At 34.0% G+C, this 72089-nt stretch overlaps 4 protein-coding genes and 1 pseudogene across 5 annotated transcripts; all 5 read left to right on the top strand.

Moving 5' to 3' along the window:
* The first annotated feature begins 2312 nt into the window (after positions 1–2312).
* On the top strand, positions 2313–3290 carry LOC102020216 (olfactory receptor 6C76). Its single transcript, XM_013520799.1, has one exon. It carries the CDS (start codon positions 2313–2315, stop codon positions 3288–3290), a length of 978 nt encoding a protein of 325 aa, XP_013376253.1.
* A 16745-nt stretch (positions 3291–20035) lies between these two features.
* LOC102019891 (olfactory receptor 6C2-like) lies at positions 20036–20980 on the top strand. The gene is given in 1 exon segment (XM_013520844.1): positions 20036–20980. A coding segment is annotated over 1 exon segment (945 nt).
* A 15137-nt stretch (positions 20981–36117) lies between these two features.
* LOC102019573 (olfactory receptor 6C6-like) lies at positions 36118–37077 on the top strand. The gene has a single exon (XM_005397499.1). It carries the CDS (start codon positions 36118–36120, stop codon positions 37075–37077), a length of 960 nt encoding a protein of 319 aa, XP_005397556.1.
* Positions 37078–48800: 11723 nt separating this feature from the next.
* On the top strand, positions 48801–49736 carry LOC102014983 (annotated as a pseudogene).
* An 11395-nt stretch (positions 49737–61131) lies between these two features.
* On the top strand, positions 61132–71760 carry LOC102019249 (olfactory receptor 6C6-like). 2 transcript variants are annotated; one of them, XM_013520811.1, is made up of 2 exons: positions 61132–62045; positions 71736–71760. In XM_013520811.1, the coding sequence occupies exons 1-2, from the start codon at positions 61132–61134 to the stop codon at positions 71758–71760; spliced, it is 939 nt and encodes a 312-aa protein (XP_013376265.1). The 2 variants fall into 2 exon arrangements, with proteins under 2 accessions (XP_013376265.1, XP_005397555.1); XM_005397498.1 differs by lacking the exon at positions 71736–71760 and having other exon boundaries at positions 61132–62091.
* The last annotated feature ends 329 nt before the right edge of the window (positions 71761–72089 follow it).

Here is a 72089-nt window from a genome sequence, read left to right as displayed (position 1 = left end):
TCATTTGCAAGTCAATACTTAAGGATTTTTTTTCATTGTGCTAATCCTCATCACTCCCCAAACACTGAGCTAACATCTTGCTGGAAAATTTCCAGCTCTTCTCCAGGGACATAAGTTCCATAATCAACAAATTAAAATGTTATTGCTAAAATTGATCTTGTACATAGATCCATTAGTGTCCTGTTATTACTTATCCCAAAAGTCATTACGAATTTATTTGCCTTGAAGAATATCTTTGAAATCAAGAGCAGCAAAACACATTAAAGACTCTATTTTTGGTTGCTTACTAGGGGAGAGTAATGTAAATGGCCCTCTGAGAAATATCAGAAGAGTCTACCAAAAATAATTTTGGAGAAATTGTATTTTATAATTGCAAAAAGAGCTTTCATCTAAAGATGTGATGTAAGGCGGTGGGTGGAATATGTCAGCACTATAGATGTTGGACGGTGTTAGAGATAATCATGAAGAAATTACTTTCCTGGATGTTTGGAGATGAAACATCAAGGAATTTGCAAATATGTTGGGAGAGGGAGAAAAGCTTTGCCTTCTCCATGTAGTATTGCCCCACTGCATACTTTTCATGTAATTAAATTGAGCATATTGCTTTGTGTTTATCATTTAACTTTTACAATCAATATTTTGAAAAGAGGTAAGTATTGTCAAGTCATTTTCATGTCATGTTTAACCTGTTATTCATTTTGTTCTATTTGTTATACAGCATTGTTTATTTCTCTTCTGGTACTTCTTATATCTCTCTCTCTTTCATGTATAGACAATATAAAAATTTATACTTAATAGTTTACTTGATAAGTGAAATGTGAAAGTGCATTAAATGATCATTTAACAATTAATGGAAATATGTGGAACTCAGGATGCATTCCTTAATATCTCTACATCTATAGTTTAGAAGGACATGATGTGTGCTACTGGTGTGGAGGGCCAAGGCAGTAATAAATGACATAGTTAAATTATCTGTGGATTTCGGATTGCCATATATAAGTATTTAAGTACAACATTAAAATAATAAATTAGACACACATGTCCAAATATCCCATGGTTTCTTTGGTGTGAGAAACCGAAAGTGTAAATAAGGACCAAAATGCAAAACAGATATTGTGAGATAGGAAGAAAATGTTCAAATGGAAGGGATAACTAGGAACTGGGAGGGAGGAAGGAAGGAAGGGAAAAGGAAAAAGGAAAAAAAGTGGAAACAAAGTGTTTGTAAAGAAGGAGGGAGAGAGGTGTTGAAAGGAAGGGAGGGGACTAGGAATAAAAGAATCAAGATAGTTCATGTACAGGTACAAATTCCCTAGGCATGAATGTGATCATTATGTATATCTAAAATGTACCAATGCAATTAATTAATTAAAAAAGGAAGAAAAATTCAAGCTGTCTCTGCCTGACAGTTTGAGTTGAGTTATTAGTCTTTATTTCCTCAGACTATACTTACACCTTGGATCTCCTTGTTCTCAGGTTTTTAGGTTCAGAGTGAAAGTAGACCACCAGCTCTGCAGAATGACTGTAGATGGTGTGACTTCTCAGAGTCCATAATTCCAAGAACCAACTTTTACAATAAGTTGCCTATTTATATTTTTAAAGAACCATACCCTCTGACCAGGCTTTTGGATGCCTAACTAGATTTTAAAAACCAATTTTAATAATTTTGAAACAATCAACTCGAAAAACTTATGTTATTTGAATTTTAATGGAAAAACACTAATTTTAAAGTCAAGAATGATGGCAGGGTTTTCAAAGTCTCCAGCAATATAAATAGAATGCATAGTGAATTCCAAAAAAGGGTAGTACTTATATAAACCATTTTTTAAATGTTTAAAACACAAGGTGTGAATGACTTATTTGCTGATTGCTTTTGGAAAGAAAAGGGCAAGAAAAAACTAATGGAAATATTGGTGATAACTTCTCAGAAAGGGCACTTAGAATTTTTCCTACAAAATTGAGTGTATCATTGATTTCAACAATCAATAAAAATTTTTATTCCTAGAAAAGATAATAAAGGAGAGGAAAAATGTCCTTCATTTGTATTAAGTTACATAATAAGGCATCAGAAGAATTTAGATTAAATTATTATATTTCCAATAGTAAATGTAATGGCTGAAGACAGTGAAAATATGTAGAGATTGATATTAAACATAGAAGTTTTACCTTAAATATGGTAGAACTGTACAAAATGGGAAATATACACATACAAATCTGAAAATAGACTTTAAGGCTTTATGTCAAGATACCATTGTACTTGAGAAATGTATGCAGATGTTTATGTTTCTCTTTTGATTTGTGTTTCATTCTTTCCCATGTTGATTTTATCTGTCATAAACCAACCAGCAGAAATGAGAAATAGAACATCTGTGACAGACTTCATCCTCCTGGGTCTGACAGATAATCCAGAACTCCAGGTTGTGATTTTCTTTTTTTTATTTGTCACATATGTACTGAGTGTTACTGGAAATCTAATGATCATAACTCTTACCCTGCTGGATTCCCACCTGAAGACACCCATGTATTTCTTCCTCAGGAATTTTTCCTTCTTAGAAATTTCATTCACTTCTGTCTGTAACCCTAGGTTTTTGACCAGCATTATAACAGGGGACAGATCTATTTCCTATAATGCTTGTATAGCTCAGCTATTTTTCTTCATTTTTCTTGGCTCAACAGAATTTTTTCTCCTGGCTTCTATGTCCTTTGATCGCTATGTGGCCATCTGCAAGCCCCTGCATTATACAACCATCATGAGTAACAAGATCTGTTACCAGCTCACCGTAAGTTCTTGGTTGGCTGGTTTTTTGGTAATTTTTCCACCACTGGCGATGGGCCTGCAGCTAGATTTCTGTGACTCCAACATCGTTGACCACTTTACCTGTGACTCTGCTCCTTTGCTGAAAATCTCTTGTACAGATACGAGCACTCTAGAGCTCATGAGCTTTGTTTTAGCTTTGTTCACTCTGATGACCACATTGGCCCTAGTACTTCTGTCCTACACTTACATCCTCAGAACAATTCTGCGAATCCCTTCAACTCAACAAAGAAAAAAGGCCTTCTCTACCTGTTCCTCACATATGATTGTTGTCTCTATCTCCTACGGAAGCTGCATCTTCATGTATGTGAAAATATCAGCAACAGAAGGAGTTGCCTTGACAAAAGTGGTAGCCGTGCTCAATACCTCTGTGGCTCCTATGCTGAATCCATTTATTTACACACTAAGGAACCAGCAGGTAAAACAAGCACTGAAAGATGTTGTGAAAAAGATATTTACCTCAAAAACATTGATGTGAATGCAATGTATAACTGAAACACACAGACCGTGCTATCCAGAAAACCAATAAACATATTTCGGGTCAGCTCCTCTCTGTTTTATTTAGTCTCTTTTCAGAAACACAACTCTTTGTGTTATTTGATATTTATTTAATGAACTTAAAAATCCTTTCCTAAATTCATTACAGAATGGTTTGATTCACTTGCACATGATATAATGAAAGAAGGACTAAAGTAATTTTTATTTATGTATATTTAAAGTAATGCGCATGTAAATATTAATCACTGTAATACTTGAGCAGAATAAGAAATTGCATTTCTTTATTAATTTATATATGTTTATACATATATATATTCTCACATATATATGTGTCACATGAGTAATTAACTCTGTGTTTGTTTTTGAGTGCTGCTTTATATGTAGTTTATCCTGCTTTTAATGCTGGTTGTTGTCCTTTTTTAAAACATAGTGGAAAAAGACATATGGTGCACAGAGATAATAAAGGTATAAACAAATAGCAAATAGAAAGTATAACAAGATAGAAAGGAAGGATGTTAATTTTTCCCTGGGTATGAAACCTCACATATTCAAAGTTTAAGATTTGATATTTATGGAAATAGGTATACATCAATGAAACTCACTAAAATACAGATAACAAGTATATTTATCATCTCCAGAGACTTTTCCTGCCCGTCTTTTTTAATTTTGCAAGAATACAACAGTTAATACATGCTCTTCACAAAATTTTTAGTGGAAAGTATCATATTGTTAACCTTAACAGTAATTTATAGTTGATCTGTAGAACTGACTCATTAGGCGTCACTGAGATTTTGCACTCGTTAAACAGCAACTCCTTATTTCCTCCATTCCTCATATCTGACAGCCACCATTCTACTCTATTTCTATGAATTTGACTATTTTTATGACCTTACTTATGTGGAACATGCACTATTTGTTATTCTATGACTAGCTAACTTAGTACAATGTCTTCCAGGCTCTGCTATGTTGCTGCATATGGCAAGATTTCCTTATCATGTAAGGATGAATGTCCTATTGTATGTGTATCACACATTGCTGATTTGTAGATGGACATTTAAATTGTTTCCATATCCTGGTTATTGCAAGTAATGATGCAATGTAAATTCATAAATAGATATCTCTTGATGGTCTTGGTTTCTATTCTTTTGTATATAGATACAAATTGAGGTTATCTGGGTCTTATGATATTGAGATATATACTTTTTGAGGAACATACATAATATTCCTATAACTGCTGGATTTTACATTCCTGTCAACCATATACATAACTGGTATGATATCTCATTGAGATTTTCATTTACATCTCCCTCATAATTAAAGATGTTGAGAACCTCTCTCAATCAGTGTTGGATGTTTATATATATTTTATCTGGGAAAATGCCTACTTAGGTCCTTTGTACATTTAAAACTTTTTTTCTATTGAGTTGTTGGATTTTCTTATAGATTTTGGATATTAACCTCTGACCTACTATATGACTTAATAAGTGCTTTATTTACTGCATACACTGCCAGATTAAAATGAAAATATATTCAGAATATTAAAAATAGCAAAATATAGAATTAAGTAAAAAAGCTGGTTCTTTGAAAACAAATACAATTCTTAGAGTAAGTTAAAGACTGAGAATATTCAAACAAATAAAATAAAAGGTGCAAAGGGAGATATTAAACCAGATACGCAAGGTTGGGGATATACCTCAGTTGCACAAGTGCCTGCCTGGCAATGCAAGGTCTTGAGTTTGATTCTTGGCACAAAAAAAAAAAAGAAAAAAAAATAAAACAGATACACAGACATGCAAAGAATTGTTAGAAATTATTATGAACAAGTACATGCCAAACATTTCCTAAGTTTGAAAAAAGGGAAAAAACCTGAATATATACATCTTATGAAATTTAAATGCTGAAGAAATAGAAAACTTGAATGGATCAATAATGAATAATGTGATTGAATCAGTAAAGTCTCTTATTAAAGAAAGGCCCAGAAAAAGATGGAAAAGATTCTCTGCACAGTTCTGTCAAACATTTATGAAGCAGTAATTAAACAGGCATGGTGGTACAAGCCTGTAATCTCAGAATTCTAAGCACTAAGACAGAAGGATCACAAATTTGAGCCCAGACTGGGCAATTTAGCAAGATTCTGTCCTAGAAACAAAAATTAAAAATAGAACTGGGGATAGAGGTCAGTGTGTTCAGTTCTCAGAACCATAAAAAAATACAAGGAGCAATACTTTACTAATTCTTCTTAAATAATTCCAAAAGGAAATGAAGAGAAAAATTTCCAAAATCATTCTGTGAGGCCAACATTACCTTCATACCCAAACCAGACAAACACATGCATAAAAGAACAATGCAAGCCAACCTCCTTAAACCTCCTCCTTGATGAACATAAACACAAAAGTCTCAACAAAATACAAGCATATTTAGTCCAATAGGACATTAGGAATATTACTCATCATGACCAAGTGGGAATCATCTCAGACATGCAAGAATGATTCAACATGCATAAATCAATAAACATAATATACTATATCAACAGAATGAAAGACAAAAACCACTGATCATATGAAAATATGCAGATAAACTCAACATTATTTCATGATATAAATTATGCATAAAATGAATGTACCTCAAAAAAGTCATAAATATATAATAAAACAACAGCTAATATCATACTGAATGTGAAAAAAACTAAAAGCCTCTTTTTAAGACCCAGAACACACAAAATGCCTATTATCACTTTTTTTTTTCAACAGAGTATTGAAAATATGAGCCAGAGCAATTAGGCAAGAGAGAAATCAAAGTTATCCAATTTGTAAAGGAGAGGTCATATTTTCATTTTGTGCATATGGCATGATCTTATATAGATAAAACCCCCAAAATCAACCAAAAAGCTATTGGAACCAATAAATAAATCCAATAAAAACACAAAATCAACATAGAAAAGTCAGTAGTATTGCTATATGATGATAGTCAATTAATATAAATAGTAATTTTCTAACAAAATGAAACAAAAAATAAAATACTAAAGTTAACCAAAGTGTGAAATATTTCTGTAAGTAAAATTTAAAAATCATTAATGAGAAAATTGAAGTGGATTCAAACAATGGGAATACATATAATCTCCAAGGAAGGAATCAAAATTATTAAAATGTTCATATTCCCTGAAGTGTTCAATAGATTCAATAAAATGTATACTAAAGTATTAGTGACATTCTTCATAGGGCTAGGAAAAACAATTCTAAATTTATGGGGCTGGGGACTTAGCTCAGCAGCAAAGCGCCTGCCTGGCAAGCACAAAGTCATGAGTTCAATTCCTGGTACCAGAAGAAAAACAAACAAACAAAACTAAATTTATGTAGAACCACTAAAAAAGTCATGACCAAATTAATCTTTAGGAAACAGAATAGTACTTGAGACATTATACACTACATGACTTCAAAATATGTTATAGAGTTACAGCAAACAAAACAGCCTGGTATTGGTATTAAAAGAAACACACATACAACAAAGAAACTTAATAGAGTGTCCAGAATTAACTCCACAATTCATAACCAACTGGTACTTAAAGAGTACCAAAAGTATGAAGAAAGGACAGCTTCTTTACTAAGTGGTATTTATATTTATATAAATATTTATATTCAGAAGTATTTCTATTTCTATTTTATATTTATATTTATAATTATATTCAGAAGACTGGGTATTTATATTCAAAAGACTGAAACACCTTGTACAAAAATAAAATCAAATTGTGCCAAAGACTTGAATGAAAGACTGACACTACTAAAATAAAACAGGGCAAACACCCTGAGATATGAGAATAGGCAGCAATGTTTTAGATAAGTGTAAAAACATAGGAAAGAAAATCAAAAGAGACAAGCTAAAGACTTCTGCAGAGCAAAGGGAATAATCAAGAGCACACAGACAATATACAAAATGGGAAAAATTTACAATTAATTTGCCTGAAAAAGTACTAATATTTGATACATATAAAATTGTTTCTAATTTGAAAAGAAAATAAAATCCATTTGAAAAATGGGCAAAGAATATTAATACATTTTCCTGAAGGTTAAAGACAAATGAACAACAAATGTTTGGAAAACTGTTCTACTTCATCAGCCATCAAGAATGGCACTTTTGAACTGGCCTGGCAGGAGAAATACATGTGATTGGATCCACCCCCTTACATCAGTGGGATCAGGCAACCGGAGAAACTCCAGCCACACAGTGGGACTCTGATGAGGGCACACATGATGAAGAGGAAAAACAAGTGGAATGGAAAAGTCAGAAACAACTTTAACAATATGAGCCTACAGGTGGTAATTTAGGTGGACCAGTGTTGCGCTTGGAGATAAAGACATGCAGAATAGAAGCAAGTGGGTGGGCCCTGCTTTTTTTTTTTTTTCTTTCCTTCAGTATTTCTGTTTATCTTTTTTTTTTTTTTGTACTGGGAATCGAACTCATGACCTCAGGCTTGTCAGGCAAATGCTTATGCTGCTGAGCTATATCACCAGCCCTGTTTATCTTTCTTTGTTTTCCTTTTCCGTCTTTCTTTTCGTATTTCTTATAATTTTCTTTCTCTTTTTAAAATGGCTGGGGAGAACTCCAGTCACAGAAAACTAATCCCATTCCCCAAACCTAGAGACCAAGTTCAGATAATCCCTTACTTACTCCTTCATTCTTTCTTCTCTGCCTTCTTCTCTAGCTTCCCATAGCTTGTGTGATCATTCTTTGTCCTTCAGCTTTGCTTATATTTTCTTTTCTTTTTCTTTTTCTTTTTTTTTTTTTGGTTTTTCTCCGGTACCAGGAACCAAACTCACGACCTTGCACTTGCCAGGCAGGCGCTTTTGCCGCTGAGCTAAATCCCCAGCCCCGGCTTATATTTTCTTTTCAGTTATATTTGTTTCATACATGGTCCTTCTAAAATGTCCCCTGTGACAGGGTAAAGCCACTCTACCAAAGGGAAACACTTTGCCTAATTTATGATCGGTTCTGCCATATAACTGTAGGTTTTGCTTATATGATTCAAGGTACAAAATTAGTAGTTACCACAGCTTGTCAATTTCTAAATTGTGTTTGATGCTATTTTTACTGTTAATTATTCTACTTTACTAGGATATCATATCAGTCATAATCAGTAGTTCTCTCTTCTTTAACAATATTGGAAAGCTCTGGGGTAATAACCTCCTCACAGGCCAATGCCAAAGTACTGGAGACTGAGCCAAACAGATACCAACATCCCATTCTTAATTAATTGGGAAGATAGAATCTTGGCACATACACAAAACCAGAATATCCCACACACAGAAGACATTGCTGAAGAGCAGACTTTTTATAGATAAGACTTGATACTAGTGATAATGCTACCTACTACAAAAACTTACAATGATCAACACAGAAAATATAATACATAGAAATATAATAAAAAATTTTTGAAATAAAACATGACAAGACAGAAGCAAAATGAAATGTCAGACCTCTAGACCGACCATAACAAGTTCAAGAGACAAGATAGAGAAAAATGGAAGAAACACACCTGAAATTTCAGAAATTACAGCAATTAAAGTAAAGAAACAAATGTGTGAGACTATATTTTTCTTTTTCTTTTCTTTTTTTTTTGTTTTTTTCGGATACCAGGAATGGAACTCATGACCTCACACTTGCCAGACAGGCACGGTGCTGCTGAGCTAAATCCCCAGCCCCTGTATGAGACTATAGTGGCAATCATATCAGAAATAATCTCTCAGATAAAAAAGAAATGTCAACATTCATAAATGAATTGCACAGCAAATCTAGAATAGAGATAGATGAAAAATAGAAAATGATAGGAAAATGAAGGAAACTGTGAATTATCAGTATAGGAAATAAATGCATGAAACAGATTCAAAAAGATATCCAGGAAACTAAAAATTCCATTGAAAGCTGGTAAAATCACCTGAATGAAACTGAAGATAGACTTTCAGACCTTAAAGACAAGATTACAGCTAGTGATAATGAAAGGAAAGATCTCTTAAAAATAACAAAGAATTAGGAAATAAAAGTTCAACATCTGCAAGACAATAAAAAGAAAAATAAATAAGACTGTTGTCAGTGAAAAATGAGGAGTCAACACAAATGAGATAACAAGATTATTTGCAGGAGTAAGAGCAGAAAATTTCCCAAGCATGGGGAAAGAATCTAGCATACAGAGAAATGAGGCATATAGAATGCCAATGAGCCATAATCAAAATAAATCTATACCCAGACATATAATAATCAAGGTCCCAGAAATTCAGCACAAGAACAGAATAATAAAAACTGTTAGAGAAAAGAAACACATCACCTGTGTAGGAAAGCCCATCAGAAACATGGCAGACTTCTCAACACAAACCCTCAAGTAAAGAAGTACTTGGAGGGCAATATTTCAAGTCCTGAAAGAAAATATCTTCAATCCCAGATTGATGGACCCTGCAAAACTAACTTTCAAAATTAATGGAGAAATAAGATACTTCCATGACAAAGAACAGTTAAAGAAATTCATGACCATCACATGAACCCTACAAAGTGTACTGAAACATTCTAGATAGAGACAAAATGACAACAATTCCAAGACCAATAATAGAGAAAAACAACCAGTCAAGGTAAGCAATTAAAAAGAGGGGAAAAGCAGGGAAGCAGCAGCAGGAAAATAACATGACAAAGATAAGCCAATACATGTCAGTTATAAATCAATGTAAATGGTCTCAACTTACTAATCAAGAGAGCCAGACTGGCAAAATAGATCAAGAAATCAAATCCAACAATATACTGTATAGAAGAAACACATTTCACTCAAAAAGAAATTAATAATGAAAGCCAAAGGATGAAAAAGAATACTTTATGCTACAGGAACCCAGACAAAAGCAGGGGTAGCTATTCTGTTTGTGATAATGTGATCATCAAATAAAGAATGATCAAAAAATAGATAAAGAAGGTCACTACATACTTATTAGAGGAAAACTTCAAGAGAAAGATATAACAATTAAAAACATATACATCAAATATAGGAGCATATGACTATATGATATTAATAGATATGAAAAATCAAATTAGCAATAACACAATTGTAACAGGGGACCATAATAACCCATTTTCTCAAACGGATGGATCAACTACAAAAAAAAAAAGCAAAGAAATATTAGAAGTAAATAAAACTTGTGAAAAAAATGGGCTTAGATGTTTACAGAATATTCCAACCAACATCAGAATATGCATTGTTCTCAGCTGCACATGGGATACTTTGTAAAACAGATGATATACTAGCCCATAGAATATGCTTAAGTAAATGCAAAGTGATTGAAATTATCCCACGCATATTATCTCACCATAGTGCAACAAAATTGGAAATTAATGATGAGAAACCTCAAAAATTCCATGAAACATGGAAATTAAATAACACCCTCCTACAGAACCAATGAGTCACAGATAAAATTAAGGAAGAAATTGAAAAATATCATCAATTAAGTGAAAATGCAGATACAACCTCAAAGTACCTGTAGGTTTCTTCAACTGAGAAGTGTGTACTTTTTTCAGATGCTCATTTTTGGGTTGGGTCTTTGAATTTGAAGGAGAATTGTTTGTTTTTCAATTCATTATATGTTCTAGATCGTAGTCCTTTGTCTGAGAGAGAATTAGCTAAAATTTTTCCCACTCTGTGGGCTGTCCTTTCACTTCAAGTCTAAAGTTCATAGAAGAGAGGAAATTATAAGGATCAGAACAGAAATTAATACAATTGAGAATAAGAAAACAATGCAAAGAATTAATGAATCAAAGAGTTGGTTCTTTGAAAGTATAAATGCAATTTATTAACCCTTAGACAACCTTATCAAAAAAAAAGAAAGAAAAAACTCAAATTCATGCAATGAGGAATGAACAGGGTGAAGTCACTACAGATCACATGGAAATTCAGAAGATCATCAATACCTACTTTGAAAATCTTTACTCTCATAGGATGGAAAATAGAAAAAATGGATAGATTCCTAGTTATGCGTGAATTACCAAACCTGAGTCAAGAAGATCTAAAAATTCATAATAACCCAATATCAGTTAATGAAATTGAAAATATAATTAAAATTCATGAACAAAGAAAAGCCCAGGTCCTGATGAATTAACAATTGAATTCGACAAGAAATTTAGAGAGGATTTGATACCAATACTCCCCAAACTTTTTAATGAAGTTGAAAGGGAATAATACCTAACTCATTCCTGGAGGCAAGCATTACCCTGATACAAAAAAACAGAGAAAGACCAATCCAAAAAAGAGAACCACAGGCCAATCTCCCTAATAAACATAGATGCAAATATCCTCAATACAATACTAGCAAACAGAATGCAGTGAATCATCAAGATTATACACCATGTCCCAGTGAGATTTATCCCAGGGATACAGGGATAGTTCAGTATACACAAATCAATGAATGTAAAACACAATATCAACAGAGCTAAAGACAAGAATCACATGAACATCTCAATTGATGCAGAAAAACCTTTTGATAAAGTCCAACACTCATTCATGTTTAAAAAAAAACCCTACCGAAAATCAGAAGAGATGGTCTTTACCTCAACTTGATAAAAGCCATCATTGACAAACCCACAGCCAACATCATGCTAAATGGACAAAAGCTGAAAGCTTTCTCTCTAAAATCAGGAACCAGACAAGGTTGTCCACTGTTACCATTTCTATTCAATACAGTTCTGAGGGGCTGGGGATTTAGCTCAGGGATACAGTGCCTGCCTGGCAAGCACAAGGTTGTGAGTTCCTTCCTGGTACCAAAAGAAAAACAAAAACAACAACAAAAAAACATTTAGAATCAACACAGTTCTGGAAACATTAACCAGAGCAATTAGACAAGAGAGAGATATAAGGATAGGAAAGGAAGAAGTGAAATTATTATTTGCAGATGACAAGATACTCTACATGGAAGACCCAAAAGATCCATCAAAAGACTTCTAGGTTTAATAAGCAAATTCATTTGCATAGCTGCATATAAAATCAATGCTAAAAAATCAATAACATTCCTGTACACAACCAACAAATTCACTCAGAAGGAAATTCGGGAAACCACATCCTTCACAATAGCAACCAAAAAAAAAAAAAAAACAAAAACTTAGGAATCAGCCTAACAAAGGCAATAAAAGATTCGTACACTGAAAAGTATAGTACTGTGAAAAAAACATCAAAGAGGATATCAGAAAAAGGAAGATACCTATTGCTGATGGATAGGAAGAACCAAGAAGAAAATGGTAATATTCCCAAAGCTATTATACAGATTGAATACAATCCCAATCAAAATACCATTAGCATACCTCATAGAACTAGAGAAAATACTCCTAAAGTTCATCTGGATCCAGAAGAGAGCTCTAATAGCAGTAACAATCCTGAGCAACAAAGACAAGTCAGGTGCATCACAATCCATGACTTGAAATTATACTACAAAGCTACTGTGATAAAATCAGCATGGTACAAAAAAATATACCAGAGGACCAATGGTACAGATTAGAAGATGCAGACATAACTATAAACACACTCAGCCACCTTATCTTTGATAAAGGGGCCAAACAGGTTCACCGGAAGAAAGATAGCCTCTTAAGTTACATGATGCTGGAAAAACTGACTCTCTACATGCTAAAGACTAAAACTAGACACATGTCCATCACCATGCACTAAACTAAAGTCAAAATGCATCAAAGATCTAAATATTAAAACAGAAACACTAAATCTACTCGAAGCCAAAGTAGGTCAAAAATCTTGAAGACATAGGGGTAGGCACAGTCTTCATGAACAAAACCCAACTGCATGGGAAACAATTCAAAGAATCAACAACTGGGATATCATCCAATTAGCAAGCTTTTGTACTTCAAAAGAAATCACCAATAGAGTGGAAAGACAACCCACAGAATGGGAAAACATTTCAGCCACCTGCCCCTCAGACAAAGGACTTATATCTAGAACATATAAAGAAATGAAAAAACTCAGAACCCTCACATTCAAAGAAACAATCAAAAATGGGAATATGAGATAAATATATACTTCTCAGATGAAGAAACACAAATAGTAAATAAATATGTTAAAAAATGTTCAACATCATTGGTCATTCCAGAGATGCAAATTAAAAAAAAAATCACTAAGATTACGTTTTGCCCAAGAAAGAATGGCCATCATCAAAAGGTCAACCAATTACAAAACTGTGGAGAAAAGGAACCTTTCTCCACTACTTGTGGGATTGCAAACTGTTGTAACCGCTGTGGAAATCAGTATGGATATTCCTCAAAAAGCTAAGCTTAGAAGTCCCATTTGACCCAGCTATTCCCTCTTTGGTAGCTTCTAAGAAGAATTGAAAACATCATACCACAGGGATATATGTGCACCCATGTTTACAGAAGCATAATTTGACAGCTAAATCTTGGGAGTAACCCAAATGCCCATCAACTGAGGAATGGATAAAAAGATGTGGTATTTTTATACAATAGAGTACTACTCAGCAATAAAGAAGGATAAGCTAGAGACTTTTACAGGTAAATGGATGCAAGTAGAGACTATACTCATAAGTTAAGTAAGTCAGACACACATGGGTAAACATTGTATTGTTTCCTGGAGGTCTAGAATATGCAATTGATTTTCTGAAATGGGAAGTAATTGCTTAAAAGGGCAAAGGAACTAGGAGAGGGGAAAGTGGAAAGAAAGGAAGGTAAAAGGGAGAAAAGTGCAAGGTAAATATACTAGTCGTGTTTCTTAGTTCATTGAAAAGGAAGGCTCATGCTAATATGGATTGGAGAATTTTTATGCCTATATCTTGTACCCGGAGTAACTACTTTGCAGAGGACAATATGCAATGTATTAACTGTTATTTTCCTATTATTTTGTTATGAAATTGTTTTATATTTTTTAATTAAAAAAAGATGGTACTTTTTTTGAGACAGATTCTTGCTGTGTAGTTCAGGCTGGCCTTGAGTTCACTATGTAGCCCAGGCTAGCCTCCAACTCACTGTGATCCTCCTATCTCAGCCTCTTTAGTGCTGGGATTACAGGCATGCACCACCACACCCAGGAGCAGCCATCAAAGAAATACAAATCGAAACTACATTGAGCTATGATCTCATTCTAGTCAGAAGGACTATTATCAAAAGGACAAAAAGCAAGTGGTGATGGTGTGGAGAAAGGAGAAAAAATATTATTGATAAAGTTTATGTGAAACCTGTAATTTACATTTCACTTTGTTATTGTCGGTGTATTAGTTATTGCCTACTAGAGTTAGATATAGAAGAATCAGAGGTCCGTTTGTGCCCTGGAGACCCAAAGGATCCACTCCAGTGCTGGAGCCCAAGGAAATGTCCCATGCAAGTATGTATCAGGATCCATGATGGGAGACCAAAGGAGCTGCACCAGAAAGGCCCAAAGACAGTGCTGGAAGCTGAAGTGTCTGTGACAAAAGGCTGAAGAATGTAAGCCGGAAAGCTGAGGCTTCTGCACTGGAAGCCAGGAGATGATGTGCAAAATGAAGAGGATTGAAGCTCCGCAGCAGAAAGAAGCCAAAGGTCCTTCAAAGAAAAACCACAGAAATTCTCCTGAAGAAAAGTGGCCACAAGGAAGCCCTTCCAAGGAAGATCAGCTGAAATCCTTCCCTCCTGTTCTTTTGTGCTCTTCCAACAAACATGCTGACTCAAACCAGCTGGGCGTTCCCACTCAAGTTAACAACTTTTTCTAACCAAACTTCCTTTCCCTAACTTCATATATTTTGAAAACTTTCACCATCTGTTTGATATGATTATTTCATATATACTTTAAATCTTAGGGGCAGGCATTTCAAAGAAAAACTCCAATAAAATAGTGAATCTTAATTATATGAATTTTCCCAAAGTCATTCATGTGTAATGATATCATAAGGCATTTTCTGTACACAGAATAAATGATGTCTGACTTTTATATTTTCTCCTGTTCTTCAAATGCAGATAACTTCTGCAGTGATTAACAAAATATGAATTATTTGGTAATAAACCAGCATACATAGTAATATTGATTAATATGAATTTTCTTATGTAACAGCTACTTTACTAAATATTCCATTATAGGAAATCAGGTTAAATCAAATATTCTATCAAAAACTTATTATATCCTTAGAAAATACACCAGGGAATTGATTCAGATTTTTGCTAATTTTTCTCATTTGGAGGAGTACTTGCCTCTATGTGATGCTAACTTTCTGTTGCACTGTCTCAAAGGATAACATTTCTCCTGATGCCTATTCTGATTTTATTTCTAAAGTTAATTATCCTTTCTAAAGGTTCATTAGTGTGATATTTGAATCTGGTCACTAAGAATACTTTACTTATTTAGGTAACCTTAGATATCCAAAACAGAAAACATAAATGTCATGAATTTTTGAGTAGAAACATTAACTCTCGGCTCAGAAATAACAGCGCATCTTAACTTCAGAACCTAAAGAAAATTCTTTTGCTTTCCTCCCTCACAGGGGATTTTTTTACTCTCATGATAGAAATGCTGCAAATGTTTTTGCAAGGTCTAGATTAAGACTCTTTAAAGACACAAAAATATAGTAGGAAACTAGAAGAACTCAAGGAATGTCAGCCGATGAAATTTAGACAATGATAGTTCAGTACAAGACACATTGCTCATAACACAATTCAGTCAGCTAAGGAGTTGCCAACCAAAATCATGAAAAATACCAAAAAAGTAAGTACTCTAAAGAAGATATAAGACTTATTGTTTATTTTTAGAGGAAAGGGGAAAAGGTATTTATTTGTGTATTTCCCTGTACTTTTCTTAAGTTTCATTCAACTTATTATTGCTGAAAATTATAGTGAGCATATGTTTAAACTTCTCACCAGTGTTTTGGAAAGACTGACCTCGTGTGCAGGGTATGCATCTATATATAGCCACACACAAGCAGATACTTGCAGTTAAACATATCATGTATAGAAGTCATGCAGAAATACACCTTCCAAATCCATGGAATATATACAATATTACATTGCATAAAATGTCAATGTTTTCTAAATTGTAAATAATATTTATGATGAAAATTTAGGCGGAGATAATTCTTTCTCCTATTTGTTCAACAAAATTGTCTCTTTGATATCTAAGTGAGACAAATTACTCTCTGTGAAAAGGTTCCTTGGTCATGTTCACAGCGTATGTGATTGTCAGGGCTGAGGGGACTTTCACCAAGACAAGTTTTGCTTAGAGTACATTGAAAGGAGGAAAGTAAGAAAAATGAGATGATAGAAAGCATCTCAATTTTTAGCTACTTCAGAACTTGTTCTACTCCTTGGACTTTGGTCCCTGAAATATTTGAGAGGGAATTAGTTTTTAGTAAACAAAGATCAGAGAAGTTATATTAAATTGTTAGCACATTATTTTACTTGTGTCGAAGAGAACCATTAAGTCAGTGATTTCACCTCACAAAGTGAAAGATAGGATAGCAAAGAGGAGACGATATGAAAATCTGATAACTTGAAAATGAATTTGCTGTTTTTTTCCTTGGATAAGCTGTTGATTAGGCTAACAGTCTTGCAGAGGGAGACAGGGAAAGGAGATCTCTTTTTTGAGAATGTAGGGTACTAGTCAACATTAATAGTTTCAGTTTTAATGTTTTCAGTTAAAACCTTGAGAGTCTCACAGGCTGTCATTGTGAAACATTAGCCATTATGCTTTGTGCTCACCTTCATCTTATTTATGCAAGGTATCCACCATTCACCTTGGATTTTACACACAGAATGGTCCCTTGAGAGCAAGCTAGGGCTTCCATATCTGTCTCATGGGATTTTATAAGGCATGCATCAATGGGAAGGAAAAATCCACTTTTCTAAATGCGGAGGACTCGTGTTATTTACATGAATTTGTAAACAATAAAGTGGGTAATAGACCATCATTCCTATGACAAACTAATTTTTATCACATGGGGAAACACAATTCCAATCGATGGTGAAGAAACAACAAAAATCCTAGAGACTGTTTCTAGATAGCTCATATGTTCATTAGCACAATTACAAATAATGCTGGTTGGGGACTAGGAGTACTTACTGCTCCATGAAAGGAAACAGTCCTTTCCTTTTGCTGAAAAATACATATAATTCTCATAGATAAACTCTGCAAAATAATACCAGAAATACTAGTAAGAGAAGCTAATAAATATTTTAGTCAACCTAAAATGTAATACAAATATAGAAATAAGTTCATGTCTTTTGGCATACGGAACAGCACTGGTGTGCTATGTAGATAGCGATGTCAGTGTTAAGCAACAAAATTTTTTATTGGCCTCAGTGATTTCTCACGCATTAATATGCATATGAAACTACTGATGACCATATTACAATCATTTTTAGATTCTAACCTCTCCAGTAGCATGTGCCCTTATTCCACCATGTCCAGGTGAAAATGCATCAGCTCTATCTGATTCCCAGAAATATTTGTGACAAATATCCTTGCTAATTCTAACTCAGAAATTTACATACATTTAATTGCCTCATTAAAAGAGAGTGTTGACTGGGATGAGGGAAAGAAGAAAAAAGAAAGAAGGCAAAACATCAAGATATATATGAATAGCTGTGATGACTGTATTGCTGTTGTCTGATGGTGTATTGAAATGAACAGTTGATACTCACAAGTTTTTATGTTCTGATCGACTTTGCATGCTTGTGTCTGATGGTCTGAGCAACTGATTTGAAGGTAACAATATGCAATGGAATTACAAAGGTGAACTCCTAACATCTTGTCTAGGGAAACTCTGTATTATCTCTAAGGTTTCACTGAACAATTATTTTCTTATTCTCTTTAATGGTTTGAGCAATCTTTCATTTTTACATCGGATAATCTGAGCAATGTAGTTGAGGATAGCGATATGCAGTGTAATAACCACTGTTGATTTGTATTAATTTGTCTTGAGACCCTATATCACTTTGAATGTTTTTGCTTTGATTTGTTTGTGTTTGTGATACTGATATGCTGCTACTGTTCTGTTTTTTTGCTTGTGTGTTTCTCATGTACCACTATCTTTAAAATAAAATAAAATAAAATAAAATAAAAAAATCAGACTTTCACAAATGCAACAATGAGATTAAAAGAGATTTATACATATTTACATTTTTTAAGTTTTCAGTTCAGTGGTAAGCAGTAAAAAATAATCACCATTTGCCTTCATCACTAGGATGGCTAAGCAAATTGGAAATTATACAGGTGCATATGTAAAGTGGAACCTATTTCATTATTCCCACATTAAGTATATGCATCTGCTTTGCTTTCAGATTGGAATCAGATTAAGTTGGAAGCTGTAGATATTCAGAACATATAAACTAAGTAGATTAACTCATAAACACTATTTTTATTGCTTGTAGTTTTCCTGTGCACTTTGTACGTGTATAACCATAAGAGTATTAATGTAAATGTTTACTCTACAGTATTGCATTTTGTGCTTGTCTGATTTGATTATATTTTCATCTACCATAAGTTTGTTAGCATTGGAGTTATACTGTGTATCTCTCATGTAACCATCATGAATTTTTAATAAAGATTCCTTACGCAAAAAAATAAAGTGTTTCTGAAGATGATTAAAAAAGAACTTTGAGGATTATATAAAATTATAGTGAGAATGTTAGTATAAATTAAATGATTTTTATGGGATAGAGGCTACCCTGGGGCCAAGGTGAAAAGTTGACAGTAAATAAAATAGCTCCATTTAAAATAGCTTGTTTCTTATTTTCCAAGAATCAGGTGGAGACAAGATCTGACATGCAATTAATTAGGTGTTCCTCTCTGCACTCAGGAAGCTGAGGCAGGAGGATTGGTGAGAGTTGGAGGGAATATGATAACAACTGCAGAGATAGGAGTTGTGGAAGTTATAATATGCTAGATAATAAAAACTGAATAAAGAAAAAGGGGGAATAAAACAGAAGGGGGTAATGAATTGGTAAAAATGATCAAAGTACGTTACATGCATGTGCAAATATGCTAAAACAAAACCTACAATGATTGAAAAAACTCATGAAAATAGAAAAATTTTAGAATACTCTATTTAATATCTTTAAATGCCAATTAGGTTCTGGAGCTTAAAAAGGCTCCCATCAAATAACTGAATATAAAATAAAACTGTATGAAACTACTCCTACAGTATCTTCAGCATTAACTTTTATCACACTGTAGATAGTACAGTTGTACATCAACCCATCTCATAGTACTATCCTCTTCAGGACTAGGACACAGTATTTGTCATTGTTCTATGATTGCTTTCCAGGAGAAATGCATCATACTCTAAGATGAATCCTCAAATACAAGTAATGGAGACAATTTGTGTTTTTAAATCTCTGCATATATCCTACATGCAGAGTTGATTTTGAGCAAAGAACTTTCAACAGTTCAGGTAATGACAACACCCTTCTGTAACTCATTATAAGTCCAAATCTGTACAATGAATTATAATCAAATGCATTTGTAAATTTTGAGGTGCAATAAACGATTAAAGAATAAGTTGGATTTTTAGAAAATAACGTGATGGTCTAAGGAACTCTGCACTGCTCATGCATGTAAAATTCAGTAAGGCTATTGGAATAGTGGCAATATCAGTTCTGATGTACAGGGGGAAAGTAAATGTAGGCTGGTTTGCATGACTTCTACTTGCACAGGTGTTTGCTATGAAATTTTAATATGTATCATTTTAAAAAAAATCTTGATTTTTATATGCAGTTAAATATCAAGACTGAATGATGAGAAATCACACAGAAATAACAACTTTCATCTTGCTGGGGCTGACAGATGACCCACAACTACAAGTTCTGGTTTTTATCTTTCTATTTCTCACCTACATTTTGAGTGTAACTGGGAATCTCACTATAATTACTCTCGCACTGGTGGATGTCCACCTTAAAACACCTATGTATTTTTTCCTGGGAAATTTTTCCTTCTTGGAAACTTCATTTACCTCTGTCTGTATTCCTCGATTCCTATATAGTTTATCAGCTGGGGACAATACCATCACCTACAATGCTTGCATATGTCAAATGTTCTTTTTTATTCTCTTTGGAGCAGTAGAATTTTTTCTCCTGGCAGCCATGTCCTACGATCGCTATGTGGCCATCTGTAAACCGCTTCACTATATGAACATCATGAATAACAGAGTGTGTACCTTATTAATCTTCTCTTGTTGGGGAAGTGTCTTGGTGATAATGGTCCCACCCTTTAGCTTGATCCTCAGGCTTGAATGCTGTGATTCCAATGCCATTGATCATTTTAGCTGTGATGCAAGTCCCTTCCTGAAAACCTCATACTCAGACACATGGGTAATTGAACAAATGATTATACTTGGAGCAGTATTTGTTCTGCTTATGACCCTAGTGTGTGTGATTCTGTCCTACACACACATCATCAGGACAGTTCTGAGACTATAGTCTGCACAGCAAAGGAAAAAGGCCTTTTCTACCTGCTCCTCACACATGGTAGTGGCTTCCATCGCCTATGGCAGCTGCATCTTCATCTACCTCAAGCCGTCAGCAAAAGAAGAGGTGGCCATCAACAAAGGAGTTTCACTTCTGGACACTTCCATTGCACCCTTGTTAAATCCCTTCATTTACACTTTGCGGAACAAGCAAGTGAAACGAGCTTTCAATGACATTATGAAAAGGATTGCATTTCTCTCAAAGAAATCTTGATGAATCTTCCAAATCAAATGGAAAGGAAAGACAAATGACAGAGATATTTTTACCAGTTTCTAACTCATTTCATTTTTTCCTCTCTATAATACTGTCAGATTAAACTTCCCATGGGCATGTCGTATTTCATCTTATTCTCACTTTCATCAAACTCTTTAATCTTTCGAGCCAAACACATATGTAGTTCAAACCAAGAACGATATATGATAGATTTTAATAGATTACTCTGTTTTCTGTATGATTATCTGTTTATTCCACATGTGTCCAGTTGAAGTCCCTTTATGCTGATATCATTCTTTTTGATAAGCTTTCATTTTTATTTTTTGATTCTTCAATATACTCAAGAAGTTTAATCACCTCTGTCCTATCGCAACACCCCACAAGCTCCCTTTTATTGTTCTACCATGTTTCCCTGACAACAGCTTTCTCCTCTAAAAGGCAATTGAGTTCCATCGGTCATAACATCTTTTTACTCTTTTCTCTGTTGGTCAATAATGGATATAATATTAAACATCAGGCAATGTAAAATTAAATGGCATGAATTTTTTCTCTTTTCTCATCCAGTGAAGATAAAAATAAGATAATATAAATATGGAATGAAATTGAGATGGGAAAAAGTTATGTTCTATCCTGCTTCTAAGAATATGATTCCCTTCTTTCTGCCTTTTAAGACTGAATATGGCTCCCCTTTTTCCTTCCCAAATGACAAATTCTAAAACTATATTCAAATATGAAGCAAAAGCATAAAATTATATTTGTTTATTTACTGACATCCTCATAATTTATGCCAAATCATAATTCATACAGAGTACAAATGTAAATGTAAAAAAGTAAGCAATATAATTATTGGGAGAAAAATATGAGCAAGCACATATAAAATTCAGTTCAGTAGAAATGTTCTAATAGTGCTAATAAATTAAAGTGTAATGGAAGAATATATTTATGACTTATTAACCAATTTTTCTCTATATTGATACTATCATAACTAATGCTAAATATTAAATTGTGGTATAGAATTTCTAACTGAGAAAACTATTAAGTAGAGATACTACAAACATACAAATATCTTAGAAAAGAGAAAAATTCTACAATATTTTTACCCCAAAACAGCCGAATTACAATTTTTATTCAATAAGAATTAATTACCAGCAAACACATAAGATTTTTTCTGTTGCTAATTTTCATTAAAAATAAAAACTTTTCAATACAATGAATAAAATATAAATGTTATTTGGATCATTATTTGGGGGAATGATTTATTATTTTGGTAATGCTTCTTGACCCTGGTGCTATTAATGAATCTGCCATTGTTCAAAAGAGCTATCCTAACTGCCAGGTACTTTAGTTAGTTCTTATTTTGGTGTCTTCGATATATAAATTTTTATTTTACTTCCATTAGTGAGTTTGAAGAAAGAAAGAAGGAAAGAAAGAAAGAAAGGAAGGAAGAAAGAAAGAGAAAGAAAAAGAATTTATTTCACAACCTCACTAGTATTTTTTTAAATAACACTCATTCTAACTGGGTGAGATATCTTACTGGAGTTTTGTTTTACAGTTTCCTAATGAGAGGTCTCTGGGACTTTTCTGTGTTTAATCCTTTTTCTTGCTAATATGTGTACTTTCTTTCTTTTTGTGGTTTGCTTTGTCAACCTGATACCAGTGTTGCTGATCTTTTAAAAACTATGCTTTAATTTAATTTTCCTCTTGTCTAATGTGTTTTCAACTTTTTTTTGTTCTGGTCTTTATCTCTTGTTCCTTTGGCATCCTTAAGGTTTATTTCATTCTTTTCTTAACAGAATTAAAATTAATTTTTAAATAAATCAGTTATTTAAAATTAATTTTTATTAATATATCTTTGTTGCCATAATGTTTTCATTCCTCATCATGAGTTGGTACCTGTACATAGTTCATCTTTTTTTTTTAATTCTTTGTTTTCTTTCCATTCTTCTCCACTCCCTTTCCACTCCATCTCAGCTTTTCCTCTTTTAAGTATCTTCTCAACAGAGGTAAAGACTTTTATTACAGTGATACACACATACCCATGTTTATAGCAGCACGATACATAATGGTTAAATCTTGGAAGCAGCTTATATGCCTATGAACAGATGAATGAGTAAAGAAAATGTGGCATTTCTACCCAGTGTTTTACTACTCTGCCATAAAAAGACACAATAGAGTTATTTGTAGGAAAATGGATGCATTTTGAGACCATAATGTTAAGTGAAAGAAGCCAGACTCACAAGCTTAAATATCACATGGTTTCTGTTATATGAAAAAACCCCAACATATAATAATGAGCAAAATAAAAGATTGATCATAGGAAGTAGAGAGGTAAATCTTCATCAGATAGATTCTTACTATTAAAGCTTATATGTCTCACTTTTTTATTTCTTACTTCCTTACTTCTCTTTTGATGTCTTGACCTTTTATATGCAGGTGGACTAAAACATCAAAAAAAGTTATGGGAAATCACACGGCAATAATAGCATTCATCTGGTTGGGATGTATAGATGATCCACAACTATAAGTTTTGGCTTTTGTCTCTTTATTTCTGACATATGCTTTGGGAGTAACTTTTAACCTGACTATTATCATTCTGATGGATTCTCATTTTAAAACATCAATGTACTTTTTCTTCAAAAATCTCACAACAGACTGTATTTTCAGATTGCTGTCCAGTACATCAGCTAGGGAAAATACCATAATTTATAATGCTTGTTCTAGGCAGATATTTTTTATTGGGCTCTTTGCAGCTACAGATTCTTTTTTCCTGGCAGGCACGTCCTATGACCATTATGTGGTCATGTGCAAACCTCTTCAACCTCTGGTTGGAATTCTGCGACTCCAATGAGATTGATCATTTTCGCTGAGATGCATGTCCCTGTTTAAAGATCTATTGGCCAGACTTATGGTTTCTAGAGCAGGTTGTTATCATCTGGGCAGTGTTGAATTTCATCATCACGTAATAGTGTGATTCTTACATATATATCATCAGCACAATTCTCAATATCCCTTCTGTTCAGCAAAGAAAAAAATCTATAGTTTCTTATGTGATTCTTGTTTCCACCACCCGTAGCAACCATGCTTTTATGTACATAACGCCTTCGGACAAAGACCAGGTGGGAAGCTAAGAAGAGATGCATGTGCTCACTAAAACTGTTTCCTTTTTGTTAATGCATTCATTTATACCATCACAAGCAAATAAGCAAAATAATGTTTCAATGACAATAAAAAAATGGCCAGAAGTGTAGTGGAGACCCTAGGAAATTAGAGAAGTTAGGAATGTGGCATGTCTGAGGAAGGTCACAGGAATCAAGCAGAAGCAAGCCAAGAGACAGGCCATGGGGGCTGCTACCAGCAGCGCAGTAGTGTGGGCCTACCAAGCCATTTGGAGCTCACACCTTACCACAACACTCCCCAGGTGCTGGAAATGGAATTATAGGACTTAATGTTTGCCCTGCTGGATTTCAGTTTGCTTTGGTCCCATTGGTGCCTATCTCTCTATTGCTCTCTCTTGAAAAGGGAATACTTATTGTGTGTCATTTTATGTCAGCATTGTGTAATATTCTTTTATACTTTTGCAGGTGTTCACAGGTAAGTGTTTTCCTTGAGTCTTAGAAGACACTTTGGAGGTGGAATTTTCAATAATGCTGGCTTTGCAATAATGCTGATTGGACTCCTCTTAGAGATGGACTAGATGTATTTTGCATACAGAGAGGCAAATGACTCTTTTGGGGGTCAGGGTCAGAATGCCAAGGTTTAGATCTAGAATGACTCTCATGTATTGAGGCAAAGGACTTTTGGAAGGAGATCGGATCATGGGTTTAGAGATGAATGTGCTGTTGGGAGGTGAGGCCTGGGGGGAAGGAACAGATCGATGGGGGTGACCTTCAAGAATGTGTCTCCTTCCTTGGCTCCTCCTTTCCTCTTTTCTGCTTCGGGGCCACAGTACGGTGAGCACCTGTCTCTACCAGGCTCTCCCATCATGCCGTTTTCTTTTTTTTTTTTTTTTGGTACCAGGAATCGAACTCACGACCTCGCGCTTGCCAGGCAGGCGCTTTGCCACTGAGCTAAATCCCCAGCCCCCATGCCGTTTTCTACCATGAAATGAAAATCTGAGCCAAAATAAATTTGTCCTTCTTTAAGATTGGCATATTATGTATTTTACCCCATCCACAGAAAAGTGACTAAGATATATCTATTGTTCATATATGTGGCTTCTTTGAAGAAATTTCTGTTCAATTCCTTGGACCATTTAAAAATAGAATTATTTAGGATTTTTCTGTTGCAATGCACTAGTTTCTCACATATATTTTCAAATTTATTTCTTTTGCTCTAAAGCCTACCTTTGAAATCTAGTAATTGTTTTATTGCTTGTAAAATATATTTTATTTTCTATAGTCCCATTTAATTACTTTTGTTGTTTGTGCTTTTGGTGTCATAACCAAGATACTTCCAGTATCAGTGTCATAAAACTTTTCTTCTATGTTTTTCTCCAGGTGTTTTACAGTTTAAGGTCTTATGTTTAAGTCTTTATCCATTTTTAATTGATTTTCATTTGTGGCATATTTTAAGAGTATAATTTCATTCACTTGGGTGTGAATATACAGTTTTCCCAATTTCTTTTTTGGAAAGAACTATCCGCTATTGTTCCTGCTTAGCAATTTTTTCAATTATCAGCCCTCTTTTCATATGCCTATTTATTTATGAATTTGCCTATTTATTTATGAATTTCTATTCTGATTCATAAGTGTATAAGAGCATTTTCGTGCAAGTACTACATGTTTTCATTTCTTGTATCCTTGTAAAATGTTTTGAAATCCGGAAATGTAGTGCCTCCAACTTTATTAATCTATTTCCAGTCTGTTTTGACTTTCTACAGTCATTGTGATTTCATAAGAACTTGAAGTTTCCTATTTGATTCCATCAAAAATACTATTGGGACATACAAAAGAGATTACATTGGATTTGTAGATCCCTTAGGAGGATACAGATATTTTGAAAGTAGTGTTTTCTTAGAGTCTTCTGCTGAAATCACAGCCTGTTCAAGCAAATGCATATATTGTTGATCTTGTTTTCCTAAATTCTTTGTAGACAACTAAATACAATTCAGCAGATTCAAATATGCCAGTGGGTCAGCACAGCAGCAAAAAAAAAAAAAAAATCACTCTCTTCATTAGAACGTTGTTTTTGTGTTGTTTTGTTTATGTCTTTATTTTTGTTTATTTTTGATTTTTGTTTTGATACCGGGAATCAAGCTCAGGACTTTGTGCTGGTCAGGCAGATGCTTATACTGCTGAGCTATCTCCCTGGGCTCCATTTCTCTTTATTTTTGTTCTTTCCTCTTTAAAATTAAAAAAAAATATTATGAAAGTCTCAAGTTTATCCTTCTTCTTAGCTGAGTAGTACTCCAGTATATAGAAATACCACACTGTTTTTTGTCTATTCCTTGGCTGATGGGCTACTTCAGACTGACTGGAATCCATGAGTCCAAGGACAACCAATCGAGAGTATGCAAAGTAATCAGCAGCACCAGTAATGTGGAAGTATGTGAAGTAGCAGTGAGGAGCCAGTAGCTGGGATCTGAACTCCACCAACAGAAGACTAGTCCCAGCCCCGACATCCAGAGGCCAAGATCAACTCCATACCCAGTACAGTTCCCATGGCAAACTTTGTTGGAGTACACAGTACAATTCTGGGATCTGACATGACACCATCATAGAACTGTAAACACCAGGTTTTTTTTTTTTTTTTTTTTTTTGCTACTTTTATTCTTCCCTGTTTATCTGACTGGCTATGCCTTTCCTGTATGGTTGGAAGTCACTTTGTTTTGTCTTGTATTTAGTGATTATTTTTGTTCTGAGATTGCCTTTTTTCTTTCCTCTCTTTCTCAGGTCTACCTTTTTCTTTGTTTTCTTTTTTTCTTCCTTTCTTTTTCATCCTCTTCTTTTTTCCTTCTTTTTTTCATTGTTTAGGTTTCTTGCTAATCTTTCATTTTCTTCTATTGATCCTCTTTCTATTTTTCCTCAGCTACTTTTTGAATTTAAATTTTCAAGTGAGTAAACATTGTCTCTTTTCTTTCTGATTACTCCTTCACATTTTATTTCATTCTTTGTCTCCTATTTCCTCCAGTTTCACAAAACTCAGGGGACCATTTGTCTTTCAAGAGATGCAAATTAACACAATACTGAGATTCCATCTCACTCCAATAAGGATGTCTATCATCAACAAATTAACCAGTAGCAAAGGCTGGAGGGGCTCTGGGGAAAATGGAACCCTGCTCCAGTGTTGGTGGTGTAGACTGGTGCAACCACTGTGAAAATCACTGCAAAGATTCCTCAAAAAAGAAGTATTAGAGGCTCCATTCAACCCAGGGATTCCACTTCTTGATGTTTTCCCAGAAGTATTAAAAAATCATACTGCAGCAATATATGTGGTCCAATGTTTATAGCAGCACAATTTATAATAGTTAAACCTTGGAAAAAATCCAAATGCCTATCAACCAAGGAACAGATTTTTTAAAATGTGGTATTTCTATATACTGGAGTACTACTCAGCAACAAAGAAGGATAAACTTGAGACTTTTAAAGTAATTTTTATTTTTTTTATTTTAAGGAGAAAAAACAAAAATAACAAAAACAAAGACATAAAACAACACAAAAACAATAAAAACAATACAGAATTTCAAACAAGGTGACAGGAAATTAACAATGGTTGTTGTATTACGTATTGTTATCTTCAAATTGGTTTTCCCTTCTTTCTTTTCTCTTTTCCCTCATCCCAGTTGTTCTTTCCTTTTGAGCATTTCTTTCCCTTTCAAGATGTCTATTGTAGCTTTCAGATTTTATTTACTTTTTCAAGTTCTTACACCAGGGAGACAAGTAATGTTTACACATGTGGGTCTGATGTATTTCACTTAGGATTATGATCTCTAGTTATATCCATTTACCTATAAAAGCCTTAAATTTATCTTTCTTTATAGCTGAGTAATATTCCATTGTATAAAAATACTACATACTTTTAAAATTTTATTTTAAAGAGAATAAAAAACAAATAATAGCAAAATACAAACAGAACAAAGCAAGGACATTAAAAATGATATGGGGCTTCAAACCAAATGATAGGGATTAACAGAGGTTGTTATATTACATATTGTTATCTTCAAAGAAGTTGCTCAGATTATCAGATGTAAGAATGGAAGATTGATCAAACCATTAAATGGAATAAGAAAATTATAATTTAAAAGAACATTAGATACAGCACACAGTTTAACTAGACAGGATGGTACAAACTCACCAATGGTTATTATACTGCATATTGCTGTCTTCACATAAATTGCTCAGATTACCAGATATAAGCATGCAAAATTGGTAAAATATATGAAAAATTTTAAGTGTTAACTGCTTCCCTCAATAAATCACCAGACACCAGCAGTATAGTTATGGCAGCTCTCCATATCTATCTATCTATCTATCTATCTATCTATCTATCTATCTATCTATCTATGTGTGTGTATATATATATATATATAACATATATATATATATATAATATATATAGTGCCTTAGTACTTTCTACTTCTTCTTTCCCTCATCCCAGTTGTTCCTTCCTTTTATATTAACTATTAAAATATTATCTATTTGGGGGGCTGGGGATTTAGCTCAGCGGCAAAAGCGGCTGCTTGGCAAGCGCAAGGTCGTGAGTTCGGTTCCCGGTACCGGAGAAAAACCAAAAAAAAAAATTATCTATTTGGGTTTTACTTACTCTTTCATGTTCTTACACTGAGGATACAATATGATGTTTGCACATGTGAGGCTGATTTATTTCACTTATGAGTATGGTCTCTAGTTGCATCCATTTACGTATAAAAGCCTCGAGTTTATCTTTTTTTACAGCTGAGTACTACTCCATTGTATAAACATACCACATCCTTTTTATCCATTCTTCAGTTGATGGGCATTTGGGATGTTTCCACGATATAGCTATGACAAATTGTGCTGCTATGAACATGGGTGTATATATATCACTGTAATATGATGTTTTTAATTCTGCTGGAAAAGAATTAAACTATAAACTCAGAAGGGATATAATTTAAGAGAAATTGGTATTAATTCTTCATTGAATATTTGTAGATTTCAGTGGCAAAGCCACATTATCTTGTTCTTTTTTTAGTTGAAGGCTTTTAGTTGCTTTAGCCACTTTATTAATAATTGGTCTATTCAGGCTTTCTATTTATTCTTGATTTAGTCTTGGTGGGTTATACGTTTCTAGGAATCTATGCACTTCGTCTTGTTCAAATCTTTTGAAGTGAAATTTTATTTCTGAGGAATTATAATTATTTATCTTGATTTCTGATAATATTTCAGTCTTATTTGTTAATAGATTAGATGTGATTTTGTTGATTATATATTTTCAAAAAATTAACATGGTTTTATAAATATTTTAAACACTTTAAAATAAAAGGGGAGAAACAAATCATCCTTTCTCTTTAAACAAAAATCATTATGAAAATATGGAAGTTCTTAATTATTAAAAACTATGTTACTATCTTTGATTGGTTGATCAATCTTATATTCTTATGTCTAATGGACTTAGCAACTTCACTGAAGGTAACAGTATGGAATTTAGCAACCAAATCACTTTGCCTTGAGGTTATGTATCATTTTCTTTGTTTTGGGGTTGTTTTGATTTTGTCTTCACTGTTGTTTTGTCAGCTTTTAAATTTTTAAAATAAAAATTAAATTTAAAAAACTATAAATACAAATACTAACCAGCTGTTTTTCCTAAGTAAATTTAGTTGATATTACATTTTATGTGGAAAAATAATTACATAAAGTTCCCTTAAGAAAAAATGAAGAAGAGCTACAAGGGAAAACTATAAAATCAAGCATTGGAACACACAGTAATATGTTTGTAAAGAAAATATCAGCCTATAGGTATATTAATGATCTGATCAAGTCAAACTGTAAAATTTCCAATTATACACTCAAATAGATGTGGAATTATGCATATGATAATGATGGTAAATCATAGAGATAAAATGGACATTTAAAATAAATATTACTTAGAAATCAATAAATAATTCAGAGAAAAATTCAAATTAAGATAATTTCTTACACCACATATATAATAAACTCTAAATCATTTAAGAATCTGAATGTAAAATGAAACTGACCAATATTAAATTAAAATATAGGCAAACATCTTTTCTAATTGAATACAAGGAAATAGTTCTAAATATTGCCAGAAAACTGAGCAGAGTTAGGAAAACACACAAAAGACTGACACTTCTGTACACACAAAATCCAGAAAACATGGAACAACCTCATTAACCAAATCATAAATTGCTGTCAACCTAAGAAAATTCTTGCACCGTATGTAACTGATAAAAAGATAATGTTAATTCATATGATGAAAATTCAGAGTGTATGATTAAGTAGGGGAAAAAAATCCTAAAAATTGAATAAGTAATAGGTGTAGACAAGTGGTAAATGTGTAAATATATGTTGTGAGTTTTTCAGTTAGTGACATGATATTCAACTCTACACACAGAAATGAAAGTAAAAGTGATTCACAGTTCTCACAGCTTACACATAAGACAGCCAACATCTTCACAATTACAAAACCCACTGTCTTTTTAGAGACTGTTAAACAAAAAGGATACTACACTGTTGGTGGGAACTGATAGAATACACATACAGAAAAATTTAGCAATATCTAACAAAGTACACATGGAGTTTACTTTTTTTTTTTGGAGTTTACTTCTGATTCAGTAATTTAAGCTTTAGGAATTTATCCTATATGGTACCTTCTATGTTGTGTCAATTATGTTTATAAAAATATGTTATCAAAATACGTATGGGCAATTTTATTATTTGTATGTTTTTAAAATTTTTCTAAATTGGAAATAATCTACCAGTGGACATGTAAAAGAATTATTAAACCTTTATGCCAGAATCATAATATTTTAGAAATTTCTAAAATAATGATCACGAAGGGAAAGAGAAAAGGAACGTAGTGTATCTTCTCTATGGCTTTCAGAAAACATTGAGTTGTTCTTTGGGCCACAGATATGAAATCTATGAAAAAGGTGATATTGTAGGCAAGAAAGAAAAGGAAACTGTTGAAAAAGGAAGGCCACACAAATGTAACCATGGCAAGACTGGATGAATGTACAAGCTCACCCTGCATGCTGTTGGTATTGTTGCCAGTGAGCAAGTTAAAGGCACGATATTTGCCAAGAGAACTAATGTTCATGCTGAACATATTAAGTACTCTGAGAGTTTAGATAACTTCCTGAAAGATGATAAGGAAAATGATCCATAGACAAGGACATCAAAGAGAAGCATCAGCCGGCCTCTGTGGAGAAGCACACTTTGTGGGAACCAAGGACAATGAGCCTGAGCATCTAGAACATGTTCCCTGTGAATCCGTGGCCTAAGTAGTGCATGCAGCTCTGCCACTCAGCACCTAATTGCTACCTAAGTGTTCTGGGCCCTGCTTCAAAATTTTAAGGAAAGCATCCCCAACTAACCATGGTTTTCTTGACTGAACAGGTGTATGGTGCTCTTTCCTCAGAGAAACCAATACTTGGAGCAGATTCTCACTGCACCTACTTAGTTGTATCAGGCCTTTCCCTTCAGTGTTTTTCTTGCAGAAAGATGGGAGATATTGTGAAAGTGGATACACAAATGTCTGTACATTTATAAAATATTTATACTGAGTTAAAACTTCTACCAATAACCACGAGAACAGATGTATCAATAAAGGAAGCTGGCGTATGGCATTTTAGTCAAATAAATAAATCATTGAAAGCAAAAAGATAGTGAAAAACAGTGAACAAATAAGCTGCAGCACATGCTTACAACACAGCTTTAAAGAATTTGTAATTTCCACAAATTGATGTGTTGAGTTTGAAAGGGTATGTTGTTAAGCTAATAAACTGAAAGAAAACAAGGTACATTTAGCTTGAGATCAGCTGGTTTGTAGCAGGCTTTTTTCTACCTTGTACTCTTCCTTGTGATATTAAAATATTTGATGTTACAATATTTTTCCTTCCTCTCCTTCTAACCTGAACTATGTATCTGTGTTTATAAAAGACCAATGTGTGGTACACAACCCAATTTAATCTCATTCTCTACTGATTCTCTGAAATCAGACATTTTAAATTAATTAGGCCTATCGGTACATTTTACTTATATAGAATGATCACATCATAGGGAATTTGTACCTGAACACAGTGTATCTTGATTCTTTCTCCCCATTCCCCTTCCCTCTCTTCAACCCTTCTTCATCTCCCTGTTTACCAAAGCCTCGTTTTCATTTTTTCCTCTTCCCTTCTTTCTTTTCCCTTCCTTCCTTTGCCCCTTCCCCTTCCCCATTCCCCTTCCCATTTGAACATTCTTCCTGTTTTGCAATATCTATGGTACATTTTGGTCCCTATTTACACTTTCCATTTCTCAACCCAGAGAAACTATGCAGTATTTACACATGTGTGTCTGCTTTACTTCACTTAAGACTATGGTCTCATGGTGCATTCATTTAGCTAGAGAAGTCTCAAGTATATCTATCTTTATGACTGAGTATTATTAAATTATATAAAAGAAGCACATCTTCTTTATCCATTCAGTAGTTGATAGATATTTGAGCTGTTTCCAAGATTTAACTATTCCAAACTGTCCTGCTATAAACATGAGTATGCATATGTCATTGTTGCATGATGTTTTTTATTCTTTAGAGCTTGTATGTGTGTCTCCATAGAAAACACTTCTGGAACATAAAATGTAAATCTCTTAGAAATGATGTTCCTGGATCTGATTTACCCTGAGAATTCTTTATTTACGTTAGATCATTTCCCATAAGACAGAGAAGTCATACGTCCTCCACACTCTGAGAATTAGTTGCCATAGGGCATTGTGTGTCCCACTTAGCAAGGTTTACAGTGCCTTAGAGAAATGATTTGCAGTATATTGTAGAAAAGAGGGTGAACTGATAAACTTTTCTAATAGTATCCAATAAATCAGTCAAAATAAATTTATGAGCAATAATTAAGTCAGTCATATACTTTAGTAAGAAGAATGGACACGACTACTCTCCATTCAGCAGGATGGTGATTCAGGTATTGAAGTTGAAAAAGTTTGTCCATGTCTGTGTATAAAATTTGTTAAAGAAATCTGTTAAACTATGAAGTATTGTTGTTTTTACTACTTTTTCCATTTTATATGTAGGTGATGCTGAGGGATTACCAAAAAGATACAGTAATTTAAGGCTCAAATCTGTTATAATTGTTATATGATATAATATAGAATAAAATTAAATATATATATTTTTAATTGCCCTGTGTTCTTAGAATCTCATACTGTGTTTCGTGTTGCTCTCTCTTATAGTGCAAGTTGTAGGAATAGATGATATGGGTGAATGTTAAAACAGAACAAATCAGCAGTTGAGACGAGGGAATTCAAGCTTATTTAATTGTTTTTATCAGTTTTGCAATTTTTTCAGTAAAGCAGAACATTTTATCGTTCATTGTTTCACAATCATCTGAGTGTGCTAAAGACTCCAGACCTTTCTGTGCTATTCTTTCCAATACTTTATGGTTTTAGCAGAAACGACCGAGTAGGAGATCTCTGAAGATTGTTTCCAATCAAATCATGTTTATGCCCCTAGTCTTCTTTCACTTATGCTGCTTTATTTGCCATGTATGTCTATTCTCATGTTTTTGACTGTTCCTAGGACCCATCTAAAAGACAAAATACTCAGCTGTCTCATTCTGTAACTGCCTGTGGGTAACACTGGAGAGAACATTCATTTTCTCATTGCAGTGGCACCTTGTCAAGAACTACACCCAGCATCATGGAACAAATTCTGTGCCCAGAATCATTGAGAGTATTAAGTTCATGAACTGAGGTACCACTCTTCTTTGGGTTTTTTATGTATTTATTTTCAATGTGTTCATTTCACAAAATAATTTGAGAGACTGGAAATCTCTCAAATGTAGATCATATGCCCTTACACAGTGCCAGTTTAAAGTGGATGAAATTATTTCTTTTGATGCTCAAAGAAAGCCTAAGAACATTTTCATATTTGTATCACTAATTATTCTCAGAAGAAATTTCTGTAATGGCTTCAAGTTAGGACTTGCATAATAGCTTTTACAAGAACTTTTATAAAACTATATAAATTTCAAGTTATGACTTCTGAAAATAGCTTCTTTTAATCTGATGAGATTTTCTGAATGCAAGCCCTAGCACATACTTTTAGGTTTAATTTCACTTATCCCATATAATATATGCAAGACACTGAGAATAATAATGTGTATAGTTATATACATATATGTGTATATATATATATGTAGATGTAAGATTATTGAAGTTTCTTGATTGCCTGATATTTAAATATTATTATTTTGACAAGCCTAAATTGTCTCAATTGCAGTGCTGACACTGTTGTGAGTATAAAATATGTTACATGCTCTTTCACTTTTTTTCACTAGACCTTGCTGTTTTGAGTATACTTATGCTTTAACCTAAACTTTAGGTTATTAGTAAAACATATGTATTAGCAATTGAAGCACATTCTGTTTTAATAGGTTTCCCTATAGCTTCTCTGGTTATGTGTTTATAAAATTAGTTTTATTAATGTTAATTTTTCAACATTTCCTCAAGCTCAATTAATTAACTATAATTTGTTTGAAGTTTCACATCACTTTTTTCTTTCCTTTTATTTTACATTTCATTTTCAGAAGATATCTTCAGTCAATTCCGTACTTCTTTTTATTGTGCATTTCTTCCAAACATAATTTTGTCAAAAGCAATACTAAATGAAAAAATATTTCAAAGGAAGTGACAGCTCGAGTAAGTGTAATCAAAGGTTAGAGGATGGGAACCCTCACAAGAGGAGCACACAAATCGTTCCCTCTTTATTACTTGGAAATACCTGGAAACCAATATCATTAGCCATAAAAATAAATTTAAGTGTCAGGTTTGGTAAACTCTGATTCATTCCTAAAAAAGTACAGGTCAACAAATTCTGGCAATTGACCTGGGCAGGACCTATTTCTTTGATTCTGCATACTAAATACCTCATGAACAATGGGTTATTTATGTGTAACTTTGAGTCTACCTAACACTGTCTATCATTAATGAGGAAATTATATAACATCTCAAATCTTGTGCACTGTGAAAGATATAAGTGCATTTCCAAACATTATGGATTTTTACAGTATTTGCATACATAATCAACATCCATTTCACTTATAGGGCTATAATCTATTAGAAAATAAGAACTAAAGCCTAAATATTTTAAGAAACTCTAGAAATGCATACTATTTATATTACTGCCATAATCATCAGTAAAACATAAACTAGTATTGCTTAATTCTACCTGAAACCTCATCACTGATCTAATTGTGATTCAGAATTACTATAGTTGTCACTGTTATTTTGTATGGGTGTTTTATGCATTCAGGTATAATAAGAGACAGAGAAGCTAAACTAATGCATCAGTATTTACTTTTGCAGGTTTAACTGATGACCTATGTTTGAAAGTTCTGTGATTTACCTTTCAGTATCTCAATAACCCACTTAGTAAGATTTCTGTTTGAAAATAATTACAATCACACTAGTAGATACTCACTGTATGATCCTCATGTGCTTTTTGTCTTTTGGAATTTTCCCTGTTGGGAAACTTTATAGTATTACACATATACCTCAATATCTAGTTACTACAATTACTAAGAATTAATCCAGTTCCCGTAAGTACCATGTAACTCAGGCAAGAAACTATGTGAGGTATTAGGTAACTTGGGAAATTAGAAAATGTCAATTTTTAGAACAGTGTATTGAGATACAGTATTTGAAAGAGTCATGGGTCAATACTAATCAAGTTAGGGAGCTGCATTTTAATGATAAATAAGCTTCCTGTAAATGGATCAATGGACTTTACTCAGAGTTGGACAGGCAAAGAATTCCTAGCATTATTTCAAACCTGACAGATGGTTTTGAAGATAAATTCATTATGATGAACTTGGAATTGACTTGAGAAAATATTTGTACATTGTTAGCTTTCTAATATTAAATGTCTATGCATGTAAAGATATTGTGGTTTTTTTTTCTTCTATGGCTTTGACAAGATAAAAGTAAATGAAGAACCAGTCAGGGGAAATAGAGTTCATTTTGCTCGGACTGACAGATGACCCTCTACAACAGATTGTGATTTTCCTGTTTCTATTTTTCAATTACATCTTGAGCCTGACGGGGAACTTAATCATCATTGTCCTCACCCTGCTGGATCCCCGCCTCAAGACACCAATGTATTTCTTCCTCCGAAATTTCTCTTTCTTAGAAATCTCCTTCACAACAGTCTGCATTCCACGGTTCTTGATGAGCATTCTCACTGGAAACAAAATCATTTCCTACAGCGCTTGTGTAGCACAATTATTCTTTTTCTTCCTATTAGGAAGTACAGAGTTTTACCTCCTCACAGCCATGTCTTATGACCGCTATGTTGCCATCTGCAAACCACTGCATTACCCAACAATTATGAACACCAAAGTCTGCTACCAACTTGTGCTCAGCTCCTGGGCAGCTGGATTCTTGGTCATCTTTCCCCCTTTGCTCTTGGGACTCAAGCTGGAATTCTGTGCTTCCAAAGTGATTGATCATTTCTTCTGTGACACTTCTCCAATTCTGCAGATCTCGTGCACAGATACACTTTTCATAGAATCGATGGCTTTTATTTTAGCTGTGATGACACTTGTTATCACATTGTTATTGGTGGTCCTCTCCTACATGTTCATCCTCAAAACCATTCTAAGATTCCCATCTGTTCAACAACGAAGAAAGGCCTTTTCCACTTGTTCCTCACACATGGTTGTCGTCTCCATTACTTATGGGAGCTGTATCTTTATGTATGTGAAGCCGTCAGCAAAGGAGAGGGTGACGTTAGCTAAAGGAGTAGCTGTGCTCAATACTTCTGTTGCCCCTCTACTCAACCCTTTCATTTACACCCTGAGAAACCAACAGGTAAAAGAAGCTCTCAAGAAAGTGCTTCAAAGGTTTTATTTTATTCAAAAGAATGAGACAAAATTGACACACAAATAATATGTTGTTGCATCATGAATGATAAAATTGAACACAATGTTCATTTACATTAGTTTTTTTTATACCATTTCTTTGCTTCAGTCTTTTTAATCACAGTAGATTCATTAAGTCTCTGTGCAACTCTTTGTGCTTGTCTTTCTGAGTTTGTCCTAATATCTTGAAGAAAATTACTTTTGTCAATATACAGCTCCAAATTCTTTCTTTACCTAGAAGTGCCGCTTCTCATAAAGTGTAGCACTGGATGCTTTTATGAACCTTGCTAGGTAAACTTAGTTTACTACTTCATTATATGTGTTAATGGTTTAGCAAGGCGTCTATTCTTAATTATTTTTGCACTGTTAAAATTATCAGAGACAAACACAGAACATCCTATTCATTTTAAAACATGATTGATATTTTGGTAGACTATAAATAGAACATGTGGGTAATTTGAAAGAACAAAGGAACCCTCCCAGAGCAATGATCATTTATGATGAATTTTTTAAAAAAGACTAGATTCTAGGGTGCTGTGATGACAAGAATAATATACACAAAAAGAATGTTCTACAGAAAGTTTTTTCATGTGAATTGTCATAGCTAATAATAAATTATTCATAAATATAAGCAGCTGTCACTTTGGGTGCAAATAGCTCAAACTCCAGGTTTGGTTCTAATTAGGATATTGCTTTCTTTACTCTGAATCTTAGAAGTTATACTAATTACTAAAAAATTCAATGTATAATTTATAACTGCATTTGAGGAAATTTTGTATACTTAAAATAGCTTGTACTTTAAATTTCCCTAATTCTACTTATATCAATTTTCACCATATTAATTATGTATGTCTTCCATCCAATAGCAATTTGTCATTTTAACCAATGCATTTGACAAATATGTACTCTTTTATAACTATATAGCTACGGAACATCACACCAAATTTTTGATTTTGCTTCTACATAGTCATTCCTCTGCTGCTGCCCTACCTCTACCTGTCATTGAATCTGAGCATCGACTGAAGTTCTTTTGGTCAGTGTAGATCAGTCTTCCCTGTTCAGAAATTTCATCTAGCAGAAGCCTCAAAGTTTGAAATTTGTATTCAGTTACTTTTGCTCAACACATATGTTTTCCATAGTTTGTTTCTAATACTACTATATTTAGCAACATTTATGATCTTCTTTTGTCAGTCAGACTGATCTCCCTTAGTACAATACTTGAGTGTTTGTATTCCCTGAAATCTCTTCACAAGCCTGAATCAATTACTTTCATATGTGGTAAGTGAGTTCATTAAAATCTCAACCCTCGAAGCCCTGTAAAATTCTACTATGTTCTTCTGAAATCAATTTTTTTCAAAGGGGAATTAATTGGGAATGGTTGCCCTGTATGTCTTGTGGATTGTAATCCTCAATTCCCATTTTCCAGGCAAAGGCTTTCAGAAATTGTCCCTAGAGGACAAAAAGAGTCATTGCACATTGCCTTCCTCCCTTTAGGGGCCCACCTGAACTGAAGCTCAATTCACTTAGTCTACTTTTTAATGCAGCAGAGTGCAAGACTCAGTCTGCTTTGAAGACCTGAGGAAGCAAAAATTTGCATATTCTTGCTGACAGAATTGAGGAAACTAGGCATATTGGTGCCCTAAAGAGGTGTTTATAGGACAATTTATTAGGAAATGGAAGGCGACTTCAGAAACTTGTAAGAGAATACTCACCATTATTCTCTATAGAAAATAGGTAGCTCTTAAACATGTAGTTGAACACTTACTATTGGACCAAGGATATAGCTCAGCAGCACAGCATGGTGCAGCCTGACAAGCCCAAGATCCCGAGTTTGATTCCCAGTTCAAAAAAAAAAAAAAATAAAGTAAGAATAAAGAAGGAAAGGTTACTATGGATGCCACATTAAGTCACCAGCCTGACTACAAAGATATCTGGAGATCTGTAGACTTTCACTATTCTTTGAACTCATAAAATTTGTAAAGGTCCCTTATTGACTAACAGTATTCAGAATCATACTCAGAAGGAGACATTGGGAAATAACTTCCCTGTATGTCCTCTGCTCTAAAAGAATGTCTAGGAAAAATCACATATAATGTTGACTTGACAATATAAAATTCAATGTGATTTTTGCAAATAACCAAAGCTAGTGTCTCAGGGTTGTAGATCATTTCTTCTATTTTGGTTTATTTTGAGTGATGCCAGTGTTGAATATAGATTTGAAAGGAAGAGATGCATTTGTATCATTTTGTTCAATTTCCTCTCGTTATATAAGTTGACTTGAATATCCTGGCCACTACAAAATGCTTAAATCTATGAGTGCATTCATGTTACTTGAGATTCTTTGGTAACTTATTTGGCAATCATGGACATGGTGCATTAGATAATTTCTTGTGACTGGAAATGTTAGAAAAAAAGATTACCACACATAAAAAATATATTATAAAACAGCTTAATTTTGGTGAGCTAAATATGTTTAGGTTTAAAAATCTGTGTCCATATATGTTCAGGGAGAAAAAGACCTCTCCTGTAAATTCTAGAAAAAATTCTTTTCATTCAGCATATCTGACTTTGAGATGAAATCTAATTACTCTGTTCATTTACTATCTCAACGAATGGAGTTTGAACAACTTGTAGTAGCTATGGAAGTGTATGTAACTGACACAGTCCTGGAGATTAAATGCATATAATTGTATTGACTAGAGAGTGAGGTCTTAAAATCTTGCTAAAGATGATTTAATTAGGATACTAAAATATGTAATAGAGTATCCTAGTCATTTAGAGATTCAGGGAGGCTTCCTTTGTAAATTTTTTCTGTTTGCTCTATAAGTATGATAACACAGGAGTAGAAAATCGATTAACAACAAGGTATTTGTTATGGTAGACATAAGCAAAAAGTCAAGATATAATAGGTAAAAATATGTGGATTCTTCTTAGTTGTAGTTGGCATTCTGATGATCTCTGATACTTTCTAAGAAGAAGGAGTTTTTGCAGCTATAACTTGTGAATTTGTCTTACAAAATCTAATCAGTAGACTACTTTTACAGACATGATAGATATGAATCAATGGGCATAATATTGTAATGTATAACACATGAGAGAGGTCTAAATATACCTTTTAAAAGATAGATTGTCAGAAAGGCATTTTTCAAAAAACAGTAAATTATTATATATTGTTGACATTAAATTCACTGTATTTTTATTTTTGGAAGTGATTTACAAAAATATATTTTTAATTGCCATAATTTTACATATTGGTGGCATTGAAAATGATATTTCAATATATATACAATTTTTAACGATATGCTAATCAGATCAGTGTGATTGGCATATCCATTTCTGGAAAAGAGGTCATTATTTTGATTGGTGGTAATTTTCCTGTACATAAGAAGACATATAGGTCCAAAGAACAAAGGTGGTGAAATTAATCAAAATAAATCTAAAATTCTCTATTTCTCACCATAAAACATGAAAACAAGAACAAATATCAGGCATAAAAAGGGAATTCACTATCATCAAGGCCTGATTCTGTCAGAAGGCTTGTATTCTAAATGTTTACTCAACAACTGAGCATAAAATCTGTTGACCATTATGGTGGAACTGAAATAAAACATTTAAAAATCAATTATTTTAATTTCTCATTTGTTGCCAGAAAGAACACAAAATGATAGACTCCTGGAAGAGTAAGTTGGCAAGCTTCTCCTGAGCTAAATTAAGTCTTTTTACATTGTACCCAAATCACAGTGTATTTACCAAGTTTTTGAAAGCTCATGCTCACATAACAAGCACTTAGTTGTAAATGATAAATGGCTTTATTCACAATTACAAAATAAGAAAGCAATGTACATATTCTTCAATGAATGAAGGGCTAGATTTATGTGGTATATCTAAAGCACGTGTAGACTAAAAGAAACAATTAAACAGAGACATAGATAACGAGTGTTTAATGTACATTGATTGATAAAAAGACAGAGTTAAAAGATCATATACTACATGACTGTACATATATGATGTTTTGGAGAGACAAATTTATAGAGAAACTGAACATAACAGTGGTTTCCAAGACTTGGGTAGAGGGAATTATGGAGTTATCTTCCTTGAACGTAGTTAGAATCTTGTTTTCAGCTCTGCAAAGCATCTGCATAGACAGCTTTTGCCACACAAAAGGTGCTAAACAGTCCTTTAGCAGAGGACTAAGAACTTCCGTCTGACTCATTTCTTCCTGACCATGCACCAATGGAAAGCAGTGCAGTTTAAGACACAGCTCTCTACAGAAAGATCTTGGTCATTGCTGGAAATAATGTATCTTTTTTCCTAATAGCAAATGGAGACCAGTCTATTTAGGATGCCTTTTCGCCTCTAACTTGCACTCAGGGAGCTGTCATTGTTTGAGTGTGTCCCCAAAACTCTGGTGTTGCAACTTTAACTCCTCAGTGTGTCACTGGGGACAGTTGGGAAGTGATGGATCACTGGGGTGGAGCCATCCTTAGAGAATCAGTACCTTTGTGTAAGTTCAGTGCCTGGTTATTATAAGAGTTTTACCCCTTTCTTCTATTCTACTATGTGGTATGAGTTAAAGTGACTGGAGTCACTTAACTACTGCAGGCATCTGGTCTTGAACTTCCATGTCTCCTGCAACATTAGCCAAAATAAACCTTTTTCCTATAAAAGTCAACCAGCTTCAGTTATTCTGTTTTCATATCCAAAAAGATGAACTAAGAGGCCTAAGTGATTTAAATTTAGTTTGACTCAACTTTTATAAAAATATCTTTATCTCTCACTTAGCTGACCAAGGATATGAGAAGGATATCACAGGGAACACAAACAAACAAAATATATGAATATATCACTGCTGGAATGGGCACTCTGAACGTGATTATAGTGGGGTAGAGGAAAACCTATTCCTAAGGGGAGAATACCTAAGATATCACCAGGCATGAAGGTTATTTATGACTCTTGATTTTAAGAGTTGTCCCAGAAGTCTTCCTCCAGAAGAAAACTGCTCATGGAGATGTCTCAAACTGCTTCAAGCACCTTAGATTTAACTACTGTTGACTATGGCATCCCTCACCAGGTGCTCTGTCAGACAGGCTACCAAAAATGAAGGGAGCTGCTCCAACACCTACCTGTTCCTCCACTCACTAATCCATACTCCAGGCCAAATACCTCCTGACATCCTCCTCACTCTGTGCTGAGTCATGGAATGGGCTGACTATTGCATACAGGTGATGCTTTGAAGAACTAGACACATTGGATCAACTGCATTCAGTTCACAGTCCAAGTCAAGTTACTGAATTGGGAGTCCTGAACTAAAACAGCTGGAAAGTGATATTGGGGGCAATACTAACTCTAATCTGAAAGACTATGTATACCTTAGATGCTTCCCCTGCAAATTGTAAACTTTTTCTTCCCAGTAATGGAAATACAAACGTGCATTAAGGCAATCTATGCTGATTTCTCAAGCGATATAGTTTAAAATAGTTTCCTTTTAACATACATTTTGTCTTTTTATAATATAAAGTGTCCTCAGACTTAGAAAAACAAGAACAAGTAAAGCCCAAAGCCCAAAGATGGGAGGAAATTGTAAAGGTCAGGGCAGAAATTAATGCAATTGACACAAAGAAAACTCTACAAAAAATAAATGAATCAAAGAGTTGGTTCTTTGAAAGAATAAATAAAATTGATAAGCCTACCTTATCAAAAAAAGAAAGGGAAAAAGCTCATATTCATGCAATAAGATTGAGAATAATGAAATCACTACAGGTCCTCCAGAAATTCAAATGATCATTAATACCTACTATGAAAATCTTTACTCTGATAGGATAGAAAACTCGGAAGAAACCAAAATTCCTAGATATGTACAAATTACCGAAGTTGAATCAAGAAGACATAAACATCCTGAACAACCTAATAACAATTAATATGACTGTGGTTAAAAACTTACTGACAAAGAAAAGCCCAGGCCCTGATGGATTCACAGCAGAATTTTACAAGAAATTCAGAGAAGATTTAATACCAACACTCCTCAAATGCTTTAATGAAACTGAAAGGGAAGAAATTCTCCCTAAGTAATTTTTGGAGGCATGTGTTATACTGATACCAAAATCAGAGGAAGACCCAACCAAGAAAGGAAACTACAGACCAATCTCCCTAATGAATACAGATGCTACGATTCTCAATGAAATACTAGCAAATAGAATGCAGCAAATCATCAAGAAAATCATACTCCATGACCAAGTCTGATTCATTCCAGGAATGCAGGGATGGTTCAATATACGCAAATCAATTAATGTTATACACCATATCAATACAGCTAAAGAGAAAACCCACATGATCATCTCAATAGATGCAGAAAAACCTTTCAACAAAGTGCAACATGATAAAAACCCTACAGAAAGTAGGAATAGATGTTCTTAACCTTAATCTGATCAAAGCCATCTATGACAAACCAACAGCCAACATCATACTAAATGGACAAAAATTGAAAATGTTTACTTTAAAATCAGGAACAAGACAAGGATGCCTGCTGTCACCACTCCTATTAAACATAGTTTGGTAAACATTAGCCTGAGCAATTAGAAAAGAGAGCGAAACAAAAGGAATAAGTATAGGAATGGAAGAGGTAAAATTATCACTATTTGCAGATGATATGATACTTTACATGGAAGACCCCAAAAACTGCACAAGAAGACTCCTTGAATTAATCAACACATTCAGCAGTGTAGCTGCATACAAAGTCAACACCCAAAATTCAATAGCATTCCTATACACAAACAACAAATAGACTGAGAGAGAAATTAAGGAAACTATACCTTTCAAAATAGCATCCAAGAAATTGACATATTTAGGAATCAATCTAAGAAAAGACATGAAAGATCTGTTCAATGAAAACTACAGTACTCTGAAAAAAGAGGTGGAAAAGGATATCAATAAATAGAAAAACATTCCTTGCTCATGGATAGGAAAAACCAACATTGTGAAAATGGCATTACTCTCAAAATTGTTGTAGAGATTCAATGCAATTACCATTAAATTACCATTAGCATACCTCACAGATTTAGAGAAAACATGCCTTAAATTCATCTGGAACCAGAAAAGATCCAGAACAGCGAAAGCAATCCTGGGTAACAAAGGCACATCAGGTGGAAGCACAATCTCTGACATGAAATTATACTACAAAGCTACTGTCATAAAATCAACATGGAACCAGCTATAAAAAAACCCAGAAGATCAATGGAACAGACTGGCAGACATAGCCACAACCACAAACACACCTAGCCACCTAATCATTGATAAAGGGACCAAACAAACTCACTGGAAGAATGATAGCCTCTTTAATAAATGGTGCTGGAAATATTGGCTTGCTACCTACCAAGACTGAAAATAGACCCAAGCCTATCACCACGCCCCAAACTAAAGCCTAAATGGATCACAGATCTCAATGTTAAAACAGAAACATTAAATCTATTAGAACAGAAAGTAGGTAAAAATCTTGAAGACATAGGGGCAGGCAGGGAGTTCATGAACAGAAAACAAATCACACATGAAATACTTCAAAGAATCAATAACTGGAATTTCATCCTACCTAATGACTCTGCAGATCTGAAGAAATCGCCAGCAGAGTAAAAAGAAAACCCACAAATTGGGAGAAAATTTAGCTGACTTTCCCTTGGACAAAGGTCTTCTATCTAGAACATATACAGAATTAAAAAATATCAAGCCCCACAAACTCAAAGACTCAGTCCAAAAATGAGCATCTGAGATGAACACACACTTCTCAGATAAAGAAATACAAATGGTAAATAAATATATGAGAAAATGTTCAACATCATTAGTCATTCGAGTAATGCAAATTCAAACAACATTGAGATTTCATCTCGCCCCAGTAAGAATGGCTAGCATTAACAAATCAACCAATAACAAATGCTGGTGAGGTTGTGGAGAAATAGGAACCCTTCTCCACAGCTGGTAGGAATGCAGACTGGTGAAACCACTGTAGAAGTCAGTTTGGAGATTCCTCAGCAAACTAGATCTAGAGGTCCCATTCAACCAAACTATCTCCCTTCTGAGTATTTTCCCAGAAGATCTGAAAACATCATACCACAGTGATATATTTGGACCCATGTTTATAGCTGAAAATTTGTAATTATAAATTGTGGAAGCAACCCAAATGTCCATCCACTGAGGAATGGATAAAAAAATTGTGGTACTTTTATATAATGGAATATTACTCAGCTATAAAGAAAGATAAACTCAAGGCTTTTACAGGTAAATGGTCACAACCAGAGACTATACTCATAAGTGAAATAAACCAGAACTCCATGTGTAAACAACTTATTGTCTCACTAGTGCAAGAACTTGAAAGAGTGAATAAAAATTGGGAGGTATGACAGACATTGTGAAAGGAAAGGAAAATGCTCAAAATAAAAAGCAACTAGGGTGAGGCAAAAGAGAAAAGAAAGAAGGGGAAAATATGTATGTATGTATATACAGGATAGCTAACATAGTTGTACTACTGACCTCTACCGCTTTACCGAAGGAACAGTTAATGACTACTTATTTGATCAATCTTGCATGTCTCTATTTGCTTGCCTGAGAAACCACTTTGAAGATATCGACACATACTACCACAACCATTGTTAATTTCTACCACTTTGTCTGCAACTTTGTATTGCTTGTATTGTTGTTATGCTGTTTTGTAAATGGATGTCTGTTTGTTAATACGTTTTCCTTCTTTTATTTTTAAAATAAATTTTAAAAATGAAAAATAAAGCATCAGGGAACAGTTATCTAAAATAAAAATTGGTGATCCTTTGGGAAATGATCCTCTTAAGTGTTATACTTTCATGAGATGTCTTCATTATCTTTGGATATTTTCATTAGGCCTAGGGTACAGAAAGTATAAACACTCCAAAAGGTCAGGACAAATTGTTTTTATATGGCAGTGTGGGTGATCCATAGAAAAAGATGCAGTATATAAAGAAATAAAAGATAGTAAATAGTTTTATTACACTAGTCTAAATCCAATTAATGAATAATTAATGAAGTAATGAAACCATTTCCAAGAGTGCCAGTTATAGGTGAGATAAAAACAGCCAAAGATGTGGCCCATAGAATAATTGCTGAGAGAGGAATGGAGTCTCTGTGTGCTCAAAACAACGTGGTAATAAAAGAATTAAATACTGACATCATGTGTTTGTTCTCTAGATAAACTTGTGTGGGTATACCTTTGAGGGGGCTACATAACACATATATTGGTCTCAGACACATGTTTGTATTTTAAACTTTTTTGCAATTGTTCTTTAAGATGAAAATAATTAACATTTGCAAATGCTAAAGATAGTATTTTCTGCTACATCTATTGTAACATATATTTGTTCTCTTTTTCCCATTAAAGCATTAACCTTTTCTTTCTCTAGCTTCTAGATTATGATTTAGGGAGAAATGTGAAAGAAAACCATGGAATACCAGGATGATTCAGATTTGCAAACTTTTTCTTTTATAAATTTATCTGTTATTCACAATCCCTACCACAACTAAACCAACTGCATTCGCGGGCCTGATGTACAATGCAAATTTTATTTTTCACACTGTGGTTTGGGGGGTAGTCACTCTGCAGATGTTGTATTTTAACAAAAGAATAACTCCCAGTGTAAATTTCTGGTTTATATGGTTTAGATACAGACATTTCTATAATTGTTGCCTTTAGAGTTGTTTGTGTAAATGAGGAAAATATTATAACAGATTGCTTCAAAAGTATCAGAATGTGAAAGGAATGTCCATTAAAATAACAGTGAATTTTTTCTCTCATGTATGTATATTACTAACATTATTAATGTACATGGCCTTAAAAAAAGATGTTTACTATTTAAAAAAAAGAAATTACACATATGGCAGTGACTTAATTTCTCTTCAAGCTGCTCTCTCTTCTGGGAATATCTCATCTTATTTTTCTCTCCCTTTAAGACCTATTCATAATCTAAATTTCCTTTTGTAAACTTCTCCAAATACTATTGAAATAAATACCTCTTTCCTTCCTTCTTTCCTTGTCTCATCCATTCCTTCCTCTCCTCCTTCCTTCTTTCCTCCTACTTCCTTTGAGTACTTGGAATCCAGCCCAGTGCATTCGCAATGAGCTATTAACAGAGATTTTTACTATTATTATTCTTTAATTTTAATGCAGGATCTCTCCAAATTACTAAATTGCCAGGCAGGCTGAGCCTCTGCCTCAACCTTTCATAATGCTGAAATTACAAGTGTGTGCTCTAGGTCCATCCAGTGTGTCTGTATGTTTTCTCAGAAATAATGCAGTTTTCAGGTTGCAAATAGTTATGCTGATATCCCAAATATAGAAAACGTTGTATAATGCCAAAACCATCATGAAAATAGAATAATTTGTGTTCAATGATGTTGATATGAACATAATAATTTTTCTACATTACATATCATTAATCTTAGTATTAGATCTCCAGTGTACTTGCAGTGCAAATGTAAATAATTTAATTTCTTCATTTTGCTGTCTTAAAATGTGCTGAATTTAAAGAGTTCTTTATTTGTTACTATCTTAATATCTATTTAATTGTATGTTAGGTTGAAGTTTGAATAATCTTAGGATAAGAAAAATCAGCCACCTAAAATTTGTGTCAATGTTTTTCTGTGATTCACTATGTTTTTGAAACCTAGCAAATACTCATCTTAGCCACTGAAAGAGAAATTGATCATGTTCCGTAACTACAGAGAACATCCAAAAGAGACCTAAAAGAACTAGAAGCCAATGGAAAGAAATTTTATTACTGCACATTTTCCCCTTTACAATATTTACTTCCTAAGTGATGTATATATAACCTTATTTTAAAGTTTTAATGAAGCTTGTTATCCTACCTCTAAGAGTCTTACTTATCTATGATTCTATCCAGCTTTATCTTTGCTTCTCCCATGTCATACAAGTTCCTCAAACTATAGGTATGTGTCTCTATTTCTGCATCACTATGTTACACCACACACCTTAATTAGTCCTTCCTAACAACCTCAACCAGAGAGGACTGATGCCCACTGATGCTGTTAAACTCTGTCATTTATTGCTGTGGTTCACGGTGGGAGAAGGGATGTGACAGCAGACATTGAAGCAGAGGAAATATTAATAAGAATAAATGATTTATATCCTGTGGTTGATTATTTCCAATTTGAAATAGAATCTCAACCACAAAAGTACATGAACCAAAAATCAGCCATTTGAACTTAATTAGTTGAGTAAAATGGTAAAGCTGTTCCACCCCTGTGTTAAACAAGAGAGTGTGTGTGTGTGTGTGTGTGTGTGTGTGTGTGTATTTGTTGTTTTCTCTGTGCACAATAAGCACTGGAGGGTATCCAATAACAGGTAGCACAATTTTATTAGAATTTTCTTTTGTTTTATTCTATTAAACTTGTTTAATTGAACAGGAAAATGGTACATCATGGCAGCTTTTGTGAATTATTAAGAAAGAGTCTTTTCCGGTTTTCGAGTAACTTTAATTTCCTTCCAATTTTTTCCTAAAAGGGGGAGAACTACATTATGTAAATTATCCTCCAGTAGCAGTGCAGTGAATATGTTAAGTGTCTGTCCAGATGCTCTGAGAATACAGACATTCTTCCTGACCCATTGCTCTGTCATTGCTAACATTAGCGTAGACTCTAGGTATCACTGCTGTTTTTCTGTAGTGATTTGTGTTACTTATTTGCTTTTCTCCTCAGACCTGATAAACTCAAAGTAGAGTAATGAGAAGCCATACCAGAGTGACAGTGTTCATCTTGGCGGACTTGACTGATGATCCGGAATTAAAAGTTGTGTTATTTACCTCCCTGCTTCTTACCTATTTGCTCAGCATCACAGGCAATCTGACAATCATCACCCTCGCCCTGATGGATGTTCACCTTAAGACTCCCATGTATTTTTTCCTTCTGAATTATTCTTGGTTAGAAATTTCCTATACTACCACATGCATCCCTAAGTTGCTCAGTACTATGGCAGCTGGGGACAAAACAATTTCCTGTGACGGTTTTGTTACTCAAGTGTTTTTTGCCTCTTTACTTGGCACATCTGAATTTTACGAGCTGGCAGCCATGTCCTATGACCGCTATGTGGCCATCTGCAAGCCCCTGCATTACACAACCATCACGAACCGCAAAATCCTCACACAGCTTGTCCTCAGTTGCTGGCTTGCTGGCTTTTTCATCTCTTTCCACCACTGCTCTTAGGCCTAAATCTTGAATTCTGTGCCTCCACGTTGTAGATCATTTCTACTGTGACACCACTCCCCTCCTGCAGATCTCCTGTGCAGACACTCACCTGCTGGAGATGATGGGTTCGTCTCAGCTTTAGTGACGCTCTTGGTCACAATCGTAATGGTGATCATATCCTACGCATTTATTGCCCTAACAATTTTCAAAATCCCTTCAACGAGTCAGAGGAAAAAGGCGTTTTCCACATGTTCTTCTCACGTGATCGTCATATCCCTTTCCTATGGCAGCTGCATCTTCATGTATGTGAAACCGTCAGTCAAACAAAGAATATCTATTTCCAAAGGAATTGCAGTTCTCAATACCTCCGTGGGTCCACTGTTGAACCCTTTTATCTACACCTTGCGGAATCAACAAGTGAAAAGAGCCTTTGTTAATATGACACATAGTGTAGTCAGTTTCTCAAATAAATGAACATTCTATTTCACCGTATAATGGAAATGAAAGAAGTTTCCATAATTTTAACAGGTTTCATGAGATATTTTCCTCCATTTCTTTTTTCTTTCAATGCTTTGATGGTTTGCTATTCATCTTTAGATAATTTTGAACTATTTTTTCACAAGAACATTTGCTCTAGTGAAGATAATATTTTTAATCATCATTAAATGGTTTTCCCCTCATCGTCTTCTTTTTCCTGTAGTCGTTTTAAAACCTTTAGGCTGTTGTCAGCTTGTGTCCTTTGTCATTTAAAAGTTCCGGTTATTCGTGATTGTGAAATGAATTTATCTGAAATTGCATTTTTTGTATCATAGAAAGTTATTATACCACCTTGTATTTGTGACATGTGACACACTTAAAGCTAATGTTCATTTATATGTTGGTTATGTTGCTCATTTCTGTGGTGGTGATCTGTGCCTCGTGTGCTCTGTGGACTGTTTGTATCGCTGAAAGCATCAAACGTTTCACCATCACTGGCCTATTTATTTGTGTTTATTGTATTTAAACAAAAGATAATAAAATATAACAAAATTTAGCCACCACTTTTGCTGTTCATATTTAAAAATGTATATAAATAACAGGATTTTTTATTTGAAATTGGACTGCATGGAAATAGCAATTTGTTTCTATAGTGCACAAGTATGTTACAAAGAATTACAGTTAAAAGAAAATGTGTTCATCTTATTGGTTGACTGCAAATTAATAATAAAATGAAATAACTAATTAATATCTCAAATATCTAAGTTCCCTTTGTTAATATAGGGATACTCCCAAAACTAATTGGAAACAATATGTGAATGATTAGTAGGAAAAAATGCTGTCATTGTATTTATTCTTTCAAAAATCATTTATCTGGTGTTCACATGAGATCTCCATGTATATCATATATATCAAGATATGTGTATACATAAACATGTAGAAGCATATACATTTACAGTCAGAGCTCTTAGTGAAGCAGTAAAATGGAAAAATCAAATCCTTCCCTTTAGAAGATTCTCTAGAAGTAGATCAGTATGAACTTTGCTGTGTGATGAGACTATACAAAATTAAATGCAATAAAAATATTTTGATAATTACATATCCTATTTCATGAATGATTTCAAAAAAGTGTATTATGCTATGTTATTATTTTCCAATACTTTGGATCTGCAATCCTTGATTGGAAGAACATATCTTAAGAAAATTAGTACTTAATGGAAGAGAATAAAAGATCCCCAGTAGAAATAAGTCCCTGTCATATATAGTAGAAAATTACACGTTTCTGTAGAATTTGGTGAAAATATGAGTTTAAGTAAAAGAGTTATTTAAACAATTGATTATATATTTTCTTATCATATATATATTTGCATTTTGGGAAAGTACATGTAATAATGTCACCAGTATGTCATAAGTGTAGAGGTTCCCTATAGACTGATTAGTTTTGATTCTGTTTTAAATCTGTTCATTTGATTAGTTTTAATTTCTTCATTTAACTCTCATGGAGTTATTCTGAATTAGTTTACATACTAAGAAGCTTGTCCTGGGCTTGTCAGATACCCAGTTCAAGTGCTATTTTTCTTAAGAACATTGTTAGTCATTCAAGGCAGGGATTTCTGTGTGTTCTTTAATTCAAACACATTAATTTTTAGCAATGAGATGCCATCTATTCTACAAAAGTGATTCTGACTTACGTGTTGATTTAACATTGATACTAATGATTTTTAATCAGTCCCTGAAAATAAAATCCAAATATACAACTCACATTCTGCTTATGTCTACAGATGTGGTTTGTTAACTCATTAAATTGATTTTGCAGAACTGAAATAAAATATCCAGGATTAAAAAACATTATTTGTTATTAAAATAACCATATCAGATGTTTATATTTTGTCTCAAGATGCAGATCTCAAGTTTTGGTCAATAAACATTAATACAGAATCCTTTCTCCTCTAAGCAAAACTTTTTATTTTTAAATTATTTAATGGAAATATAACCTCGAAATTTTTGCTAAGTCAAGAATAAGTTTGAATCATGTTAGTGCTACCCTATAACTAGACTCTTTATTTTTTTTCCCAGTACCAGGAATCGAACTCATTACCTTGTGCTTGCCAGGCAGGCTCTGTGTCGCTGAACTAAATCCCCAAGCCCCTAGACTCTTTAAAAGGTGTAGGTCATGTTTAAATGAAACAGCTTCTTGGTAAAAACCTGAAGTTGTTTGTTGAATGGTGTAAAATATAATTTCCATCTATGTTCGTTAGGCAGATTGGTCTGTAGTTATCTTTTTTGATTGGGTCTTTCTCTGGTTTTAGTATGAGTATAATACTTGCCTCCAATTGAATATTAACTGTTCCTTTCAATAAAGCAGTAGAAATCATTAGTACAACTGCCTTAGCTATCTTGTGTGAGTATATACATTATATATATGTATATATATATATATATATATATAGAGAGAGAGAGAGAGAGAGGGAGGGAGGGAGAGAGACAGAGAGACAGAGAGACAGAGAGAGACAGAGAGACAGAGAGAGACAGAGAAAGAGACAGAAAGAAAGAGAAACAGTGACAGAGAGAGAGATAAATATATATATATATATATTTTCCCTTCTTTCTCCCTTTTCCCTCATCCCAGTTGTTCTTTCCTTTTGAAACATTTATTCTCTTTCATTCTTTATCTTAAAAATAAAACAATAAAACTTGCCTCCCGAAATGAGTTAGAGAGAATTGCTTCCATTGCAATTTCATTGAAGAGTTTTCAACACTCTTGAAGAGTGTTGGCGTGAAATCTTCTCTGAAATCTTGCAGAATTCAGCTGTGAATCTGTCAGGATCTTAGCTTTTCTGTTGATAAGTTTTTAATCACATTTTCAAATTCATTAATTGATATTGGGTTATTCAGAATTTTTATATCCTCTTTAATCAAATTTGGAAATTCATAAGTATCTAGGAATCTGCTCATTTCTTCTGTGTTTTCCATCCATTGAGAGAAAAGATTTTCAAAGTAGGTCTTGATTACCTTCTGAATTTCTGTGGGTTCCATAGTGATTTCACCCCTTTCTTTCCTTATTGCATGAATTTTAGTTATTCATTCATTTTTTGACAAGGGTGGCTAGGGGTGTATCAATTTTATTTATTCTTTCAATAACCAACTCTTTCATTCATTAATTCTCTGTAGTCTTTTCTTCATCTCAGTTGAGTTAATTACTACCTTGATCTTTATAATTTCCTCTGTTCTTTTGCATTTGGGTTTGACTTGTTCTTTTTTTTTAAAGTTTGAAGTGCAGCACTCAGCCATTTATTTGTTTTCTTCTATTTTCCTGATGTGGGAGTTCACTGCTACAAACTTCTGTTTGAGGACTGCTTTCAGTGCAACCCACAGATTCTGGTAAGTTATAGTTATAATTTTGTTCATAGATAATGTTGAATTTCTTCTTTAATTTCACATGTGACCCATTGATTATTCAGTAGATAGTTATTTAATTTCCATGTGTTTATGGAGTTTTTGTGGTTCCTTTTCTCATTAATTCCCAATTTCATTACACTATCGTCAAATAATACATTGGGATAATTTCAATTCCGTTGCATTTAGTTAAGCACTTTCTATGGGGTAGTATGTGGTCTATTTAAGAGAATGTCTCTTGTGCAGCTGAAAATAATGCGTATCCTGATGTTCTGGGGTAGAACACTCTGCAAACATCTACTAAATCCATTTGTTCACAGGTTTGCTTCAGTTTTGCAAAAATACTTAATAAAATACTAGCAAACAGAATGCAGCAAGTCATCAAGATTATACATCATGACCAATCATGCATAACATGGTTATAGATCATGACCAGGTTTACAAGGACGGTTCCATGTACTCAAATATATGTAATAAACCACATCAACAGGGCTAAAGATGAAAATCGTATGGTTATCTCAATAGATGCAGAAAAAGCTTCTGACAAAGTCCAACACTCATTCATGATTTAAAAAAAACCTGTAAAAAATAGGAATAGATGGGCTTTACCTCAATCTGATCAAAGGAATCTATGACAAACCAACAACAAACATCACACTAAATGGACAAAAACTGAAAACTTTCACGTTAAAATCAGGAAGAAGACAAGGATTTCCATTGTCACCACTCCTATTCAACAGAATTCTGGAAGCATTAGTCAGAGAAATTAGACAAGACAGAAATAAAAGGAATAAGGATAGGAATGGAAGAAGTATATTATCATTATTCATAGATAACATGATACTGTAATAGAAGACCCCCAAAACTCCACCAGAAGACTCTAAGAATTAATGAATAAATTCAATAGTATGGCTGGATAGAAAGTCAACACTGAAAAATCAATAGCGTTCCTATACACAAATAACAAGCACACGAGATACAAATTAGGGAAATTATACCTTTCCTAATAGCATCGAAAAACTGAAATGTATGGGAATCAATCTAAAAAAAGGAGTAAAAGATCTACACAGTGAAAACTACACTACTCTGAAAAAAGATTCAAGAGGATTTCAGAAAATGGAAAGACATTACCTGCTCATGGATAGAAAGAACCAACATTGTGAAAATGCCCATATTCCCAAAATTGTTTTACAGGTTCAATGCAATCTGGATTAAAATAACATTAGTATACTTCACAGATCTACAGAAAACATTCCTGAAATTCATCTGCAACCAGACAAGAACCACAATAGCAAAAGCAATTCTGGGCAACAAAGGCAAGGCAGGAGACATCACAATCTCTGACTTTTAAATATACTATAAAGCTACTGTGAAAAAACCAGCATGGTATTGAAAAAAAAAAAAAAAAAAAAAGAAACAAACAGACCTGAACATGCTGGAAAATGCAGCCACAGCCACAAACACTCTCAACCACCTTTTCTTTGACAAAGGGCCAATCAAGTTCGTTAGAAGAAAGATAGCCTCTCTTTAAATGATGCTGGATGAACTCTCTTGCCAGATGCCAAAGACTGAAATTAGGTCGATGTCTACCACTGTGTACCCAGTTAAAGTCAAAATGCATCAAAGATCTAAATATTACAAGAGAAACACTAAGTCTGCTGGAAGAGAGAGTAGGTAACAATCTTGAAGACATCGGGATGGGCCAAGTGTTCCTGAACCAAAACCAAACTGCAGGGGAAATACTTGAAAGAAACAACAACTGGGATCTCATCATATTGAAAAGCTTTTGCACATCTAAATAAATCATCAGCAGAGTAAAAAGAAAACCCACAAATTAGGAAAATATTTTAGTCCTTTGTCCCTCAGACAAGGGACTTTTATCTAGAAGATATAAAGAATTAATAGAATCAGGCCCTCCAATTTCAAAGACCCAATCAAAAAATGGTCATCTGAGATGAAGACAGACTTCTCAGGTAAAGAAATACAAATGGCAAATAAATACATGAAAAAATGTTCACCCTCATCAGCCATTGAAGAAATGAAAATTAGCACAACACTGAGAATCCACATCACTCCAGAAAGAATGGCTATCATCAAGAAATCAACCAATGAGGAAGCTGGTGGGGGAAAAGGAACCCTTCTCTACTGCTGGTGGGAGTGCACAGTGCTGTCACCACTGCTGAGATCAGTCTGGAGATTCCTCAATAAAGTAGGATTAGAGGTCCCATTCAACCCAACTATTTCCCTTTTGGGTATTTTTCTAGCAGAACTAACAACATCATACCACAACAATATGTGTGCACCCATGTTTATAGCAGGGCAATTTGTAATAGCTAAATTGTGGAAACAACATAATGCCCATCAGCTGAGGAATGGATAAAAAGATGTGGTATTTTTATATAATGAAATATTACTCAGTTATAAAGAAAGATCAACTCAAGGCTATTATAGGCATATGGATGCATCTAGAGACCACACTCATAAGTGAAATAAATCAACCTTACATGGGTAAAAAATATATTGTCTCCCTCATGTTAGAATCTGAAAGAGTAAATACAATCTAAAGGATAAAACAGATATTGTGAAATGGAATTAAACTTCTCAAAAGCAAAGAATGGCTGGGATGAGAGAAAAGAAAAAAGAATGAAAGAACGGAAAATATGAATATATATATATTTATATATACACACATATGATAGCTAAGATAATTGTCTAATTTCTAATATGTTATTAAAAGGAACACTTGATGCTTAACTGTTTCATCAATCTTACCTTCCTATATTTGTTTATCTGAGTAACCATTTGAAGATACCAATATGTAATACAACAATCATTGTTCATTTCCTATGGCCTTGTCTGAAATTTTGTATTGTCTTTAATGGTTTTATGTTGTTTTATTTATGCCTGTGTGCTTGTTAATATGTTTTGGTTCTTTTATCTTTAAAAAAGTTTGTTAGTTTTTCTACTCTGTAAAACAAAAAAATAAAAATAAATAAATGGAATATTATTTCTTATATTTTAAAATGTATTTCCTAACCTTATTGGTGTCTTTCTGAAACATACCAAATTCCCTGTATTCAGATAGAGGAGCAAATCTACACTTGTTTTCTAAATTTGGTCATGATTTGCAAACCTTAGTTACAGATGTCCTCTTCATTGACTGAGATTTTTAAAATACTCCTATCATATTATTAATTACTCAAAAGTGAATTTGGTTTTCTACTGTGATTAAACTATCTGAAATGTTCTGGCATTTGTATCACTGGTGTTGACCTCATTAAATCGAGTTGGAAGTATGCTGTGTACTTTCATCTTTTTCAAGTTTAAGAAAAATTGCTGTTAATTCTTCATTGAATATTTGCAGATTTCAATGACAAATCCACATTATCTTGTTCTTTTCTCACTTGAGGGCTTTTATTTACTTCAGCCACTTTATTAATAATTGTTCTGTTCAGTCTTTCTCTTTATTCTTGATTTAGTCTTGGTGAGTTATACATTTTTAGAAATTTATGCACTTCATCTTGTTCAGATTTTTTGAAAAGAAATTTTATTTCTGAGGAAGTGTAATAATTTATCTTGATTTCTGATATTTCAGTCCTCTTAGCTTATTTGTTAATATATTAAATGTGATTTTTTAATTATATATTTTCAAATATTAAACTTGGCTTTGTAACTATTTTAAACAATACTTAAAATAGAAAGGAAGAAACAAATCATTCTTTCTCTTTAAATAGAAATCTTTATGAAAATATGGAAGTTCTTATTTATTAAAAACTATAAATACAAACCAGTTGGTTTTTGAAAGTAAACTTAGCTGATATTACATTTTATTTGGAAAATAATTACATAAAGTTCCCTAAAGAAAAAAACTAATAGCTACAAGAGGAAGCTACAAAATCAAGCATTTAAACACACAGTAATATGTTTGTAAAGAAAATATAAGGCTATAAGTTCATTAATGGTATGATTAAGTCACATAGTAAAATTTCCAGATATATATCCAATTATATGTGGAATTATGCATATGACAATGATAATAAATCATAGGGATAAAGTAGACATTTAAAGTAAGTATTACTTAGAAATCAGTTAATAATTCAGAGGCAAGTTCAAATTAAGATCATTTCTTACACCATATGTAAAATAAACTCTAAATGGCTTAGGAATATGAAGGTAAAATGAAACTGACAAACATTAAAAGAAAATATGGGTAAATATCTTCTCTAATTGGACACAGGGAAAGGTTCTAAATATTGCCCAAAAAACAGAGTAAGACAAATAATCAAAAGACTGACACTTCTGAGGACACAAAATCCAGAAAACACAGAAAGAGCTTATTAACAAAATCTTAAATCACTTTCAAACTAAGAAAAAATATTTGCACCATGTGTAACTGATGAAAAGATAATAATACTTCGTATGATGGAAATTTAAAATGCGTGAATACATAGGGGAAAATCCTAAAACTTGAATAAGTAATAGATATAGACAATTCATAAATGTGTAAATATATGCCCTAAGGTTTTCAGTTCATGACATGATGTTCAACTCCCCACATAGAGAAGTGAAAATAAACGGGATTCATAGATATCACAGCTTAGAGGAGACAGCCAACATCTTCATAATTACAAAACCCACTATTGTTTTAGAGGCTGTTGAAAAACAGAAAGGATAATACACTGTTGGTTGGAATTCACAGAATACACATACAGAACAATTTAGCAATAGCTAACAAAATAAGTATAGGGTTTACTTTTGATTCAGTAATTTCAACATTAGGAATTTACCCTATGTGGTACCTTTAATGTTATGGAATTTATGTTTTATAAAATATATGTTTTCATGGGCCAGAGATATACTCAGCAGCATAAGCGCTTGCCTGGCAACCTGAGGTCATGAGTTCGATTCCTGGTACCAAAAAAAAATATAGATCAAACTAAAAATGGACAGTTTTATTCATTGGTACACCTGTTTAATTTTCTAAGTTGTACATGATCTACTAATGAACAAGTTAAAGAATTATTAAACTTTTATGCTAGAATCATAATATTTTAGAAACTTCTAAAATGATGCACACAAAGGGAAAGAGGAGAGGAACCCGGTGTATGTCCTCTAGGGCTCTCAGAAAACATAGAATTGTTCTTTTGGCCACATATGTACGAATCTATGAAAAAGGTGCTTTGTAGACATGAAGGAAAGTTGTTCAAAAAGGAATGCCACACAAATGTTACTATGGCAAGACTGGGCGAGTCTACAATCCCACCCCACCTGCTGTTGGCATTGCTGTCAATGAGCAAGTTAAAGGCAAGATATTTGCCAAGAGAATGAATGTGCATATTGAGCATGCTAAGCACTCTGAGAGCTGAGATAACCTCCTGAAACATGTCAAGGAAAATGATCTGGAAAAGAAGGAAACCAAAGGGAAACCTATGTTCAATGGAAGCAGCGGCCTGCACCTGTGGAGAAGCACACTTTGTGAGAACCAAGGAGAATGAACTTGAGTTGCTAGAACCTGTTCCCTAAGAGTCCATTATATAAACAGGGCATGCAGCTCTGCCACTCAGCACCTAATCACTGGCTGAGTGTTTTGGGCCCTGCTTAACAATTTTAAGGAAAGCATCCCAAACTAGAACCACGGTTTTCCTAGTTGAACAGGTGTGCGGTGCCCTTTCCTCAGAGAAACCAATACTAGGAGCAGATTCTCAGTGCTCCTACTTAGTTGTGTCAGGTCTTTATCCTTCAGTGTTTTTCTTGCTGAAAGATGTGAAATATTATGCAGGTGTTTACACAAATGTCCGTACACTTATAAAACATTTATATTGAGTTAAAACTCCTACAAATAACCATGAGGAAAGATGTATAAATAAAAGAAGCTGGCATATGGCATTTCAGTTAAATAAATATATCATTTAAAACAAAAAGGAAAGTAAAAAGAATGAACAAATAAACTATAGCACATGCTCACAAAGCAGGACTATGCAGCTTTAAACGAATTTGTAATTTTCACGAATTGATGTGTTGAGTTTGAAAGGATATATTAAGTGAGTAAATGGAAAGGAAACAAGGTACATTTAACTTGAGGTCAGTTGGTCTTTAGCAGGGATTTTCCACCTTATATTTACCCTTTTGACATTAAAATATTTGACATTAAGATATTCTTCCTTCCTTCTGCTTATAGTTCTGAAACTATGAATCTGTGATTATAAAAGGCCAATTTGTGGTAGATAACCCAATATTATAGCTTTCTATACCGAATTCTCTGAAATCATACTTTTTTTGAATTAATTAGGCTTATTAGTACATTTTACATATACATAATGATCACATCATGGGAATTTGTACCTGTACACAATGTATCTTGATTCTTTTTCTCCATTCCCCTCCTCTGCCTTCAACCCCTCTTCCTCTCCCTGTTCCAAAGGCTTATTTTCATTTTTTTCCTCTTCTCTTCTTTGTTTCCCTTCCTTCCATTTCCCCTTCCCCTTCACAATTGAACACGTTCTTCCAGTTTCACAGTATGTATTATACATTTTGGTCCTTATTGACACTTTCAGTTTCTAACATCAGACAAACTATGTAGTATTTATTGATGTGTGTCTGGTTTACTTCACTTAAGAGTATGATCTCAAGGTGTATCCACTTACCTAGAGATGTCTCAAGTATATCTCTCTTTATGACTATTACTCAATTATATAAAAGAAGCACATCTTTTTATCTATTCATTAGTTGATGGACATTTGGGCTGTTTCCCAGATTTAACAATTCCAAACTGTCCCACTATAAACATGAGTATGCATCTATCACTGTTGCATGATGTTTTTTATTTTTTAGAGGTTGTGTGTGTGTCTCCATAGAAAACACTTCTGCAACATAGAATGTAAAATCCCTTAGAAATGATATTCCTGGATCTGATTTACCCTGAGAATTCCTTGTTTATGTTAGATCTTTTCCCATAAGACACAGAAGGCATACGTCCTCCACAGTCTAAGAATTAGTCATCCTATTGTACTCTATGTTCCACTTGGCAAGGTTTACAGTGCCTTAGAGAGATGAATTGGAGTATATTGTAGAAAAGAGAGTGAACTGATAAACTTTTCTAATAGTATCCAACAAATAGAAGAATGGACATGACCACTCTCTGTTCACCAGGATGGTGATTCAGGTACTAAATTTCAAAAAGTTTGCCCATGTCTGTGTATAAAATTTGTCAAAATAAGCTTTAAACTATGAAATATTATTGTTTCACTACTTTTCCCATTTTCTATGTAGGTGATGCTGAGTGATTACCAAAAAGATATGATAACAGTAAGAGACAGAGAAGCTATCCTAATGCATCAGTATTTACCATTGCAGATTTAACTGATGACCCATGCTTAAATGTTCTGTGATTTATCTTTCAGTTTCTCGATTATTCACTTAGCACCATTTCGGTCTGATCATAATTACAATCACACTAGTACATACTCACTGGATGAACCTCCTGTGTTATTTTTCTTTTGGCACTTTCCTTGTATGGAAACTGCACAGTATTACATATATACCTAAATTTCTAGTTACTACAGTTACTGAGAATTAATCCATTTCTTCTAACTAGCAGGAAACTTAGGTAACAAATTACGTGAGCTATTAGGTAATTTGAGAAATTGGAAAATGTCAAATTGCAACAGTGTATTGAGATACAGTACTTGAAAGAGCTATAGATCACTACTAATGAAGTTGAGGAGCTGCAGTTCAAATAAATACTAAGCTTCCTATAAATTGGTAAATGGGCTTTACTCAACTTTGGACAAGCGAAGAATTCCTAACATTATTTCAAACTTAACTGATGGAGTGGAAGACAAATTCATTAGGATGAACTTCAAACTGACTTGAGATAATATATGTACATTGTTAACTTTTAATATTAAATGTATATGCATGTAAAGGAAGAAACATTTTTATTACTTGTGATATTGTATTTTTATTTTCTTCTATAGATTTGACAAGACAAAACAAAATGAAGAACCAGTCAGGGGAAATAGAGTTCATTTTGCTTGGACTGACAGATGATCCTCTGCAACAGACTGTGATTTTCTTGTTTCTGTTTTTCAATTACATCTTGAGCCTGACGGGGAACTTAATCATCATTGTCCTCACCCTGCTGGATCCCCGCCTCAAGACACCAATGTATTTCTTCCTCCGAAATTTCTCTTTCTTAGAAATCTCCTTCACAACTGTCTGCATTCCACGGTTCTTGATGAGCATTCTCACTGGACACAAAATAATTTCCTACAGTGGTTGTATAACTCAGTTATTCTTTTTCTTCCTGTTAGGAGTTACAGAGTTTTACCTCCTCACAGCCATGTCTTATGACCGCTACGTTGCCATCTGCAAACCACTGCATTACCCAACCATTATGAACACCAAAGTCTGCTACCAGCTCGTGCTCAGCTCCTGGGCAACTGGATTCTTGGTCATCTTTCCCCCTTTGCTTTTGGTACTCAAGCTGGAATTCTGTGCTTCCAAAGTGATTGATCATTTCTTCTGTGACACTGCTCCATTCCTGCAGATCTCGTGCACGGATACACATTTCATAGAATTGATGGCTTTTATTTTAGCTGTGATGACGCTTGTTATCACATTGTTATTGGTGGTCCTCTCCTACACGTTCATCCTCAGAACCATTCTAAGATTCCCATCTGTTCAGCAACGAAGAAAGGCCTTTTCCACTTGTTCCTCTCACATGGTTGTCGTCTGTATTACTTATGGGAGCTGTATCTTTATGTATGTGAAGCCATCAGCAAAGGAGAGGGTGACGTTAGCTAAAGGAGTAGCTGTGCTCAATACTTCTGTTGCCCCTTTACTCAACCCTTTCATTTACACCCTGAGGAACCAACAGGTAAAAGAAGCTCTCAAGCACGTGCTGCAAAGGTTTTATTTTTGTCGAAAGAGTGAGACAAAATTTAGACATCAATAATATGCATTTGCATTATGGATGATAAAATTGAATACTATCTTCAGTTACATTAATTTCTGTGTATACCACTTCTCTGCTTGTGTCTTTATATCACAGTAGATTCATTAAGTCTCTTTTCAACTCTTTGAGCTTGTCTCTGTGAGATTTTTTTCCTAACATCTGGAGAAAAGTTACTTTTGTCAATATACAACGCCAAATTCTGTCTTTACCTAGAAGTGCCACCTGTCAGAAAGCACAGCACTGGATGCTTTTATCGAATGAACCTTGTTAGGTAAACTTAGTTTACTACTTCATTATATGTGTTAATGTTTTAGCAAGGCGTCTATTCTTAATTACTTTTTGCACTGTTAAAATTATCAGAGACAAACACAGAACATCCTAGTCAGTGTAAAACATAATTGATGTTTTGGCAGAATATAAGTAGAACATGTTGGTAATTTGAAATATCAGTGTAGCCCTCTCAGAGCAATGATCATGTATGATGAACTTTTAAAGAAAGTACTAGATTCTAGGATGCTGTGATTACAGGGGAAATATATACAAAAAAAGAATGTTCTACAGAAACTTTTTCCAAGTGAATTCTAATGGTTAATAATAAATTATTTATCAATATGAGCAACTGTGTCTTTGGCTACAAATAGTTAAAACTCTAGATTTGGTTCTATTTAGGATATTGCTGTATTTACTCTGAATCCTAGCATATGTTAATTATTAAAAAATTTGATGTATAATTTATACCTGCATTTGAGGAAATTTTGTATACTTAAAATAAATTGTACACTAAATTTGTCTAATTCTACTTGTGTCAATCTTCACTACATTAAGTATCCATTTTCCACCCAAAACAATTAGTTATTTGAACCAATGCAGTAGACAAACATGTGCTCTTGTATAACTGTATAGCAGTGAACATCACACCAAATTTTTGATTTTTCTTCTACATAGTCATTCCTCTGCTGCCACCCTACTCTATCTGCCACTGAATCCACTGAAGTTCTTTTTGTCACTATAGATTTGTCTTGTCTGTTCAAAAATGTCATATAGAAGAAGCCTCAAAGTTTGAAATTTGTATCCAGTTTCTTTTGCTCAGCACATATGTTTTCCACAGTTTATTTCTTTTTTTTTTTGGTTTGTTTTGTGTTTTTCTTCCAGTACCAGGAATTGAACTCATGACCTTGCACTTGCCAGGCAGGCATGTGCCACTGAGCGAAATCCGTAGCCTCTCCACAGTTTATTTCTAATACTACTATATTTAGTAACATTTCTGGTCCTCTTTTTTTAGCCAGATTTACCTTCTTTATTGCAGTACTTTAGTGTTTTTATGCCCTGAAATCTCATCACAAGTCTGAATCAATTACTTTCATCTGTGTGTAAAGTGAGTTCATGACAATCTCAACCCCTGAAACCATGTTATATTCTACTAATTCTTTTGAAATCAACTATCTTTCAAAGGGGAATTGCAAAAACTTGCCCCTTATGTCTTATGGGCTCTCATCCTCAATTCCCATTTTCCAGGCAAAGGCCTTCAGAAATTGTCCCTAGAGGAAAGCAGAATCATTCCACATCCCCTTGCTCCCTTCAGGGGCCCACCTGAGCTGAATCTCATTTCGCTCAGTCTACTTGCTTTTTAATGCAGCAAGATGCAAGCCTCAGTCTGCTTTGAAGACCTGAGGGAGCTAAAATTTGAACGTTGGAGCTGTCAGAATTGAGGAAACTAGGAAACTCTTCATATTGGTGCCCTAAAGAGATGTTTATAGGGTATTTCATTAGGAAATGGCAGGTAACTTCAGAAACTTCTAAGAGAATACTGACCATTATTCTTTAAAAAAATAGGTAGCTCTTAAACATTTAGTTGAATGCTTACTGCTGGGCCAGAGATATAGCTCAGCAGCATGGCATGGTGCTGCCTGGCAAGCAGAAGATCCTGAGTTTGATTCCCAGTTAAAAAAAAAAAAAAAGAAGGAAAGCTTACTATGGATGCCACATTTAGCCACCAGCCTGACTACAAAGATATCTGGAGATCTGTAGACTTTTACTATTGTTTGAACTTACAAAATTTGTAAAGTTGCATATTGGCTATCAGTATTCAGAATCGTACTCAGAAGGAGACACTGGGAAATAACTTCCCCATATGACCTCTGCTGTAGAAGAATGTCTAGGAAAAATCACATATAATGTTGACTTGGCAATGTAAAATTCAGTGTGGTTTCCGCAAATAACCAAAGCTAGTGTCTCAGAGTTGTAGATCATTTCTTCTATTTTGGTTTTATTTTGAGTGATACCAGTGTTGGATATAGATTTGAAAGGAAGAGATGCATTTGTATCATTTTGTTCAATTTCCTCTCATTGTATAAGGCCATTTGAATATCCTGCCCATTAAGAATGCTTAAATCTGGGGCTGGGGATTTAGCTCAGCGGCAAAAGCGCCTGCCTGGCAAGCGCAACGTCGTGAGTTCGGTTCCCGGTACCGGAAAAAAACCAAAAAAAAAAAAAAAAAAAAAAAAAAGAATGCTTAAATCTATGGAATGCATTCATATTACTTGAGATTCTTCGATAACTGGTTTGGAAATCATGGACAGGGTGCATTAGATAGTTTCTTGTGAAGGGAAATGTTAGAAAAAAAGATTACCACACATAAAAAATATATTACAAAGCAACTTAATTTTGGTGAGCTATATATGTTTAGGTTTAAAAATCTGTGCCCATATATGTTCAGGTAGAAGAAGACCTCTCTTGTAAATTCTAGAAAAAATTCTTTCCATTCAGCATGTCTGACTTTGAGATGAAATCTAATTACTCTGTTCATTTACTATTTCAACAAATGAAGTTTGAACAACTTGTAGTAGTTATGGAAGTGTATATAACTGACACAGACCTGGAGATTAAATGTATATAATTAGACTGACTAGAACATGAGGTCTTAAAAATTTTGCCAACAATGATTTTATTAGGATACTAAAGCATGTAATAGAGTATCCTAATTATTTAGAGATCCAGGAAGGCTTTCCTTTGTAATTTTTTTCTCTTTGCATTATAAGTATAACACCACAGATGTAGAAAAAAATCAATTAACCATAAGGTATTAATTATGGTGGAAATAATCAGAATCTCAGGATACAATAGGCATAAATATATGGATTTTTGTTACTTGTAGTCAGCATTCTGATGATCTTTGATACTCTCTAAGAAATAGGAGTCTTTGCAACAGTAACTAGTGAATTTGCCTTACAAAATCTAATTAGTAGACTACATTACAAACATGTTACATATGAATCAATGGGCATAATATTGTAACATAACAAATAAGACAGGTCTAAACATACCATTTAAAAGACAGATTGTCAGAAAGGCATTTTTCAAAAAACAGTAAATTATTATATATTGCTGACATTAAATTCACTGTATTTTTATTTTTGGAAGTGATTTACAAGTATATATTTTTAATTGCCATAATTTTACATATTGGTGGCATTGAAAATGATATTTCAATACATAAATACAATTTTTAATGATATGCTAATCAGATTAGTGTGATTAGCATATTCATTTCTGAAAAAAGGATCATTATTTTGTTCGGTGGTAATTCTTCTTTATGTAAGAGGACATAGAGGTCCAAAGAACAAGGTTGGTGAAATTAATCAAAATAAAACTAAAATTCTCTATTTCTCACTATAAAATGTGAAAGCAAGAACAAATATCAGGCATAAAAAGGGGAATTCACTATGATCAAGGCCTGATTCTGTCAGAAGGCTTGTACCCTAAATGCTTACTTAACAACTGAGCATAATATCTATTGACCATTATGGTGGAACTGAAATAAAATATTCAAAAATCAACTATTTTAATTTCACATTTATTGCCAGAAAGAACACAAAATGATAGACTCCTGTGAGAGTAAGTTGGCAATCTTGTTCTGAGCTAAATTAAGTCTCCCTACATTGTACCAAAATCACAGTGTATATACCAAGTTTTTGATAGCTCATGCTCACGTAACAAGCATTTAGTGGTAAAAGATGAATGGCTTTATTCACAGTTACAAAATAAGAAAGCAATGAAGATGTTCTTCAGTAGGTTAAGGGTTAAATATGTGGTATATCTAAAGAATGTATAATATAAAAGAAACAATTAAACAGAGACATAGATGATGACTGTTTAATGTATGTTGGTTAATAAAAGACAGAGTTAAAAGAGCATATACTACAGTCATGTAGTAGAGAATTTCTAGAGAAACTGAACACAAGAGTGGTTTCCGAGACTTGGGTAGAAGGAATTATGGAGTAATCATCCTTGCATGTAGTTAGAGTCTTGTGTTCAGCTCTGCAAAGCATCTGCATTAGACAGCTTTTGTCACACAAGCTGTTCAGCAGAGGACTAAGAACTTCCGTCTGACTCATTTCTTCCTGACCATGAACCCACGGAGAGCAGTGAAGTTTAAGAACACAGCTCTCTACAGAAAGATCTTGGTCATTTCTGGAAATAATGCATCTTTTTTCCTAATAGCAAATGGAGACCTGTCTACTTAGGATATCTTCTAGCCTCTGACCTGCACTCAGGGAGCTGTCATTGTTTGAGTGTGTCCCCAAAATCTCTGGTGTTGCAAGTTTAATTACACAAGGGGCTGGGGATTTAGCTCAGTGGCACAATGACTGCCTGGCAAGTGCAAGGTCGTGAGTTCAATTCCTGGTACCTGAAAAAGAAACCAAAAACAAACAAACAAACAAACAAAACAACAACAACAACAACAACAAAAAACACAACAAAACTGCACAGTGTGTTACTGGGGACTATTGGGAAGTGATAGATCACTGGGAAAGAGCCATCTTTAAAGAATCAGTGACTTGAGTAAGTTCAGTTCCTGGTCATTATAGTAGTTTGACCCCTGTCTTGTCTTCCATTGTGTGTTCTCAGTTGAAGTTTCAGGAGTCACTTAATTACTGCAGGCATCCAGTCTTGAACGTCCATGTCTCCTGCAACATTAGCCAAAATAAACCTTTATCCTTTACAAGTCAACTAGCTTCAGCTATTTGGTTATCATATTAAAAAATATGAGTTAAGGGGCCTAAGTGATTTAAATCTACTTTGACTCAACTTTTATAAAAATATCTTTATCTCTCACTTAACTTATCAAGGGTCCTAAAAGGATATGATAGGGAACACAAACAAATAAAACATGTGAAAATATTGCTACGGGAAAGGGCACTCTGAACATAATAGATTGGGGCAGAGAAAGAGCTATTACTCAGGGGAAAATACCTTACTTCTCACAAGGCATGAAGATTATTTATGACTCTTGATTTGAAGAGCTGTCCCAGAAGTGTTCCCCTGGAAGGAAGCTGCTCATGGAGATGTCTCAAACTGCTTCAAGAGCCTTAGACTTTACTGACTCTTGGGTATGGCATCCCTTACCAGGTGGCTCTGTCAGAGAGGATGGTAGGGATGGAGGGGAGCTGCTCCAACACCAGGCTGTTCCACCACTCACTCACCCATACTGCAGATGAAACACTTCATGACATCCTCCTCACTCTGTGCTGAGTCATGGAATGTGCTGGCTATTGCATAGAGATGATGTTTTGATGAACTAGAAACACTGGATCAACTGCAATCCAAGTCAAGTTACTGAATTGGGAGCCCTGAACTAAAACACTCAGTTGGAAAGTGATGCTGGGAGCAATGCTAACCTCTAATCTGAATGACTATGTATATCTTAGATGCTCCTCCTGCAAATTGTAAACTTTTTCTTGCCACTAATGGAAATACAAGCATGCATTAGTGCAACCTCTGCTGATTTCTCTAGCAACACAGTTTAAAGTAATTTCCTTTTAATAAATATTTGTTTATTAAAATATAAAGTATTCTCAAACTTTTAGAAAAAGGAAGAACATGTCAAGCCCAATGGCCAAAGAAGTGAGGAGATTATAAAGATCAGGGCAGAAATTAATGCAATTGAGACAAAGAAAACCCTACGAAAAATAAATGAATCAAAGAGTTGGTTCTTTGAAAGAATAAATAAAATTGATAAATCCATAGCCCAACTTTATCAAAAAAAGAAGGAAAAAAACTCATATTCATACAATAAGGAATGAAAAGGAAGAAATCACCACAGATCCTACAGAAATTCAAAAGATCATTAATACCTACTTTGAAAATCTTTACTCTGGTAGGCTAGAAAACTCAGAAGAAATGGACAGATTCCTAGATATGTATGAATTACCAAAGTTGAATTAAGATTTAAAACTCTTGAACAATCCAATATCAATTAATGAGATTGAAAATGTGATTCAAAACTTACTGACAAAGAAAAGCCCAGGCCCTGATGTATTCAGAGCAGAATTTTACAAGAAATTCAGAGAAGATCTAATACCAACATGTCTCAATCTCTTCAACAAAATTGAAAAGGATGCAATTCTCCCTAACTCATTTCTGGAGGCAAGTATTATACTGATACCAAAACCAGAGAAAGACCCAGGCAAGAAAAAAACCTACAGACCAATCTCCCTAATGAGTATTGATGCAAAGGTACTCAATACTATACTAGCAAATAGAATGCAGCAAATCATCAAGAAAATCATACCACATGACCGAGTTGGATTTATTCTAGGAATGCAAGAATGGTTCAATATTCGCAATTCAATTAATGTTATACACCATATCAATAGAGCCAAAGAAAAAACTACATGATCATATCAGTTAAAGCAGAAAAAGCTTTCAAAAAAAGTCCAACATGCATTCATGATAAAAACCCTACAAAAAGTAGGAATAGATGGTCTTTACTTCAATGCTGATCAAAGCCATCTATGACAAAAAAACAGCAACCATCATACTAAATGGAAAAGCAACTGAAAGCTTTTACTTTAAAATCAGGAACAAGACAAGAATGTCCACTGTTACCACTCCTATTCAACATAGTTCTGGAAGCATCAGCCAGAGAAATGAGACAAGAAAGAGAAATAGAAAGAATAAGAGTAGTAAAGGTAAATGAAATAAAATATTTAGGATTGAGAAAATATTATGTTATTAAAATAATATTTTTGGATATTTACATTTTGTCTCATACAGATTTCAGGGCTGAGGATTTAGCTAAGCAGCACAGCACCTGCCTGGCAAGCACAAGGCCCTGACTTTGATTCCCGGTACCAGAGAAAAACAAAACAAAACAAAACAAAACAAACAAATCAAGGTATAGATCTCAATTACTGGTCAATAAACATTAACACAAAATTCTTTTTCCTGTAAGTTAAAATTTTTATTTTTAAATTACTTAATAAAAATACAACTTCCAAATATTTGTTAAGTCAAGAATAAGTTGACTAACACTCCTCAAACTATTCAATGAAATTGGAAAGGAAGCAATTCTCCCTAACTCATTTCTGGAGGCAAGCTTCATACTGATACCAAAACCAGAGAAAGACCCAACCAAGAAAGAGAATTACAGACTAATCTCTCTAATGAATATAGATGCAAAGATACTCAATAAGATACTAGCAAATAGAATGCAGCAAATTATCAAGAAAATCATACATCGCCACCAAGTTGGATTCATTCCAGGAATGCAAGGTTGGTTCAATACTCACAAATCTATAAATGTTATATGCCATATCAATGGAGCCAAAGACAAAAACCACATGATCATCTCAATAGATGCAGAAAAACTTTTGACAAGGTCCAACATGCATTTATGATAAAAACTCTACAGAAAATAGGAATACATGGTCTTTATCTTAACCTGATCAAAGCCATCTATGACAAACAAACAGCCAACATCATTCTCAATGGACAAAAACTGAAAACTTTTACTTTAAAATTGGGAACAAGACAAGGGTGTCCGCTGTCACCACTCCTGTTCAGTATAGTTCTGGACCCACTAGAGAGAGCAATTAGACAAGAGAGAGAAATAAAAGGAATAAGGATAGGAAAGGAAGAAGTAAAACTATCACTAATTGCAGATGACATGATACTTTACATAGAAGACCCAAAAAACTCCACAAGAAGACTCTTTGAATTAATCAACAAATTCACCAGTGTAGCTGGATCCAAAGTCAACTCCCCAAAATAGTAAGCATTCCTATACACAAACAACAAACAGACAGAGAAATTAAGGAAACCATACTTTTCACAATAACATCCAAGAAATTGAAATATTTAGGAATCAATCTAACAAAAGAAGTAGAAGATCTCTTCAATGAAAACTACAGTACTCTGAGAAAAAGAGATTGAAGATTTCAGTAAATGGAAAACTATTCCTTGCTCATGGATAGGAAGAACCACAGTGAAAATGGCCATACTCCGAAAACTGCTGTACAGATTCAATGCAATTCCCATTCAACTACCATCAGCATTCCTCACAGATCTCACAAAAACATGCCTTAAATTCATCTGGAACTAGAAGAGATCCAGAATAGCAAAAGTAATCCTCGGCAACAAGGACAAGTCAGGTGGAATCATAATCTCTGACCTGAGATTATACTACAAAGTTAGTATAATAAAATCAACCTGGTACTGGCTAAAAAACACACGTATGGGTCAGGGGAACAGACTGGAAGAAACAGCCACAAGCAAAAACACACTCAGCCACCTAATCTTTTTTTTTTTTTTTTTTCCAGTACTGGGGATTGAACTCACGACCTTGTGCTTGCTGGGCAGGCACTGTGCCACTGAGCTAAATCCCCAGTCTCTTCAGCCACCTAATCTTTGATACAGGGGCCAAACAAACCCACTGGAAGAAGGATAAGCTCTTTAATAAATGGTACTGGAAAAATTGGCTTGCTATCTGCCAAAGACTGAAAATAGACCCAAGTCTATCACCATGCACCAAACTAAAGCCTAAATGGATCACAGACCTCAATATTAAAAGGAAACACTAAATCTATTGGAAGAGAAAGTAGGTAAAAACCTTGAAGACAGGGGTAGGCAGAGAGTTCATGAACACAAATCAAACTGCACATGAAACACTTCAAAGAATCAACAACGGGGATCTCATCCTACTGAAAAGTTTCTGCACATCTAATGAAATCATCAGGAGAGTAAAAAGAAAATCCACAAACTTGGAAAACATTTTAGCTGACTGTCCCTCAGACAAAGGGCTTCAATCTAGAACATATAAAGAATTTAAAAATATCAGCCCCTCTAAATTCAAAGACCCAATCCAAAAATGGGCAGCTGAGATGAATGCACACTTCTCAGGTAAGGAAATACAAATGGCAAATAAATACATGAGGTAATGTTCAACATAATTAGTCATTCAAGAAATGCGAATTCAAACAACATTGAGATTTCACCTTACCCCACTAAGAATGGCTAGCATGAGGAAATCAACCAATAACAAATGCTGGCGAGGCTGTGGAGAAATAGGAACCCTTCTCCACTGCTGGTGGGAATGCAGACTGGTGAAACCACTGTGGAAATCAGTCTGGAGATTCCTCCGAAATCTAGGTCTAGAGGTCCCATTCAACCCAGCTATCCCCCTGCTGGGTATTTTCCCAGAAGATCTAAAAACATCATCTCACAGTGATATATGTGCACCTATGTTCACAGCAGCACAATTTGTAATTGCTAAAATGTGGAAACAACCCAAATGTCCATCCACTGAGGATTGGATAAGAAAATTGTGGTGCTTTTATATAATGGAATATTACTCAGCTGTAAAGAAAGATAAACTCGAGGCTTTTATAAGTAAATGGTCACAACTAGAGAGCATACTCATAAGTGAAATAAATCAGACCTGCATGTGCAAGCACTGCAGTGTTTCACTAGTAAAACATGAAAGAGTTATTTTAAACTTGTAGGTATGTTAGACAGTGTGAAATGATTGGAAAATAGTCAAGGGTAAAGGGCAACTGGGATGTAGGAAAAAAGAAGGGAAAGAAGGAGAAAATTTGTATGTATGTATATACAGGATAGTTAATATAATTGTTCCACTGTCTTGTATTTCTTTGCTGAAAGAAACTGTCAATGAGTCTTGATTGATCAATACTGTGTGTCTCTATTTGTTTTCATGAGAA

The sequence above is a fragment of the Chinchilla lanigera genome, unplaced genomic scaffold, assembly GCF_000276665.1.
Source record: "Chinchilla lanigera isolate Chin_1 unplaced genomic scaffold, ChiLan1.0 scaffold00057, whole genome shotgun sequence".
In the NCBI taxonomy this organism is placed as follows: domain Eukaryota; kingdom Metazoa; phylum Chordata; class Mammalia; order Rodentia; family Chinchillidae; genus Chinchilla; species Chinchilla lanigera.
Note: the sequence above shows the minus strand (reverse complement) of the source record. Positions and strands in the feature narration are given on the sequence as shown.

Bases quoted from the DNA above. Each gene is read 5' to 3' on its own strand.
- LOC102020216 (XM_013520799.1), top strand. From the start codon at position 2,313: ATGTTGATTTTATCTGTCATAAACCAACCAGCAGAAATGAGAAATAGA.
- LOC102019573 (XM_005397499.1), top strand. From the start codon at position 36,118: ATGAAGAACCAGTCAGGGGAAATAGAGTTCATTTTGCTCGGACTGACA.
- LOC102019249 (XM_005397498.1), top strand. From the start codon at position 61,132: ATGAAGAACCAGTCAGGGGAAATAGAGTTCATTTTGCTTGGACTGACA.